This window comes from Musca vetustissima, unplaced genomic scaffold (assembly GCF_032173495.1).
Source record: "Musca vetustissima isolate MV318-11 ecotype Yass unplaced genomic scaffold, APGP_CSIRO_Mvet_v1 utg3853, whole genome shotgun sequence".
NCBI lineage: Eukaryota > Metazoa > Arthropoda > Insecta > Diptera > Muscidae > Musca > Musca vetustissima.
The window spans coordinates 42,555-114,643 of record NW_026872664.1 but is presented as its reverse complement, the minus strand read 5'-3'; the positions used below and the strand labels follow the sequence as shown (position 1 = coordinate 114,643).

General features: G+C 34.0%; 5 protein-coding genes across 5 annotated transcripts; 2 read left to right on the top strand and 3 right to left on the bottom strand.

The window, feature by feature from the left end:
* Positions 1 to 3,325: 3,325 nt before the first annotated feature.
* Positions 3,326 to 4,115, bottom strand: LOC133337533 (uncharacterized). The gene is made up of 4 exons (XM_061545755.1): positions 4,081 to 4,115; positions 3,962 to 4,023; positions 3,779 to 3,893; positions 3,326 to 3,389 (listed from the first exon to the last, which is right to left on the bottom strand). The coding sequence occupies exons 1-4, from the start codon at positions 4,113 to 4,115 to the stop codon at positions 3,326 to 3,328; spliced, it is 276 nt and encodes a 91-aa protein (XP_061401739.1).
* Positions 4,116 to 6,419: 2,304 nt separating this feature from the next.
* Positions 6,420 to 8,811, bottom strand: LOC133337511 (coatomer subunit delta; the record flags this gene model as incomplete). The annotated part of the gene is made up of 6 exons (XM_061545734.1): positions 6,420 to 6,548; positions 6,618 to 6,783; positions 6,876 to 6,987; positions 7,491 to 7,984; positions 8,047 to 8,689; positions 8,757 to 8,811. Coding segments are annotated over 6 exons (1,599 nt in total), but the record flags the coding sequence as incomplete, so codon positions are not given.
* Positions 8,812 to 10,745: 1,934 nt separating this feature from the next.
* LOC133337489 (DNA topoisomerase 2-binding protein 1) lies at positions 10,746 to 16,511 on the top strand. Its single transcript, XM_061545713.1, has 5 exons — positions 10,746 to 11,426; positions 11,498 to 12,188; positions 12,325 to 13,064; positions 13,139 to 14,947; positions 15,929 to 16,511. Exons 1-5 carry the CDS (start codon positions 10,746 to 10,748, stop codon positions 16,508 to 16,510), a joined length of 4,503 nt encoding a protein of 1,500 aa, XP_061401697.1. The 3' UTR covers position 16,511.
* A 13,990-nt stretch (positions 16,512 to 30,501) lies between these two features.
* LOC133337499 (sialin) lies at positions 30,502 to 32,313 on the top strand. The gene has a single exon (XM_061545723.1). It carries the CDS (start codon positions 30,502 to 30,504, stop codon positions 32,311 to 32,313), a length of 1,812 nt encoding a protein of 603 aa, XP_061401707.1.
* A 21,300-nt stretch (positions 32,314 to 53,613) lies between these two features.
* LOC133337479 (receptor-mediated endocytosis protein 6 homolog) lies at positions 53,614 to 63,196 on the bottom strand. Its single transcript, XM_061545702.1, has 9 exons — positions 63,035 to 63,196; positions 62,801 to 62,947; positions 62,295 to 62,731; positions 57,414 to 61,016; positions 57,065 to 57,182; positions 56,424 to 56,998; positions 56,179 to 56,349; positions 53,830 to 53,926; positions 53,614 to 53,765 (listed from the first exon to the last, which is right to left on the bottom strand). The coding sequence occupies exons 1-9, from the start codon at positions 63,179 to 63,181 to the stop codon at positions 53,622 to 53,624; spliced, it is 5,439 nt and encodes a 1,812-aa protein (XP_061401686.1). The 5' UTR covers positions 63,182 to 63,196; the 3' UTR covers positions 53,614 to 53,621.
* Between the last annotated feature and the right edge of the window lie 8,893 nt (positions 63,197 to 72,089).

Here is a 72,089-nt window from a genome sequence, read left to right as displayed (position 1 = left end):
TGGATTTTATAAAAAATATTTTTTGAGGACCTTTCCAAGGCGTAGATTGTTAAAGAATATTTTTGAGGACCTTTACAAGGCGTAGATTGTTAAAGAATATTTTTGAGGACCTTTACAAGGCGTAGATTGTTAAAGAATATTTTTCTTAGGACCTTTACAAGGCGTAGATTGTTAAAGAACATTTTTTTGAGGACCTTTACAAGGCGTAGATTGTTAAAGAACATTTTTTTGAGGACCTTTACAAGGCGTAGATTGTTAAAGAACATTTTTTTGAGGACCTTTACAAGGCGTAGATTGTAAAAGAATATTTTTTTTAGGACCTACGCCTTTTGTGAATGCTTGAAAATATTATTTATAAACTTTAAAAAAATCAATTATCCTCTTTTGCATTTTATAACACTGGCTTATATTTAAGACATCTTGCTTCTCCCCTCTTACGACCGAAAAAAAGTTTTAAAAATCAAACTTTTTTTTGCATGGTGGTATTTTACGCATCTGAAGTGATGTTGACTTTTTGTTTCACTCGAATATAAATGTGTTAAACTGCAAACTTTCTAATGAATAAATGAATATTTTTTTCGAGTTCTAGAATTTATTTTTGTTAACAATTCCGGAATTTGTTTGGTATTTTTTTTATGCCATCTGACCAAGTAAACAAAAATATATTTAAAATTTTGTTCTCATGCATGGTCGAATGCATACACATCCGTCTGTCATATATCAATTGTTGGGGAGAGGATTATATCCTTACAAGGATATATATGTAAATGTTTATTTAAATAAACAAATTTAAAAAAATATTTTTTTCGTTATGATTTTGAATTGTATGCAAGAGGATTATAAGAAGAATACAAAATAGAATTGAATGTGTATGGTACACAATTTTCAAAATTGTAATTTTACAATTATTGGTGAGAATTGGTTCTAGGCGCAGCGGATAAAACTTTTTGTCTATAAAACTATTTGTTGATTATAGAAGAACATCGAATTTTCTATTTACAAACTCTGTATTTTTCCAATTTTTTAAGACATAATTCCCTTATGCCAACACACACCTATAACCCATTTCAAAAACAATAGCCTAAAACTATTTTCAGCATTCAGTTTCAATTCATTTCAGCATGAAATACGAATGTGTGTAAAGGATCAACAGGATACACACTTAAACTTTCACACACATAACTTCTTTACATTGCAGCTACTCCTTTTACTCTTAGAGTAAATCTTCCTATCATCCTCTCTCTAGAAATATTTTCTTCTTAGAATTTCCTAAACGATTTGATATCATAGACAAGGATTTATTTTGTGTGGTAACCCAGATGACTGACTGGCAGACAGACAAACTGGAAGATTGGATTGTAACAGAGCATTGTTTGCTCAGCCAAGAGATAAAGGAAATACAAAAACAAACAAAAAATTGGTTCACCTCAATTCCTTAAAATCTTATTTGTTTTTTCTTCTTTTATGTCTGGACATTTAGTTGTGGCTATGGACCAATGTGACTTAGAGTTTGGAACATAATTGAATTTATTACAACACAAAAGAAAAAGTGCACGTAACACGCATCACGAAGTGGGTATGATAATTTGATTGTTGGTGGTTAAAAAAGTCTTTAAACAATGCACGCCTCCAAAAATATTCTTTAAAACATCCACGCCTTGTATAGGTCCTCCAAAAATATTCTTTAAAACATCCACGCCTTGTATAGGTCCTCCAAAAATATTCTTTAAAACATCCACGCCTTGTATAGGTCCTCCAAAAATATTCTTTAAAACATCCACGCCTTGTATAGGTCCTCCAAAAATATTCTTTAAAATATCCACACCTTTTATAGGTCCTCCAAAAATATTCTTTAAAATATCCACGCCTTGTATAGGTCCTCCAAAAATATTCTTTAAAACATCCACGCCTTGTATAGGTCCTCCAAAAATATTCTTTAAAAAATAAAATCCACGCCTTGTATAGGTCCTCCAAAATATTTTTTAAAACATCCACGCCTTGTATAGGTCCTCCAAAAATATTCTTTAAAACATCCACGCCTTGTATAGGTCCTCCAAACATATTCTTTAAAACATCCACGCCTTGTATAGGTCCTACAAAAATATTCTTTAAAACACCTAGGCATTGTATAGGCCCTCCAAAAATATTCTTTAAAACACCTAGGCATTGTATAGGCCCTCCAAAAATATTCTTTAAAACATCCACGCCTTGTATAGGTCCTCCAGAAATATTCTTTAAAACATCCACGCATTGTACAGGTCCTCCAAAAATATTCTTTAAAACATCCACGTCTTGTATAGGTCCTCCAAAAATATTCTTTAAAACATCCACGCCTTGTATAGGTCCTCCAAACATATTCTTTAAAACATCCACGCCTTGTAAAGGTCTTCCAAAAATATTCTTTATAAAATCCACTCCTTGTATAGGTCCTCCAAAAATATTCTTTATAAAATCCACGCCTTGTATAGGTCCTCCAAAAATATTCTTTAAAACATCTACGCCTTGTATAGGTCCTCCAAAAATATTCTTTAAAACATCCACGCCTTGTATAGGTCCTCCAAAAATATTCTTTAAAACATCCACGCCTTGTATAGGTCCTCCAGAAATATTCTTTAAAACATCCACGCCTTGTATAGGTCCTCAAAAAAATATTCTTTATAAAATCCACGCCTTGTATAGGTCCTCAAAAAAATACTATTTATAAAATCCACGCCTTGTATAGGTCCTCAAATAATATTCTTTATAAAATCCACGCCTTGTAATGAAGCTTAAAAAATATTTTTGAAAAAAAAACACCTCATCATTTGGTCCTTGAAAAAATAATTATTTAATATGTTGTATTGGTCTATCAAATCACTTCATACACATTTCTATTCAATAAAGCTCTTGTGGTATTTAAATTTAATTTTATTTGATTTATTTCACTCTACAAAGTATCGAAAAAATATACATTTTTTCAGAAATATTTTTTGTTGTTTATACAATGGTTTTTGTTGTTCTTGTATAGAGAGATATAGAGATGCAAAATATGATATTGTTAAAGCTTAAAACTACATATTTATATATAGAAATAGAATTATTACAAGTAAATTAAATATTATTAATATTAATTAACATTTAATCACAAATGGAAGCATTGAACGATTGAGTGAGTCATACCGAGAAGCCAATTGGCAACAAATATCATAATTAACTCGCAAGAATGGAAATTACTTTTCAAATCTCGTTGGATTTTTTCCATGAGAGTTATGAAATATTTTTCATTCTGAAATGAGTTAAATGGGATATTGTGCCCTCACAACATTGCCATTGTCCATAAAAGGAACTAGTTCGTGCTTTCCTTATAAATAACCCCGGTTATTTCGCCATCCTTTTGGATTATGCAGCGTCTGGAAAGGAGGTAAATAAATTAAAGGAAATGAATTAAAAAGCTAAATTAATATTCCTGTACATATCAGGGGCCTTTCCACTTTATAATTGGTAGTCTTAGTGTACTAAAAACTTATGGGCATTATTTAATGTTTTTGGCATTGGAAGTTCCTAAATTGTGTAACTTTTATCATAGTATATTATTACTATGGAATCAAGGAAACTATATAGATTTAAAGATTATTGGCTAATGGCTAATGTTACAGATAAACAAATTATTTTTGGAATTTCCAAAGCCCTTGTCCCAAAGAACTTTTTGTCGTTGTGGTAGATACAACAAGGACTACCTATTGTGAAAAGCAATCCAAGTGGAAACTCCTGTTTTGTACATGCATGAACCTTTACTTACTTATTCCCACTGTATAAGACAATAGTGGGTGGATTTAGATTTGGTTCCAATTTACATGCCTGCTCCGACAGGGCCATACCAATGCCCGACATTTTGGGATTTATTTTACCGGCGGCTATGTGATAAATATTAAAAAATATGTTAAGTAAACATGGAAATGGAACTTTTTGTATAATAACCTACCTCCCAGACAAAGACCCTGACGATTTGTTATCAGACATCCCACAGTATCAGGTTGCGAATTGCTATGGAAGTAAATCCATTAAAATTTAATTGATACATGATGATTTTCATTAACTTACATTTCTTTTAAAGCTTTTTCTAATTGTTGTTCCATTGCAATGTTTCTAAAGTTTGTTAATGTATTTTATATAAAAAGAATTTATTAAATCCGTATTAACTTTATGACAAAATTGTCTTTTTTGTTTATTAATCGACTATTCTCTCCCAAGTTTCTCTCTCTCACATTGCCCATCTGCTGTAGGGATACCTAAGTCGATTATTAACTAATCAATTTATCGAATTGTGCAAATTGGGCTAATGGAAATGGAATAATCTGATTTTAGAACTATTTTTAATTTTATTAAAATAGTATTTAAAAAACAAAGGATTCCAAAATTTTCAGCAATATATAGACTACTAAATAAGGGATATTTTTGATATTGAAAAGCCTACTGCTATAAAATATCCAAAATCATTGGTTAAAATGCCGCATTTCAAACACATGCATTGTTCCAGAACCAGCAAGGATCTTCTATTTGACATGAAATCACTGGAACATGTTCAGCGGTGGTGAGCATTTCAGTTATGTAAAACTTTTTTTGAAATGGTATTCCATGTTGCTTGTAGTTTGAATAAATTATCGAGGGCCTAATAGTACGTTTACATTTAACCGGATTTCGTTGACCCAGTGGGTTTCAATTGTCAATTCCTTTGCATATATGTCAAATAAATCCTCATAAAGTAGTTTAACCCGGAAAAAAGTTGTATTGTATATGCCGTTTAAGACCTTCAGACCGACGATGTAAAACTTGATGAGACAGCCTAATATCTCGGCTTAAGTGTAGATTAAGGCCCTTTCGGGGAATGTTTCCACCATAAGTATTTTAATTTTGATACCTTAAATTTCCGGAAGTTGAAGTTCACGTGATCAACAATAAAATTATTATCTGCAGTAAAATTTTCAAACGTTTCGGAATGGTATTCATAATGATATTTAATAAAATGAGGGAGGGGGTAATTTTGGAAGCCCCATATCTCGGGATGTACTGATTTCCCTCCGAACAAATTTGTGTTGTTGTAATCAGCATCAGAAGGACTACCTATCAAAATGATCTGAGAGGTGAATTTGTTCCCTTTTTATTGCGGAATCTAGATTTCCGGAGATATGGGTCTCCAAAGTTGCACTGCGACCCATGTTTTTTTTAATGTCTATTGGTGTCAATTAAAAAAAAACGACGAAGTAATAATTACCTACATTTGATTACCAAAATTCGAACTTAACCTACAGAGAAAACTTTTCTACTGGTTAAGGAGGTGATATTAAATAAATATTTTAGGTTAGGTTACCTAACCTACCAAAGTAGCAGGTAAAATATGGGGTTTGGTAAGTAACAACAATTGCTGCATTGATTAACTGCGATACAACAACAAAGTCTAAAAACTAACGTATATTCCAGCTGTTAAGTCTGTCATGAACAACTCCAACATTTTTAGGCCCGCTTGAGTATCGACATTTATTGTCACCGGTCCGGAATCAATAATACATATCCCCTTGATTATTTCTGATGTATTCTTGATTGCAAGAATCTCTCTGAAGACCAGCAGGTTATTTATATTGGAATACTAAGGTCTACTCCTCTGTTGCTTAGGAGGCAAAATATGTGCGGTGTCAAAGCGGAAGTACAAATCAAAACTGTTGGGAACTGTGATACGAACATTTCGTACGTCATTACCACCACCCACAACATACAAACCCTTTTTATCTATCCTTATCAACTTTCAAAAAAGAAAACATATTTTCGTTGTTGTTGTTTTTTTTTCTTATCATTTATTTATGATTTTTGTGTGTAATTTAATAGCTACAATGTTTTTAATTTTTATAAAATTATTTCATTTTGTGGAATATTGTTTTTTTTTTTATTATTATTATTTGTATATATAGTTGTATAATAATATAAATGATAATAAACGCGTTTATGTAAAAATCGAATATTCTTAATTTCATATAGATATATAGTGTATAGAGCAGAGAGGAATAATACGCGATCTTTTGCAAACAATAGCTCTCTCTGTGGTTTTGGAATACAAGAGAAACTTAAAATTCTATGTTTTTAACATACAAAAAAAAAGAAGACAAAAAAAGACTACAAAGACAAATGATGATTTCAAAGCATTTTTTGGAATTATGTATATATGTGTTAAAACAAAACATTACCAAGGATTTTTGTTTCCAAAATCAACATAATTATGATTGGTAAGGAATTAGTAGAATAATATATAAATCAATTATTCTATTATTATTAATCTATCCTCTTTTCAATTTTGGTAGGACAAAATCCTAGGTGTAGAGACATTGCATTATTTTTTGTTATTGATATTCCTATAAAAAAATCGTATGGTGTAATTTTCAACCATGACCTTAAACAACTTCATATTTATCTGCATAGAGAATATTTTCTGTTGAGAATTTCACAGGCTCATCATTATCGACCAAGACAACATCTTTAGCTTTCAGAGCAGCATATGGCGTTTTCGATACAAATGAAACCTAAAATATTAATAATAATTATTTAATTCATGATATGTTCATGATTAATGTGATGTAATTTTGTCTCACCTGTACTGGGAAGAAATCACCAGGTATAGATGAATTACAACTGAATTCCATAGCTCCCGATTTGTTTGAAGCATCAATAACAGGAATATTCCATTGTAAAATATGTTTACGGGCATCGTAATTGTATGTGCCATCATATTCGGCTACTTGGGGTTGAACATTCATGCTGAAATAAAATAGAAGGGGAAATTATTTCGGTTGTTCGGAATCGAGGACGCTAGTATTATTAGTTGTAGGTCTTTGGGGTTTTTTACTTACGGCAATGGTATAACAATAGAAACATCTTGCAATTCCAAATGTTGAGCTTCCAATTCATATTCAATGTTGACATCACACCCACCCTCACCATTTTCCGAAGGCCAGCAGTTAACTGTGGGATAAAATAAAAAAAAATTGATTGATTAATAAAATTCTAAGGCGTGGATTTTTTAAAGATTTTTTCAAGGTTTGGATTTTTTTAAAGAATATTTTTTCAAGGCCCATAGAAGGGTGGATTTTTTACAGAATATTTTTTCAAGGCCCATAGAAGGGGTGGATTTTAAAAGAATATTTTTCAAGGACCATAGACCAGCAGGTCGTATTATGGAAGACAAGAAGGTGTTATTATGGATGTCCAAAAGGTCGTCTTAGGGAAAAAGGTAATTTAAAAGAGGTCAAGGGGTACTTCTTTGGTCTTCTTTAAGAAGACTATCTGAAAGACCACAATATATGATTAATTAGGTCCTCATATGAAAGGTCAAAGTCTTCATATAGAAGATTAAATGAAACTTTTGGTGTTGAGCCAAGGTAGTTAAATTAGAATTTCCCCTTCTCTTCCTGCCCCTAGTTAGGCCCCTTATAAATTCTTATTTAACAAAAATTTTCCAAACTCACTTGTCAATGGTATAGCTGAATCATCTTGTGTTACAAAGCGCCACTTCAATACACCAACATCTGTATTCAATGGGAATGGTTTGGCGGGATTTTTCAAACCAATAATCGAACGTGTCTTAAACAGCTCCTTATCGACATTAGGATGTGTTTGCAATTGTATACCATGGGCATCATTATTTTCCAAGGCTACCTTAATACGGCCCATATTTTCATCCGAAATACGTAATGTCAATAGACCCGATAATTCAAATTGCTGGAGACCACCATCACGACCAATGCGTACCACCAATTTATCTTCCATTTTCAAATGTATACTTTCCATGTGAACATCAGAGATGATTTTGGCTTTAACGGCGGCAACAGCAGAACTTGCCGCACTGACGGCCGGTGTAAGTTTGGCAATTTTTTCACCCTCACTATTCAACTGTTCCACAAAGCTGTCGACATCCTTAGTTTTACCACCCAATTTCAAGGCATTGCGAGAAACGGGTTTCCTAGAAGCGAAGATTTTTTTTTAATTTATTTCTATTTAAAAAAAATGTTGCATTTAACTTACTGTGGTTTAGGAGCAATTGGTTTATCCATTTCAATGGATGGTCCCACACCACTGCCCATACCACCTCCCATACCCATACTGGTGGTATTGGCCCCAAAACCATCAGCACTGAAACCACCACTGGAGCGTCCACCCATACCACCGCCCATGGGCCCACCGCGTTTAGCTGTCTCCATACGTTGTCTCTGCAACTCCTTAGCCTTTTCCCGCATTTTCTGTCTAGCCTCACGTTCCTGGGTTTGTCTAACGGCTTGATACAATTTCTCTTCGTGGGAATCCATTTCGACATAGGTCTTAATTTGTCCGAGATTAACACTTTCTCTATAGCCCAATGCAACAATTTCATCAAAGGCAAAAATCAAATTGAAGGCATTGTCCAGAATTTCCTTTTCCTCCAATGTGTGACAGTATTCCGGTATGACCTTGGAGAACAGACGCAATGTCTCCAAATCTTCCAAAATATTACTTGCCTTGGTGGTAATCAAAAGCATATACAACTTTTCCATGGGTTGGTAGACATAACGCACCGAGTCGGTTTCCACGTATGTATGCTGTTTGCCTGCTGTCATCAGCTTGGGGAATGCTGCCAACAGACCCTCAATGCGGGCCTTTGTCATCTCCACAAATTGACGTGAAATGATAACTAAAATAAAAAAGACAAATAATTAAATACCACTTGAAATTTAAAGGAAGCACCTTTCACAACAAACCTTTTCCATTTTTGGTACACACCGCTGCCGCAATAAGAACCTGTAACCAATCAAAATTTATTAACCAACCACACAGTCACAAGCCATCAGCCTTCCGGAATGTTATTTGTTTTTGTGTCAACTTCACAAAGAGATTTTCAACTTACCATTTTGTTTTTCTTTAATTTTTATCGTTTGTTGTCAATTGTGGTTCCTTTTTGTTAAGGTTTTTCTTATTTTTTCGCTTATAATTTTGTGAAAAATTATTCTTTTGATGACCCTAGCTGACGTGTTCGATTAATTTTTCCCAATGCAACACAAATGTCAAAATATAGTGTAGTTTTGCCTCCGGGAGAGAGAGGGAGAGCATGGTAACCCTGTTCAGCTGTTAAGTCATTGTTGTCAAATTGTTAATGACGTTGCCATATGGGAAACAATTCCAATTGGAAAATGTCAAGAGATAGTATTTGTGTTGTTTATGGCAACTCATGATGGCTTTATTCGTTGAAGGAACTTTTAAAGGGACTTCATTAGACATAGGGCCGGGCATGGTAAAATAATACAAGGTAGGACAGCTTGAGGTGAGTAACAAAAAACTATTTAGGTAGTGGCTTCTTCTGCCAAATAGGTTGTTTTTATTTGATATTTAAAAACGCGAAAAGTGCATGAAAGGTTACGATTTCTTCCCAAAATCCATTAAGGATTAACATTAAAACATTTTAAAATATTCTTCAGATATAGGCGTGAATTTTTAAGAATATTTTTATTACAAATTATTCAGATAAAGGCGTGGATTTTTTAAGAAAATTTTTATTAACATCTTCTTCAGATAAACGAGTGGATTTTTTAAGAATATTTTTATTAACAACTTTCATCATACATAGGCGTGGATTTTTTAAAAGATTTTTACACCAAATCTCCGAGAGACATAGGCGCGGATTTTTTAAAAGATTTCTACACCAAATCTCCGAGAGACATAGGCGCGGATTTTTTAAAAGATTTGTACACAAAATCTCCGAGAGACATAGGCGTAGATTTTTCAAAATATTTATACACCAGATCTCCGAGAGACATAGGCGAGTATTTTTTTAAATATTTGTACACCAGATCTCCGAGGGACATAGGAGTGCATTTTTTAAAAGATTTGTACGTCAACACAGCGTATAAGGCAACCTGATGGTATAGAGTGTATACCACCTAGCCAAGATGAGCATGCACCAGCTGATTAGTACAATTTGGCTAGAGGAATGCATGTCCAATGATTGGAACTTTAGCATCCTGTTTCCCGTGCACAAAAAGGAGACAAGATGATATGTGTTAACTATAGAGGAATTAGCCTTCTTCCCATCCCATGCGGCTTCAGACCTGGAAAATCCCTCATTGACCAGATTTTCACTCTGCGCCAAATCCTCGAAAAGACCCACGAAAAAAACATCGACACATACAGCCTATTCGTATTGTTTAAAGCCATGTCTACGTTCGGCATTCCTGCAAAATTAATGCAGCTATGCAGGATTACTTTAAGTGGTACAAGGTCATCATTTAAAATCGGAAAGGACCAAGCTGATGGTATCAACACGCAAGGCGTCCAGTATACTCGGACCAACTGTGGAACTTGAGAACTACAGCTTCGAAGTAGTTAAAGGTTTTATATACCTTGGTACCGCCATGACAATATTCTGGAACAAACATAGCATTTATTTCCGTTTTTTATGTAAATTATTCAAATTAATTATTTACAACCTGCAACACAAAATGGTTGTGTCACAGTGTCACAAAAAATCAAGATATGGCAACATTTTCTGCTATACACAAATACAACCCTGTGTTGTTTGCAATTACTGACAGTTGGTGAATTCAATTTGGCGCAACCAAACTGCTGTCAGTAGAAAACGAGGAGAGACACAACTTCAGAAAAGCGAAAACGAAAATTGTGCAAAAATTCATTAAAATTTTAAATATTCCAGAAAAGAAATTGTGCTAAATTTGATTTGCCTCGTCTTGTTCTAAATGAGTTTAGACGATTCCATTAATGCCTATTTCGTTACAACCATCAATGCTCCGGCCAATGACAGCGATGAGAAGGCCATCAAAGACTTCAAGAAGTCATTGACTTATTTACAAAATCACATTCCAGAGGAGAATATACGACAAATCAAGGCCAGTGAAGGTTTCCCTCTGATAGCCTCTGGGAGGCTAACCAAGAAAGATGTATTTATATTCGATCGTTTCGAGGGTGATTTCTTTCAACAGCTTCAGCTGACCAAGTCGTTGATTATTGGACCACCATGCCTTACACAATGTCTGTTGAACGATCAACAAATACCACTGGGTACCAGTCCAGTGTTTACATGTGCCATGCGAGATTTGCAGATATCGGCAACTGGTATTACGGCCCAGGAAAAGGATAAACTAAAGAATTTAATCCAATGGATGGGTGGGCATTTTTTTCAAAACTTCGGTAGATCTGTAACGCATTTAATATCGAATACCATAAAATCAACAAAATATGAACATGCAACCTTAAATGGCATCCCGGTGATGCATGTCGATTGGGTTCAACGGGTGTGGGAACGTAGCTGTGCTGCCCAGGTCTCTGCCACCGATGAAGAATTCGATAAATATAAATTGCCCATATTTTTTGAAACAAATATAACGTGTACCGGATTGGATAGTGAGAAGAAAGAAAAGGTATAACTAGAACTAATGGAGACATAGCATTTATATAAATTATTGAAATGTTTTTCTGGGTTTACTTTTAGGTAATGCGTTTGGTCAATGAAAATGGCGGCACCTATCACCGTGCCTTTAGATCCCAATTAGTGGACATTGTCATTACCGAAAAGAATAAAACAAATTCCGATAAATATGCAGCTGCCGTTCGTTACAAAAAAGACATTCTCTGCCCCGAATGGATATTTGATAGCGTGCAAAAAGGTTTCGCCTTACCAACTAAACCATATCAAGTCAAATCGTTGAAAGTGTCGACACCAACAAAAACCGATCAAAGTTTGGCAGATTTTACTGTGTCGGATAATAGCGATATATCACGTATAAGTACCGCAGGTTCTGGTAGAAACGCAGTAAATGATACCATATGTTCCACTCTCAATGAAACAGTAAATAGTGCACCAACATTTGTGGCACCCGTTAATCCAGTCTCCAAAGACTTGAAAAAAGATCTCTTGAAGAAGGCAGGTTCGAGTGCCCATTATCGTATGGTCTATGAAGAGATTTGTCCCAAACAAGCGAAGAAAGCTGGAAACTTTTTAGATGGCTGTTGTATTTATTTGAGCGGTTTTCGTGCGGAGGAGCGCGAAAAGTTAAATCGTATTTTAAATGCTGGCGGTGCAACACGTTATGATGTTGTCAATGAGAAAATAACACACATTATTGTTGGACAATTGGATGATAATGAATTTAAAGCTTGGAAAAAGGATAATCTATTGACGGGTAAGAGATTTTGTTGTTAATTTATATGAATAGTTTTGTGGTTTTTATAAATATTAAAAGGACTTCACTCTCCGGAAAATATACGACATTTTAAATTTTAAAATTTGTAATCGGTTTTCTTTTCACTTCATTTCAGGCATTCACATTGTCCGCTTGGATTGGCTATTGGAAAGTATAAAGATTAAACAAACTGCATCCGAGGCAGTATATCGTGTATCCCTACCCACATCACGAGAGCCCGACGCCCCTTCACCCTCATCAAAGAAAACATTGCGATCAATGAATCATAGTTTCAAACAACCCGATAAACCAATTAAAAAGAAACTATTTTCAAAAGATTCCGAAAATGATATGGACAGCGAAAGTGATGCAGCGAAAACCCCTAAAACTGATTTGCCATCAGAGGCTGAAGAACATGATTTGATTTCGCAGTATTCTCAGGAAAATGTTGCCCAGGCACCCGTCCCCTTACCACAAAATGTAACCATATTACCGGATGAGACAATGTCACATCCTATGGCTTCATCGACACAATGTGCACCAGCTGAACCGGCGCCCAAAGCAAAAGCACCAGCTCCCACTCCAGCCACAGCAGCACCACAAGCTCAGAACTCGAATCTAACAGATGCATCGGGTTTTACCATTGATTATGAAAATTTAGATTTCTTCCAAGGCATGTCTTTGTACATAGACAAGGAACATTTCCCCGAAGAATTCTACACTCAGATGATTAGTGAATGTGAGGCGGCGCAGGGCAATATTGTTCCAGCCACATTTCGTGATCCCGTGGACTATGCCATTGTGTCTTTTGAAAGTACTTTGGATGCAGCGAAATTGCCTGTAAAAGCAAGGAATATTGTAACCGAATTATATGTTGTAAGTATCACCTTGTAATCCCTACCCTCAATTGAATCCCTGGAAATCTAAAGTTCTCCCTTTCTTTATTCCAGGAAAGTTGTATGAAAGTCAACAAATTAATACCCATTGAATATTATCACAAACATATACCCCACACTGCAGACCAACAACCTCTACAAGGCATGACAATTGTCATTTCCATTTATTCCCTATTGGAAAGAGATTTCATTGATTCGATTGCCCAATTGTTGGGTGCCAATGTCAATAAGACATTTGTAAAGAAAGAACGGCCGCTGCTCATATGTCCCTCACCCGAAGGATCAAAATATGAAGGAGCTCTTAAATGGCGTTATCCCGTTGTAACATCCGAATGGTTAATAAAATGTGCCGAAGAGGGTAAAAAGGTAGCATATGGCCCTTTCCTCGTGGGAGAAAGTCCAGAAGATTTCCCTCTATCACCTACGCTACGTGAACGTAATACAACACAAAATTCAACAAGAAAAACGGTTGAGAAAAATGCACCTAAAACACCAATAAATCATGCACCACCACCTCCACCTCAGACGCCACAATCGATGGACGTGGATGGTGTTGAAAATAATCAAGGTAGTGTCACACTAACCGATGTGGATAATAATCCCCCAGCTGCCGATACATTTACCCCATTGCGTAATAAACGAGTTTCTGAATTGGCTGGTCCGGGTCGAGTAACACGACAATCGTTAGGTGCCAACACAAGTCTCTCCGCTCCCGATTCGCCTCACACTCCCACAAATAATTATGCAAAGGCTTCGTATAATTTTGATTTTATGGAAAACATTTTGGCAGAAATTGAAAATGAAGAGGAGCGAGAATGTCTACGCGAGGTCATAAATGAAATGAAAAATAATCAAACTCCTGAATTGGAGAGGATACGCCGACAGGCTTGTACACCCATAAATCGTAAAATACCTACACCCAAAGGTATACCGGATTTTTGTACAACACCAGAATTTGAAAAACGTATGGCTGATGAATTCGAAAGACGTTGGCGTCTGCCAACCAAAAAGTTGAAACCCGATACACCCATCGATGAAATACGTAAACGTGTGCTAAGAGCTACATGTAAAGCCATGGGTATTCCTTATAGTGATGATGAAGAGGAGAAGGCATCAAGTAGTCGAAAATCTATTTCATCAAAATCGAATCTAGATACGACTCCGCTGAATAACAAAAGTTTGCGAAGTGCCTCCTCCATTGCACCAAGATCGATTTTTGCACAAAACAATACCCCCGATCACCAGAAGACTGTCTCCACTTTTAATATACCTTCAAATGAAACTAGAAAATCGGATACATTCATACCCGGTACACAAAGTCCAAATACATCGGCGACTAGGCGAAGTATGTCGCAAGCATCACCAAGTGGATTAGGTCAAAGGGCATCTTTAGGTGGTGTGGGCAAGTCCACCATCAATTTTGATAAAATCAGTTTTGAGGAAACAAATTTAGAAGAAAATCCTGCAGCTACCACTACAACGAATGCCACAAGCAGTGTCACAGCTAGACCTTCATTGCCAATGGGTACATCACCGGAACTTAAACAAATTACCGAATATTTACGTAATTGTGATTCGCGGCGTCAAAGTTTAAAACGCACACGTCTCAGCAGTGATCATCAACAGTCTACCGTACAGTCGATGGAAACGGAGGCACATTATGTCCAACCCTTCGAATCGGAACAATTACAAACGGAAGATATGGTCGGGTGGCGTGATCCCACTGAATTTCATGCCCAACGTAAGGCACGTCAGGTGGCACCATCTATGCAATATCAAGGTACACCACGTTTCAGTATTTCATGTTCCGATGAGGAGACACGGGATGATATAATTTCAAAAATATTACAATTGGGTGGTGAGGTAAGTTGAAGAAAAAAAACTGTATTAAAAGTCATTCAAGGCAGCTATAAATTAGTCAGCTATAAAGTAGATTTTTTATATTTTTTGCAAGGTCTATAATATTAAAGGTCTATAATAGGGCGTGGATTTATTTAAGATTATTTTTTCAAGGTCTATAATTGGCGTGGATTTGTTAAGATTTTTTTTTCAAGGACTATAATAAGCGTGGATTTTTTTAAAATTATTTTTTCAAGGTCTATAATAGGCGTGGATTTATTTACCAATATTTTTTAAGGTCTATTATAAGCGTGGATTTATTTAAGAGTAATTTTTCAAGGTCTATAATAGGCGTGGATTTATTTAAGAGTAATTTTTCAAGGTCTATAATAGGCGTGGATTTATTTAAGATTATTTTTTCAAGGCCTATGATAGGGCGTGGATTTATTAAACCCCTATCAAACAGTTTTTCCGATAAGTCTTTTTGGGCTCCTATAAATAAATCCTTATATGCTTTTATAAAGTGCCCTTTGTAGGCTCATAAAAGGAGTGCAGATAGACTCCAGATAAGTTATTATTTAGGAGTCTTTATGGGCTCCTATAAAGGAGACACTATAGGCTCATATAAATGAATATTTATAGACTCCTATAATGGAGTATTTATAGGATCCTGTAAAGGGTTTATAAGCTCCCATAAAGGATTATTGATAAACTCCCTATGAAGTAGACAATAGGAACCTATTTGGTCTTTTAGGCTTCTATGAAGGAGTCTTTTGAGATTTCTTAAGATTATTTTTTATAGGTTCCTATAGGAAAGGGTTTACATACTCCTATTAAGCAGTATTTTGTATGCTCCTATGAGGAAGTCTTTATAGGCCTCTACGAAGGAATCTTTTAGGCTCCTATAATGGAATATTTTTAGGATTCTATAGAAGTCTTTATTGGCTTTTTTAAAGGTGTTTATAGTGTAACATACTTATTAATTAAATGTCTTCCTTTTTTCAGGTCTGTGAAAATTTGGTCAACTTCGATCCCGACTGTACACATTTCGTATGCGAAAAACCCAATCGTGGTGAAAAAATGCTTGGCTGCATATCATCGGGAAAATGGGTTCTCAGTTTGAAGTACATCGAAGAATGCTTTGCCAAGGATGTATTCATTGATGAAGAACTTTATGAATGGGGTAATTGTAAAGCTCTCAATTTGCCACAGCTAACACCTGACGAACAGGTTATTGCCACGGCGGCACATCGTTGGCGTAAAGATTTGTCTGGTACCATATTGGGAGCATTCACCGGTATTCGGGCTATACTACGTATTAGTAATCGTAATGTTGATGCTCTGAAAAATGTTATTAAAGCTGGAAAGGGTGAAATTGTTGAGGCCACAACGCCATACAGTTCGTGTCCGAATATCGCCTCCACAGCCACTCATTGTTTTGTCGATGTCAAAAAATGTCCCTTGGATGCAGATGATTATGAATTTCTTAAAAATCATGATGTCTTTGTGCTAACACAAATGTACATAAATGCATTTTTGATGAATGGGCCCGATGTTGACAGGGCCAAATATGAAATTCATATGTAAGGCAAAGGCTGAGAGTGGGAGAGAGAGACAGTAACCAACATCGATCACGGTTAGTTGAGATATGTTGACATTCTATTTTACTGGTAGAATAAAAAAATGGAAAGCAGCATAATAATAATGAACTGATATTCTATACACAATACTATTAATTTATTTTCTTTTTTCATTGTTTCATTTGGTACATTTAATATTAAACAAACTATATATTTTTGTAATAAGTTGTGTTTCACATACTATGTTTATAATAATAATACAAATTTTCTTTAGTTATAAAAAAAATTCCAAATAATAATATTTATTTTCTTTTTCTTTGTTTTTTTAAGAGTTTACGCAAGTGTTGGGGTTTCCGTAGTAATAAGCAAGATACGCAAATGAAATGAAATAAAAATTCAAGAACAAATCCTATTAAATCAATATCCAGTTTACACCATCCATCATTAATACCACATAAAAATTCATATGCAAATTTTCCAAACAAGGTTAATAGAATACATTTCGTTCGTTTCGCAAAATATTCAAGCGTAAATTCAAATTATTCGGAAGTCTGTGAGTACACTTTGTTGATTTGTTTCTTGTTAAATATATATATGTAGATTTGTAGTTCTGGTTGTCAATTCATTTTACAACCATAAATTCACACTTGAAATGCATTAGTTTATGACTCTATTTGCAAAGCTAATTAACTTCCGATCCGATGTATTTGATAGATCGTTGTTGTGTTAAAAATAACAAACATTACTATTATGAATTGGTTTTGGATGCGGAAAAATATGCAAATATATTTCAGTAGTTTCTGGAGTAGCACTATGAAGATAGGTCTTAAATATTTATAACAATGTGATATAAACTTTGGAGAAAATTCTAGACTACACGAATACATTAACTAGAGGCTACTATAAGAAGCCCCTATAGACTCCAATAAAGGAGTTTGTATAGATTCCTATAAAGCAGTCATTATAGACTCCTATAAGGGAGTCTTTATAGACTCCTATAAGGGAGTCTTTATAGACTCCTATAAAGGAGTCTTTATAGACTCCTATAAAGGAGTCTTTATAGACTCCTAAAAAGGAGTCTTTATAGACTCCTATAAAGGAGTCTTTATAGACTCCTATAAAGGAGTCTTTATAGACTCCTATAAAGGAGTCTTTATAGACTCCTCTAAAGGAGTCTTTATAGACTCCTATAAAGGAGTCTTTATAGATTCCTATAAAGGAGTCTTTATAGACTTCTATAAAGGAGTCTTTATAGATTCCTATAAAGGAGTCATTATAGATTCCTATAAAGGAGTCTTTATAGACTCCTATAAAGGAGTCTTTATAGATTCCTATTAAGGAGTCTTTATAGACTCCTATAAAGGAGTCTTTATAGACTCCTATAAAGGAGTATTTATAGACTCCCATAAAGGAGTCTTTATAGACTCCCATAAAGGAGTCTTTATAGACTCCCATAAAGGAGTCTTTACAGACTCCCATAAAGGAGTCTTTATAGACTCCCATAAAGGAGTCTTTATAGACTCCCATAAAGGAGTCTTTATAGACTCCCATAAAGGAGTCTTTATAGACTCCCATAAAGGAGTCTTTATAGACTCCCATGAAGGAGATAGACTCCTATAAAGGAATAGACTCCTATAAAGGAGTCTTTATAGACTCCTATAAAGGAATCTTTATAGACTCCTTTAAAGGAGACACCTATAAAGGAGTCTTTATAGACTCTCTATAAAGGAGTCTTTATACTCCTATAAAGACTTATAAAGGAGTCTTTATAGACTCCTACAAAGGAGTCTTTATAGACTCCTATAAAGGAGTCCTTTATAGACTCCTATAAAGGAGTCCTTTAAAGACTCCTATAAAGGAGTCCTTTATAGACTCCTATAAATGAGTCTTTATAGACTCCGATAAAGGAGTCTTTATAGACTCCTATAAAGGATTCTTTATAGACTCCTATGAAGTAGTCTTTATAGACTCATATGAAGTAGTCTTTATAGACTCCTATAAAGGAGGCTTTATCGACTCCCATAAATGAGTCTTTATTATTTATTGAATCGGAAATATATGAAAAAACATTACTTTCAATATTCGTTCATACCCAAAACAATCAAGCTTATACGAAATTATTCTCATATCTCTTCAAATTTCGACACGATTTTTTTAACATCGTTGAAACCATTTCGCATGTTCACCTTTGTTATCCCTTGATAATGCTAATGTCAATGTAATATTCAGTTAAGACCTGTTCGGAACTATTCTATCATAAAATCTTTCCATATATACAGCTGATAACAATAATACTCTGAAACAATGACAGACGTCTGGCGGACAGTGCAAAAATGTATTTGAAATTATCTTTTCGTAGGGTTTTCTATTTTTATTTGTGTTATCAATGAATGGATTTGTTTCAATGCACAAAGAAAGCAGATTCATTCATGTGTCAGAGATTAGAAAAGAACATCGTATTTTAGGAGGCCGGTTTAGCCGGGCAGACCAATTGGAGATTTTGTTATAGAAATTTTAATGATAAGAGGAGGAGGAAAAGGAAATTTACCAAAAATGTTTGTTTTTATGCACATGACTAAGTAGTTTTTTTATAGAGTAAACAAAAAGAACGGGGATTGTTTTTTTCAGAACGCAAATTGTCGAATTAGGTTAAAGATTTGGAGAATTGAAAAAATAAATCAGAAACAAATAGCATTTATCAAAAATTTTTTATTAAAGCCCCTGAATTTATCAAGTGACCAGATCGAAGGACGAGTAAGGCGTATAAGGCCGTACATTTTTTAAACAATATTTTTTGAGAACCATTACCAGGCGTGGATTTTTTAAATAATTTTTTTACCAGGCGTGGATTTTTTAAAGAATATTTTTTACCAGGCGTGGATTTTTTAAAGAACATTTTTTACCAGGCGAGGATTTTTTAAAGAATATTTTTTACCAGGCGTGGATTTTTTAAAGAATATTTTTTACCAGGCGAGGATTTTTTAAAGAATATATTTTACCAGGCGTGGATTTTTTAAAGAATATTTTTTACCAGGCGTGGATTTTTTAAAGAATATTTTTTACCAGGCGTGGATTTTTTAAAGAATATTTTTTACCAGGCGTGGATTTTTTAAAGAATATATTTTACCAGGCGTGGATTTTTTAAAGAATATGTATTTTTTAAAGAATTTTTTTTTTGAGGATTTATACAAGGAATGTATTTTTTAAAGAATATTTTATTGAGGACAGACCTTGATAATATTTCTTCTATCAGAATTAATATATTCGAAACAAAAAATACAAACTGATTTATATTCATATATACAACCTCCTCCAGACAATGTTTGCGGAAAGTATGCCCTGTTGCTGTCAACAACGATTATTAATAGAGTCGAACACTAAGTCTACGTCAATACTTCTTATTTAAACTCGATATTCAATTATAAAACTATTTGCAAAACACAACAACTGTCGCAGAACATGCAAAACATTTTTTTGTTCGCCAGCAGTTAAGCTGTATTCAAACATGCTAACATATACAGTTAGTGCCAAAATAGAGTACACACAATATAAGGTGAAGCGATTTAAAAGATGCTGAATATCGTAATGCAATGTAAATTGAACAAACACAGGGGGGAGTTTAATATTTTTAACAAGTAAAAGGTGTGGATTTAAGACACCTATAATCTGTCCATCCATATGACCATTTTTCGCTACACACTGTATATTTATAATTGATTTTTAATATAAAATATGGACATGAAAATACAAACTAACACACATATCTACATATCTCTACATTGTACATGTTATGTATGTCCGATTTAATCAATAAATAAATTGATTACGGAATTTATTCCGATTTCTCAAATGATTTGTGTTACAAAACGAAAAAAAAATATTGTGAATAAATCGAATCGAAATAGCAAAAAATAAAAAACAAAATATCATTATTTCAAACATTATTGTCAAGGTCAAGTTGAATGAATAACAGAGCAACAACAAGTTAACCAAGTTTAGAAAAAAATATTCGCACACTTGTGCGAATATGAAGGTTTGAGTTGCCGTGAAATCTTACCGTTTGGTTATCAGCACTTACAAAGAACTAGTTATTTGAAAAAGGGACATTACAAAAGGGACATTGAACTTGAAAAAAGCGTGGTACAAGGCGTGGATTTTATAAACAATATTTTTAAGGACCTTTACAAGGCGTGGATTATATAAAGAATATTTTACCAAGGACCTTTACAAGGCGTGGATTTTATAAAGAATATTTTACCAAGGACCTTTACAAGGCGTGGATTATATAAAGAATATTTTACCAAGGACCTTTACAAGGCGTGGATTATATAAAGAATATTTTACCAAGGACCTTTACAAGGCGTGGATTATATAAAGAATATTTTACCAAGGACCTTTACAAGGCGTGGATTATATAAAGAATATTTTACCAAGGACCTTTACAAGGCGTGGATTATATAAAGAATATTTTACCAAGGACCTTTACAAGGCGTGGATTATATAAAGAATATTTTACCAAGGACCTTTACAAGGCGTGGATTATATAAAGAATATTTTCCAAGGACCTTTACAAGGCGTGGATTATAAAAAGAATATTTTACCAAGGACCTTTTCAAGGCGTGGATTATATAAAGAATATTTTACCAAGGACCTTTACAAAGGCGTGGATTATATAAAGAATATTTTACCAAGGACCTTTACAAGGCGTGGATTATATAAAGAATATTTTACCAAGGACCTTTACAAGGCGTGGATTATATAAAGAATATTTTACCAAGGACCTTTACAAGGCGTGGATTATATGTGTGTGTGTGTGTGTGTGTGTGTGTGTGTGTGTGTGTGTGTGTGTGTGTGTGTGTGTGTGTGTGTGTGTGTGTGTGTGTGTGTGTGTGTGTGTGGTGTGTGTGTGTGTGTGTGTGTGTGTGTGTGTGTGTGTGTGTGTGTGTGTGTGTGTGTGTGTGTGTGTGTGTGTGTGTGTGTGTGTGTGTGTGTGTGTGTGTGTGTGTGTGTGTGTGTGTGTGTGTGTGTGTGTGTGTGTGTGTGTGTGTGTGTGTGTGTGTGTGTGTGTGTGTGTGTGTGTGTGTGTGTGTGTGTGTGTGTGTGTGTGTGTGTGTGTGTGTGTGTGTGTGTGTGTGTGTGTGTGAAAGAATATTTTACCAAGGACCTTTACAAGGCGTGGATTATAAAAAGAATATTTTACCAAGGACCTTTACAAGGCGTGGATTATAAAAAGAATATTTTACCAAGGACCTTTACAAGGCGTGGATTATATAAAGAATATTTTACCAAGGACCTTTACAAGGCGTGGATTATATAAAGAATATTTTACCAAGAACCTTTACAATATTTTTAGGAGGACCTTTACAATATTTTTAGGAGGACCTTTAGAATATTTCACCAAGGACCTTTACAAGGCGTGGATTATATAAAGAATATTTCACCAAGGACCTTTACAAGGCGTGGATTGTATAAATAATATTTTACCAAGGACCTTTACAAGGCGTAGATTTTTTAAAGAATATTTTACCAAAGACCTTTACAAGGCGTAAATTTTTTAAAGAATATTTTACCAAGGACCTTTACAAGGCGTAGATTTTTTAAAGAATATTTTACAAGGACCTTTACAAGGCGTGGATTTTTTAAAGAATATTTTACAGGGTCCAACATTAGGCGTGGATTTTTTAAAGAATATTTTACCAAGGACCTTTACAAGGCGTAGATTTTTTAAAGAATATTTTACCAAGGACCTTTACAAGGCGTGGATTTTTTAAAGAATATTTTTTCGAGGACCACCGGAGACACAATGCGTAGATTTTTTAAAGAATATTTTTTCAATGACCATCGGAGACACAATGCGTAGATTTTTTAAAGAATATTTTACCAAGGACCTTTACAAGGCGTAGATTTTTTAAAGAATATTTTACCAAGGACCTTCACAAGGCGTAGATTTTTTAAAGAATATTTTACCAAGGACCTTCACAAGGCGTAGATTTTTTAAAGAATATTTTACCAAGGACCTTTACAAGGCGTAGATTTTTTAAAGAATATTTTACCAAGGACCTTTACAAGGCGTAGATTTTTTAAAGAATATTTTACCAAGGACCTTTACAAGGCGTAGATTTTTTAAAGAATATTTTACCAAGGACCTTTACAAGGCGTAGATTTTTTAAAGAATATTTTACCAAGGACCTTTACAAGGCGTAGATTTTTTAAAGAATATTTTACCAAGGACCTTTACAAGGCGTAGATTTTTTAAAGAATATTTTACCAAGGACCTTTACAAGGCGTAGATTTTTTAAAGAATATTTTACCAAGGACCTTTACAAGGCGTAGATTTTTTAAAGAATATTTTACCAAGGACCTTTACAAGGCGTAGATTTTTTAAAGAATATTTTACCAAGGACCTTTACAAGGCGTAGATTTTTTAAAGAATATTTTACCAAGGACCTTTACAAGGCGTTGATTTTTTAAAGAATATTTTACCAAGGACCTTTACAAGGCGTTGATTTTTTAAAGAATATTTTACCAATGACCTTTACAAGGCGTAGATTTTTTAAAGAATATTTTACCAATGACCTTTACAAGGCGTGGATTTTTTAAAGAATATTTTACAGGGTCCAACATTAGGTGTGGATTTTTTAAAGAATATTTTACAGGGTCCAACATTAGGCGTGGATTTTTTAAAGAATATTTTACCAAGGACCTTTAAGACGTAGATTTTTTAAAGAATATTTTACCAAGTACCTTTAAGACGTAGATTTTTTAAAGAATATTTTACCAAGGACCTTTAAGACGTAGATTTTTTAAAGAATATTTTACCAAGTACCTTTAAGACGTAGATTTTTTAAAGAATATTTTACCAAGGACCTTTAAGACGTAGATTTTTTAAAGAATATTTTACCAAGGACCTTTAAGACGTAGATTTTTTAAAGAATATTTTACCAAGGACCTTTAAGACGTAGATTTTTTAAAGAATATTTTACCAAGGACCTTTACAAGGCGTTGATTTTTTAAAGAATATTTTACCAAGGACCTTTACAAGGCGTTGATTTTTTAAAGAATATTTTACCAATGACCTTTACAAGGCGTAGATTTTTTAAAGAATATTTTACCAAGGACCTTTGCAAGGCGTTGATTTTTTAAAGAATATTTTACCAAGGACCTTTACAAGGTGTAGATTTTTTAAAGAATATTTTACCAAGGACCTTTACAAGGTGTAGATTTTTTAAAGAATATTTTACCAAGGACCTTTAAGACGTAGATTTTTTAAAGAATATTTTACCAAGTACCTTTAAGACGTAGATTTTTTAAAGAATATTTTACCAAGGACCTTTAAGACGTAGATTTTTTAAAGAATATTTTACCAAGGACCTTTAAGACGTAGATTTTTTAAAGAATATTTTACCAAGGACCTTTAAGACGTAGATTTTTTAAAGAATATTTTACCAAGGACCTTTAAGACGTAGATTTTTTAAAGAATATTTTACCAAGGACCTTTAAGACGTAGATTTTTTAAAGAATATTTTACCAAGGACCTTTAAGACGTAGATTTTTTAAAGAATATTTTACCAAGGACCTTTAAGACGTAGATTTTTTAAAGAATATTTTACCAAGGACCTTTTATTTAAAAAATGGCAAAGGATCCATTTTTTCTATAGAAAAATTGGCACAGCACCATTGGGTCAATTTTTTCAATAGAAAAATATTGGCACAGGACCCTTGGGTCCATTTTTTTCTATAGAAAAAAATTCGCACAGGACAAGGGCCCATTTTCTTCTATAGAAAAAAAAAATCGCCTAAGACCCTTGGGTCCATTTTTTCTATAGAAAAAATCGACACAGGAACCTTGGGTCCATTTTTTCTATAGAAAAAATTAACATGACCCTTGGGTCCATTTTTTATATAGAAAAAAATCTAAGGACGCTTAGGTACATATTTGTTTATAGAAATAACTCTAAGGACGCTTAGGTACATATTTTTTTATATAATCTAGTTTATAACATTTTTTTTATAATTTAACTATTCATAGAATTTATTATAAGAAAGTGACTTTCTTCTATTCTACTTCACACTGTTTTTCTCAGACCAATGTGCGTATTATTGTTGTCGTCACTTATACGCCATGTGGGTAAATATTTTGCAGTTTTACTATGACAAACAAGAAATTCCATGAAGTTGCAAAAAATAATCCATTCATATCTAATGTTTATATTCTTGCTGGTATTCAGCTAAAACTTTTTAAGTATCACTAACTAAAATGTCAAATGACGTACAGGACATTACTACGAATTTCCACAATAAAATGCAAAAATTCAAGGTCAACTGGATTTCCCCTCCCCAACTCATAAGCTTTAATGGGACTTTATCTTTGCGGGTTGCAAATGAGCTCAAATTTAAGTTCGCCGCATGGTAATTGTCCACAAGCTTATTTATAAAAGTCTTCATAATTTTGTTATTTTAAATTCTATTCGAAAATGTTAATTTTTTCGTATGACGTTTATTTGTTTTAGCTACAGATGTATGCACATACAAACGTCATTGACACACATATACTTGCACTTTTTTCCAATTTCATCAAGTGTTGAAATTGTGTTAGGGTTTTTTTTTTCTGTATTACTGTATTATTGTTAAATACATAAACATTTGGATAGTTTATTTGATGTCGGTCGGATGGGGAGAAACACACTCAGAGAAAATAGTTCTTCAAGGAAATGTGGAGTAATATTAGAATAAGTGAAACGGCTGAAAGATTCTCTAAATAATATCGAATTCTTAGAAGTATAGGGGAGTCCAATCTCATATTGCGTAGCGAACTGGAAAACATCGAACCGCTTCAGGAACGAGATTTTCAAACAAGCTCCTTTTAATAGCGCACAACAGGTCTTGACTGGCTTAAGTGCATATCCAAACTGATGGAAATGGTTGGATATGCACTTCTCCTCTCTTATACCTTGCCTATTTGGGTTTCCATATTCCCACATACTTGTAATTTCTTCGATAACTCTCATTTTTCTTTGAGTGTCCATCGAATAAATAGTTGGGGTCATAATTGCAATAGTAATAATATTTGAACAACGACAAAAAACTCGACCTAAACGATGTCCTTTTTTATTATTAGTACTCACATTTAAAAAAGAAAAAAAAAACGAACAATTATATCGTGGAATTTTATTGCATGTTGGGTTGTTTCAATTGCATTTATTTTTAAGGAAAAACAACTTCGCCATTGCATGATGGCTAACAATCATATCATATTGTGGCATGTACACGAACACACAAACATACAATGCAATGGCCCCACTACAGTGGACAAATGCTTTGTTTAAAGAACACGTGTCGGCTATTAATTAATAACTGTTATTTTATTTCGAAATCATTTAGTTCAATGTCTGTCTCATCCTGATTCCTTACAATCGTAGAGGTTAGATGAGGTTAAAAGTCTCTTCGGAATTGAGAATGTTTTTTTTTCACGAAAGGATGATGTTTTTTCAGAAGTGAACACAATATTTTAACTTGGCGAACCTGGAACCTTGGTTAATTTTTTCTATAGAAAAAAATTCACAAGACCCTTGGGTCCATTTTTTTCTATAGAAAAAAATTCGCACAGAACCCTTGGGTCCATTTTTTTCTATAGAAAAAAATTCGCACAGAACCCTTGGGTCCATTTTTTTTTTATAGAAAAAAATTCGCACAGGACCCTTGGGTCCATTTTATTTCTATAGAAAACAATTCGCACAGGGCCCTTGGGTCCATTTTTTGTTATAAAAAAATTGGCACAGGACCCTTGGGTCCATTTTTTTCTAAAAAAAAATTCGCACAGGACCTTTGGGTCCATTTTTTTCTATAAAAAAAAATCGCACAGGACCTTTGGGTCCATTTTTTTCTATAAAAAAATTCGCACAGGACCCTTGGGTCCATTAGAAAAAAAATTCATAGGGCCCTTGGGGTACATTTTTTCTATAGAAAAAAATTCATATAACCCTCAGTTCTTTTTTTTTCTATAGACAAATTTCACAGAATCATTTTTCAAACCTTGCCTTGTCATGACGTTATGATTATCTGAACAAGGTTTTACTGTATTTAATTGTTTGTCCAATGGATAACTATGTATGAATAATACTTAATAGCGATGTCAAGCAAGTCATGTATTTTTTTTACAATTTCAGATATGAATGGACGTGATATTTGTTGCATGCTATGTTTTTTGTTTTTTTGTTTTCCACAATCTTGCTAAGAAGTCATAAAACGATACATTCATGGACATGCCAAGAACAATAACCTCTCCTATCGCTCTAAAAAAAGATTCCCTTTGGAGAATTGAAAACAATTAACATTTAACGGAAATCTTTTATAAAAAAGGAAATTAAAAACAAAGTATATTAAAAAAATTGTGAGAACTTTGAAAATTCCAATATTATCAGAGTTTGTAACAGATGTTCACTAAAAGAAAATTAATTATTATTTATTGTATGACTAAGGTTTTTTGTTGTTTGATTTTTTACTTGACCTACGTATCTCCGCTTTTTAGGAATGCGCTCCATAAATAAACTAATTTTTAACTCATGACATGTGTACATACATATCAACAATTATCGAAAGATAAACATAGTAAATTATATAAATGTTCAGACGTTATTAAAATACAATCATGAGACATTAACCATTTTTAATTGTTGGCGCCCTACGCCCTACATCGATAATATTAAATTTTTAATTCGAAAATTGCAATATTTGGCCTGTTCCCGTACTGTAATAATCTACTACTTTTTACTACGATAAAAATTTTTCTTTATGATATCGAAGAAAATAGTAAAATCTAGTAGATTCTTGCAGTACGGGAACAGACCAATTAATAATAATTTATTTTTTTTAATCGAATATGTAATTTTAAACTTTAATATATTTTTCTATAGTCGTCAATGCTGTCAAGAATCTAATTTCCAATACAAGTCAATGTTTTTACAGAGGCCTGTTACAATGTCGGCATCATGAGGACCCTAATTTTCTAAATCTGTAATTGGTATTACTTTGGCTCAGAAGATTTAAAACCTATTTCCCGTCCGTAAATAAGTTCTGCTATAATATTCCTATGTATATCATCATCTTAAAAATGTTGCCATTGTATCTGCAGAATAGTATTTCCTTGGGTGTTATCGGTGAAATAATTCCATAGTCTATCTGGCACCTCAGGAGCGATCTTTATTATCTGGAGTGAGAGGTCCAATTAAAACACTATAAATCAATTAAGGTAGGGATATCATTAATGTGCCGACTACTGGTGCATTTAGTCACATGCTTCCTTAAAATATATGTTAATTTTTGTTAGATTTGTTTGTCCTTAAATTATTAATACAGCCCTAAGTTTTCTATAATAGTTTTGTTATTTTTATCACAAATATCGAAAATACTCTTTTGCATTATTCAAAAAAAAAAAAAATAATAAAATAATATTTTTTGCTTCTAATTATCATTTCAAATTTAACGGCTTCGCGTATTTTTTGTCCATTTCCCTCCACAAATTAGGGTATTTGCAATTTGTCATATTCCAATTAGATTTTTTTATTTTGCTATTGTTTGTTATTTTTTTATTGCCTATTCATTGCGATCGTTTTCAATTTCATTATTGACTCTCCATTTGAGAGTGTCATATTTTAGAGTTGTCGTCAACACGCAATCGTTAAAAGTGCCATTGTATTGAATTGATTGGTGTGTGATTGGCATCCCATACCCCTCCCCCTCTTCTCTCACGTATGTGTGATTATTTGTTATCGATTTATTATTATTATTTAACAAATGCCGAATTTCCCACATATTTATGTACATATGCATTTATTTAATATATGAGTAGGGGAGAGGGGGGCACCTTTGAACACTTTTTGCTTTCAAGCCTTATAATTTTTTTTATTTTATAATTTTTGGTTTCTTATAAATTTTAACTAATAGGTACATATGTAACCTTTAAAATGAATATACATATGACATACTATAAGCTTTATAAATATATTTTATTACTGTTTTAATGGACGAACTCAATGTGTTCAAAACTGCCGCCCCAGGGGGGCAGCTTTGAACAGGGGTTGGCATTTTTGAACGACATGGTTTTTTACAGTGCTTATGTTCATGTATTTTATTCATACATATCAGAAATGCATGAATTCATTAAAAAATATATAAAAATGTTCAAAATTTAAAAAATTTAGATAAAAAGTTATTAAAACATAAAATGACTTAAAAACAAAAATTAATATGGTGAAAAATACAGTTCATTTCGTAATCTTATTAGCCCATTTGAAATTTTGAGAAATCGAAGCCAAAAGTTAAAAACTCTTTTTTTTACTCGAGTTTAATGGACATGTTCAAAGGTGCCCCACCCATGGCATTTTACGGAAATTTAAAATAACTTTTTTTGTAATAAATATATATGAAAAAAATTACATTAGTTATGTTTGAAATGATTGTTGGAATGCAAAAAATTTGTTTGACGAAAGAAAACTATCACAGAATTCTTCCTGCGTCCTTAGAACCAAATGAATAAAAGTTTACAATGACACTGAGAAAACATGGTCACCCATGCACAATTTTTCGACAACTAAAAAAGCAAGCCAAAGTGGTTTACGTATAGAGAACAAGATTGCCATATACAAAAATGTGGTTGCGGGTCGGAAAAATATTAAACCAAGATTTTATGGGCGCTGTTCAAAGGTGCCCCACGTTCAAAGGTGCCCCCCTCTCCCCTATATAAAAGTGCATGTGTCATTCAAAAAAAATTCAAGTTTATATTAAAATACTCCCCCGCTCTTTCTCTGTCTTTCACTGAGAAGAGATATGTTTGTGAGTTTTTTTATCAAGTCCAATGTTCATTTTGTTTGTGGTATTATCTCTAGTTAATTGTTGCTCTCTCTCTGCCCTGTGGTGTGTGAGTGTCTCCCCATTGTGTGTGGGGTAGATAACGGCAAATGCCATGCATGCATGCTAACGACGCCGGCGTCGTCGCCAACGTCATCATCGCCAATGACACTCATCATTCATTAATAGTTGTGACGTCGACGTCAACAACATCGTCTTCGTTGTTCTTTTGTTTTGGCAACGTATGTTTTTTGTTTTGTTTTTCTTCTTTCTGTTTTCTGTATACAGCTGGCAACCCCTTAACATGTGTTCATGCAGTTTAGCCAGAGTTTCGTCGTGTATAACAACATACAACGAACCAATCGACCAACCAACCAGCCGTGTATAGATTCCGTCAACAATCAGCCAAAAGAAAAATTCAAATAAAAAACACTATCGAAATGGAATGAATGAATGAATTAATAATAGAGAGAAAAAAACAAATTAGAAAAAAGTCATTGTTGTGTGGTGTTCGTCGGTAGTGTGAACTTGAGCTTAGCACAGCTGGCTTCATGTGGTGTGCGGTGTGGAGTAGAAGAGAATTTGTGTTGTGAAATCATTTTAGTTTAGCTGCACAGACCACTGCCTCAGCCAGCCAGGCAGGCTATCTGTTTGTTGATTTTGCCCTCAAGTGCCAGTGTCCGCGCTGCCGTTCGTCGGTCAAGTTTATTGTATTGCTATTGATGTTATTAAAAGAAAGTGTGTGGCCGCCCGTTTGTAATATCTGAACCGTGGATTGAGTGTTGAGTTCTTAGTAGATAGTTAGTTGGTGTTTTTGTTAAAACAACAAAAACAAGTTCTCCTTTTTTGCAAATCCAACCCCTGTTGCTGCTGCCACTACACTACGACTACTGTTCGTTGATTCGTTTGGATTGTTATTGCTGGTTAGTTGGTGGTTGTGCTATCTATCGTTGTTGCTGGTGCTGCTACCTCATGGAAAGAAAGAAAAATATAAACAATTTTTGTTTTGTTCAATTTGTTAAACGTGCCAGTGAGTTTGTTATAAACAAGAAAAGGAGACACAACAACGACAACATATCGTAGTCCCCCCGACAATAACCACAACAACAACAACACCGTTAGAAAAAAATACATCCCACAACAAACCTAAAAATGTACAATTCATCATATAATTCCCTAAAACAAGTGCCATCCGATGTGGTGAACGGCAAACAGAATGCGACGACATCCAAATCACCCCCAACAACAAATCCCACAACACCGCCGAATCCTTTTTGTTTCAATACGATTCTACACAAGTTAAATGCCAAAGTACCTGCTCGCCTTGTCCTCTATATGCTATCATGGTCGGGATTCCTGGTCTCATTTATGATGCGGAATGATATGCATTTGGCCATTGTGGCAATGACACCGCCAGCCAATAATTCAGTGTCTAATGGTGGTCGGTGTGCTGATATATTACCTAATAATAATGCCGCAGTTACTTCCGTAAACACAACGTTAGCAGCAGCGGTGACAACAACGGCACACAATATAAGTGTTATACCAGCCGCAGCCGCATTCATAGCGTCAACAGCAGCAGCGGAACAAGGACATACACCGCAACACTATGACTGGTCATCATCGATACAATCGGTCATAAACAGCTCCTTCTTTTGGTGTTATGTTCTGTCACAAGTATTCGGTGGCATTGCCACACAATATTTTGGCACAAAGAAGGTGTTCGGCTGGTCGCAATTTGCCACGGCCCTTTGCAGTCTACTTATGCCCGCCTGTGCCGACATTCACTATGGCCTACTTATTGCCTTACGTTCCATACAGGGTTGTGCCTCGGGCCTAACCTGGCCTGCCATGTATGCCGTTGTCGGCTATTGGATCCCGCTGATAGAACGTTCGCGTTTCATGTCCAGTTTCCAGGGATTTAGCATTGGCACTGGTCTGACCTTTGTTTTGGGTGGTTTCATCACCAAACGTTTTGGCTGGCAGTATGTATTCTATACCACCGGCTCGCTGGGCATGTTATGGTGCCTTTTCTGGTATCTGCTGGCCTATAACACACCCCAGGAACATCCTCGCATTACCAAAGATGAATTGGAATATATTGAAATCAATATTAGCAGTGAAATGAAAAAATCGATCGGAAAGAAAGTGCCTTGGAAAGATATAATTACCTCGAAGCCCGCCTTGGCAATTGCCATAACGACATTTGGCCGCATCTGGATACACTATGTGTTCATTATAAATGGACCGAATTTTATGAAAAATATCCTCTGTTTTGATTACGAGGCCAATGGTGTATTATCGGGTATGCCTCACATTTGTTCCTACATCTCGTCGGTGATCTTCTGCTATATTGCGGATAAATTGTTGCATCGTCACTGCATGACCCTAACGAATATACGTAAACTATTTACGGCTCTGTCACAAGTTGTACCTGGTGTTTTGATTTTATTTATTGGTTACATCGATAATATTGTCTTGCTTCTGGTTATTTGGTTTATAACGGTGTCATTTATAACGGCTTCCTACGCTGGTGCCATGGCCAATATTGTGGATATTGCACCGAATTTTGCGGGGCCCGTTTTGGCCTTTTGTCAAACCATACATATGTCGGCATCATTCCTATCGCCCCTGATTTCGGGTCTTATCCTACAAACGGATACATCAATTGATGAATGGCGTACAGTATTTATTGTGGCAGCCATAGTTACCAATGGCACCTATATTTCGTATCAAATTTATGGTACAGCTGAAATTCAAAAATGGGATAGTATACATAGTGATGGTGATGGTGCTGGAGGTGTTGTTACTCCTTCATCAAATGGTGATTTGGTGGCATGTGAAGCTGGCAAAAACCTCACAAATGGTGAAGATGTTGACGACAATGATGATGATGCTACGGAGGACAATCAAATGTTGAAAAAGACAACAAACGGTAAATCAAAGGATAACATTAGCCAATAATTAGTATTTACTTCAAATCTTAACACAAATTTACTTAATTTTTATTATTATTATTATTTTAATTTTTTTGATTTATATATAATGTTATAAATATACTACTTGCTGTTATTCTCAAGAGACAAACATACAACAAATGCAATATGCTATATGAGTAGTAGTTGTAATAATAATAATAATAATCCTCTAGTAGTTAGAAGTTGTTCTAATGAAGAAAAAAGAAAGAAAAACAAAATTTTCAATATTTATATATACGTTAAAGAGGAGTGGGAGGGGAGGTCATTGTTTAGCAATATTGCATAGAATGCAATTAGTTTACAAGTTTTTTTTGTTTGAAAAGAGATAATTTTTTTGAAACAATTTTATTTGAAATTCAATTAAAAACAAATTCATTATTGAAACCATTTTATTTATGAAATTAAATTAAAAAAAATATTCACAAGAAGAACATTTTTTATTAAAATCTAGTACATTAACAATTTAAAAAAATATTAAAATTCGAAAAGTAAAAAAAAATCATCTAAAACAGATCATAATATTTCATGGATAGTTCGATTTTTAACGACTTATAGTCCTTTGAAGAATCATATGAATGCAAGTTCTGAGCTATTAGTAAGAATATTTCGCTGTGGACATTCCAAGGTAGAGTTGGTTTTGTAGGTAAATTTTGTACCAAAACGTGGACTTATGTCGAACATAATAAAGGCTTTTTGGCCATAAAATTATTGACCATATGTGTCAACATATGGGTCAAATGTAAATGTACTTCTTCTTAGAATAGTAAAGGGTACCAATGGCAACCAAAATACAGGCATATGTTGAGGAGTCTTTCGACCATTGGGAATCCACAATGTCAAATTATAATTATTTCGTTTCCGTTTAAAAAACAAATCTATGCCTGATAGATTACCAATTTGGTTTTCTGACCTCCACAAACTGCCATCCTAAGACCGGAACCCAGGGTGAGAGTGGTATCCAGGTATGACCCCTAAATAGAAACAAGTTGGTCTCCAAAAGTGTGCCGGGACTAATGATACCGTACTTAGGTACAATAAGAATTGAGTAGATCATCCTGATCGGACCGAAATAAATTTACTCGCACTTTTATACCCTCCACCATAAGGGATGGGTATATTAAATTTGTCATTCCCTTTGCAACGCCTTGAAATATTCTCCGCAGATCCCATTAAGTCGATATATCGATTCATGTGTTGAAATCCCGATATTGCTAGTACTCGTACTTTCATTGCAAATGGAATATATCGGTCAACGGTATCGATATAACAGTACCCTCCAATATTTGATATTTTGGGGATTTTTCAGGGTATCCCCCGTATAACGGTACCCCCAACATTGGGGATTTTGGACACGTTTTCAACCGAAATGTCTGTAAATTTGTATTTTGTATTCTCATTGGGTGTCAAATCTCACTATCAAAAATTATTAATGTTGACCCATGTTTCAGGGTAGACCCATATAACGGTACTCCCCAATATTCGGTATTTTGGAGATTTTGGGCACGTTTCTCAACCGAATTGGCTGTAATTTGGTATTTTGGGTCTTCATTGCATTATACACCACTGTACCTGAAATTATCATTATTGGCCCAACATTTGGTATTTTAAGAATTTTGGATACGTTTTCATCCGAATTGACTGTATTTTGGTACTTTGTATTCTCATCTTCTTACTTCTTTCCAACTTCTCAATTTTGGCTATAGTCTTTGATAGGTATTTATTTTGATATTCCTAACCTTATTATTTCAGCCTTACGAAGTGGCTGTAAATTGGCATATGGGAACAATACTGGCTAAACAACTTAAAAGAAGATTTTTAATATAATACCCTGTTTCAACATAGACCCCCAATCGCGTCATTTTCGGTATACTCAAATTTCACTAACAAAAATGATCGATGTCGATCCCCGTTGTAGTATAATCCTATATAAGGGTAGCCCCATTGTTCGATATGTTTCTCTTGTCATTTTCGGTATATTCACATTCAAAATTATTACGATTTTAAACGATTTGATTACTACACAGCCGACTTAAAAAACCTAAATTTTGAGTTTTGCCATATTTTAACATAAAAAATTGGTAATTTATTTTTATTAAACCCTATTTGGGGAATTAAGGGTTACAAAGTAATATTTAATTACATTAATTGTTCAAGTTCTTTTTTAAACTACATGTTTTTTTTTAATTTCAAATAAAATTCATTTCAAAATTACCTCCAAACAACAAATACCCTGTAGATATAAAAATTAAAAAACAAAAACCACTACTTGTTGTGTCTAAATCCCTTTGGATATATAATTATTTAGTTTTTATAGTCCTTGTGTTATGAAATACTACCAATATTCCAGAGAACAGAAAAAAAGAACCATGCACACAAACTTAAGTTTAAATAAATGAAATACTTAATTAAAAAAAATAGAAAATACTTTTTGCACAATATGTTGCGCGCTAGAATGAACTTTAAACACAGAACACGCATTTTTGCGTTGTCATTATTTTTTGTGTGTCTGTGTTTAAATAGATATATAATAGATTGGAAATAGTACTTACTGCCTCTATTTCAAATACAATGATAATAACATATATCATTTAATTCTATTCTTTTTTGTATACAAATAGTTTTTATTGATACTTTTTTTTTATAAAAAACAAATGGCGGTTACTTTTATTATATAGTTTTTTTATATGGATTTATATTGTGAAAGCCTAAAGAAATTCATTTTGAAATTTCTTATTAAATTAAATTTTTTTGGTTTATTATTTTTTAAGAAAAAAAAGAATATTTCTTGCCCTTATCTCTGCAAAATGAGGTGTTTTTATTTTAATAATGTTATTATGTTTATTTGTTTTTATTATTAAGAAAAAATGAATATTTTTATGAAAGCATATTTTAAGTCACATACTCTAATGAAGTGTAGAGTAAATATTGTACAAATTAATATATTTATTATACTGGTTTCTTTAATTATCAATTTATTTATAATAGAAAAAAATACTGCAATTTTTTTCAAAAGATGGATTTTCTTTTACCACTTCAAAAAAATAGTTAAGAAAATGAAAGTTGAAAACGAAGTAGTTGCAATTGCCGTCTCTATGCCAGAATGCTAAGAAAAGCGGTGTTATATATATTTTATATTCTAAAGAAATTCAAAACCATAATTTAATTACGGGCGTGAGAAATGCGCAGCTATTACCATCTTTGTTGTTGATGCAACGATTGAATTACAAATTCAATATTTATTGTTCAGTTTAGATCCTCCTTCTTCAAATTGTGATGCGTCCAGAACGAATTGCCTCGGAATTCTGATGCTATCCGACATTTTTAGGATGTTGGGTAAATCAATATATCTCTCCCATTACATTTTCCCATGAAAAGTTTCTGCATTTTTTTGAATTTTATTTATTACACCAGAGGGTCAAAAATATATTTGTTATCTCTGATAACAAATATATATATATATATCATAAATGCTACAAACCTTTGTTTGTACATTTTGAAATATGCCTCATCCGAATGATATTAGTTTTCGACCCCATGTTCCATTGAACAAAATCAATTTCAGACAATTTGGTAGTAGATTTGGAAATGTTCGCCAGTCCGTCAGTTGTGTACCATATCTCACAGAAGAAGTAACTAAATTGAACCAAATACACGGCTCATTCAATTCAAACTTCAAGTCAAGATCGAAAATGAAGACTATCGGTTCCAAACTGAATTGGTTCATTTTGCATGTTTCGAGGACAGAGAATATCCCTTCTTAAATAGTGAGTATTTTGAGAACACATTTCGAAGTATCCGATTGAATTCAATCTTCACATGTATTTTTTACCAAACCATGATTGATTTTATTTCAAATATAAACACTATTGGTCCACTCATTTGGAATATCTCCTCATAAGAAAAACATTTCGATCGAAATTTTGTACATCGTTATATTTGGGCCAAATCTAGATGAAGTTCTACCCAAAGGTTAACATTTTGGGAATCTATAAATCTGTTATGAATCGAAGGAAGTACCCGATTTGACTCAAACTACGTAAATCCTGTTCATGTCTGAAAATTGAGCCTATAAGTCCACACATCTAATGCGTCTTCCTCAATGTTAAACTTGATTCAAATTCCAATCTTCCAGCTTTTTAGGGTAGACACCCCTTTGGCACAGTTAATCTATTTGTCCCAAGGACGAATCCATATATATTTCGACCGATTTAATGTAAATGGTGCGCCAAAGTACCTATATATATTTCGATTTGCGCGAAATTTGGCATAACGTACTATATTATATCTAGAATGATGTGTACAAAGTTTCGTGAAAATCGGTTCAGATTTAGATGAAATTTTACATAACGTACTGTATTAAGAATAGAGTGATGTGTGCTAAGTTTCGTGAAAATCGGTTCAGATTTAGATAGATATATGGTCAAAATTGTGCTAAAAACTAATTAGTCCGTTTGCATGTTATTAACATGCAAACGATCCGATTTGAACCAAACTTTGCACAAACTATTATCTTTACCAAGCCAACATCAAGCCCGAAAATGGTCCACTCCTTCTGGTATCTCCCAAATGGCCAACATTTTCAATATTTATGAATCCCATATCAGGCGAATGGAATGTCCGATTTTTCTACTTGTTTATATATACAAGGAATCTCGACATTTTGAATTATATACCAATGACATTTATTTTTTATTAAAATATATACCAGACATATATTAAAATATAATATTTGGTTTTTATTTTTTTTTTTATTAGATTATATACTAAGTGCTCATATATTTCAAATAAATAAATAAAAACCGTTACATATTGACATCAAAATAAGCTCACTTAAATATAGGCGCTATATATATAAAAAATAAGTCATAATATTTCCAACGAACAAATATTGAATTTCTTTGGGCTTTTTCAATTAATTAACCTTAAAATCATTTAATTTTAATTTTCTAAAATCTACATCTAAATACTTAATTAAAAAAATACCATTATAATTTTAATTTTCTATTATTAATAATAATAATGATATAATATTGCTTTGTTATATTGGATAATGTGATCGAAAACATTCAATACTTTTGTGTATAGTTGTAAACAATCACTATGTTAGTGACTTTGAAAAGTAGACAAGTTTCTAAATATGTCTAACTATTTTTTTGTTTGTTTGTTAATATTTGCCATTTTTGAGTTTTCTTTTTTTATTATTTTGTTCAAAATTACTTTTTTTTCTAAACTTAAATTTAAAATAATAAAAAAAACGTAAATAAATATGTGCTGTGTGATAAGAATAATTATAAAAAAAAACTATGTACTGTAATTATTAATTCTAAACAGTATTTGTAATTTTCTCTTTTTCTCTGCTGGAAAATTACAAACTTAAAACAAAAGAAAAAAATCACAAACTTAAACAAAAGAAACTTTTATAAAAACAAATATCAATTTTTTTATTCTTATTATAGGGCTGGTCTTTTAATTTTCTTTTTTGTTACAACTTTTTTTATATTTAATTGGTATCTATTTTACAATTCAAAGACATTCGTTTAATCCGTTTTTTAATGTATAAATAATAATAGTATAAACATATATAAAAATAGCAAATTTACATTGCATATAAAATAATATAAAGTTCAAATGTGTAAATATAAAAAGAATTATATATTTCTAAAACTAAAAAGAAAAACTAAATTCAATCGAAAAAAAATATTAAAACAAATGCTATAAAAAATGAAAATAAAAATCGAAATTATCTATATATATGAAAAGAATATATTCAATCCTAAAAGTTTATAATTGAAATTTATTTGTAAATTGTTTTGTGGGTAAGTAGTTAGTTAAAAATTGATCATCAGATTAAAATACACAATTTTTAAGGCATCTATAGGTTATGGGAATCTCATATGCAGGGAATACCTTATAATTATATATCATTCCATTATTACTGGTACCTTCACACATCGTTGTACTCTACATCATGTTTTTATAAATCACAGGTCCTTATAAAGACCAATTGGTCTGTATAGACACAACAGGTCATTATAAAGACCACTTGATCTGTATAAGCATCACAGTTCTTTATAAACCCCAATTGATATATACTAGTTTTTATACCTTTCACCACACTGTGGTACAGGGCATTATGTATTTGTGCATATGTTTGTAACAGGGAAAAGGAAACGAGATAGACACATGGTTCCTTTTCAGAATAATCATAGAATCACTTTTTAAGACGATTTATGTATGTCCGTCCGTCTGCCAATGTTAAATTGTAAACAAAGTACAGGTCGCATTTTTGATTCGAATTGGATGAAATTTAACTCAGCTCATTTATTTGGCCCAAGGACGAACCCTATTGAAATTGGGAAAAATTGTTCAGATTTAAATATAGCTCCCATATATTTTTTTCGTCCGATTTAATGTAAATGGTGCACTAAAGTCCCTAAATATCTTTCGATTTGCACGAAATTTGGCTCAGCGTACTGAATTGAGACTAGAGTGATGTGTGTTAAGATACGTGGAAATCGGTTCAGATTTAGATATTGCTCCCATATATTTTTCCGTCCGATTTTATGTAAATAGTGCACCAGAGTATCTATATATCCTTCGAATTGCACGAAAATTTGGCAAATTCGTGTAAATCGGTTTAGATTTAGATATAGCACCCCTATATATTTTTGTTCGATTTTACATAAATGATGCACCAAACTCCTAATGTTTGTCCGATTAACTCGAAATTTGGCACAACTATCAAATTGAGACTTGAATGACGTTATTGCGTTCTGTTGAAATTGGTGCAGATGTAGCCATAGCTTCCATATGTATTTCGAAAGGGTATTTGATTGAGATTAAAAGTTTAACAGTGCGACGTACCGAATAGCGTGTATCAATTTTGCTATAATTCGTTTTCCATAAATTTGTCCCATGGTACGCAGACGACTCTAAATCTGCCCGAATGAAATTAAATTTAGCATAGGTTGCAGAAAGGCTTGAGTATGTTCCTTCTAGGGAACATTGGCAGGCAATTGTAAGAATACATATGTATAATATACCCGAAGTGGTGAAGGGTATAATATAGTCGGCGCAGTCCGACTTTACTACTTTCCTTACTAGTTTTTAATACGGATGATGTTGGATTTCCGTGCCGGGACAATGACTTTTCAAAAATGTTTTTGTCGGTGCTTTATGGATATATAGGATAATCTATAGCTCAGCAAGCTTATCAGGCGATTCTAAATAGCATTCATAGGCAGTAGAACAATTCCATATGAATGCTATGTACAGCTTCTAACCTTCATGAATTTGGATACAGAGCAGTCAGATCCAGACAATGGATAATGGTTCCTATGTTTATACTCTCAGCCTTATGAACCAATGAGGGTATATAAAATGTGTCTCATCTAAATATTGGTTTTAGGCCCCCATGTTTCATTCGATCTAATCAGTTTCAGAAAATTTGGAATCGATTCACAAAAGTCCGTCCGTCTGTTTGAGTGGCCGTTCTTATCCAAACTAAAATCTAGTTCGAAGATGGTGAATATCGTGCGTCTCCTCCCTCACAAAATGGTCAAAATTTTGCTGAAAATGACAGATGACGGTATAGAGTGTATAACTAGCCAAGACCAGGCCAGAATAGCAATTAATCGGCTGAAGAATAATACAGCAGCTGGTACCGACGGGCTACCAGCCGAATTATTCATGACTCGTGGTCAGATGCTGGTCAGGAGCATGCACCATCTGATTTGTACAATTTTGCTAGATGAATGCATGCCCAATGATTGCAACCTCAGCATCCTGTATTTCCGTGCATAAAAAATGAGTCAAGACTATATGTGTCAACTATAGAGGAATAATTCTCCTTCCCATCGCATATACGAGGGCAGTTCGTACAGTTCTTAGCCTAGCACAAAAAGCGCGGTATAAACAGAAAAAGGTAAGTGTATTGGAAACTTCCCTCTCTGTTATGAACACATGTTAAAAACACAGAAAGGGAAGATCACGAATTAGATGGAAGTATGAAGTGAAAGAGAACATTTCGAAATATAATTGTAACTCTCCAAATGTTCTCTCAATACAACCAACCGCCTCGTGTAAGCCTTATGGTCTAATGAATATCTTATCTCAAGGTTCAGTCAAGACCTTAACGTCTGGTTCAGGTAATTTGAATGAATGAAACGTATCGGGATACGTATAACAAAAAGTATAACAATTATTCCGGGACACCCCTTGCAAAATATATTGGCATACACCTGCTGCCAACAAAACATGTGCTTTCTTTCACTTCACCTAACCAGAAAAAAATTTCGAATTTTGCGCGCAAAAAAAAAATATTATATAAATCGATGTGTGTTAATAATAATAATAATATTACATTATTATCGCTTCTGTGTGTGTGTTTGTTTATGTTCGTTTGTCACTGAGTCATTCGGACAGTTATAATTACCGTGATAATTTTAACGATAAAAAAACTGCTGAACAATATTATAGCCTGTGTGTCGAGTTTTGTTGGCTGGCCGGCTGGATGGCGGGTTACTTATCTGTAGAGGAATTCCCTTGGTGTCTGAATGTACCCAATCATTAATGTCGCAAAAAAATATGCGATAAATAAATATCAACAACACTTCTATTTTTCAACAAATATTCTATTGCCCATATTTTGTCGGAGAATAGTAGACCTTCTATGCATTCCACTTCCATTTCCGTCATCACACAATTTGCCTGCCGGATTGCCACAACTGAACAATCAAATTAACATTAACGTGTAAAATATTTATTTTTATGGATGAAAAGCGTCCATTCATCCAACCAACCATTGAATCATGACGCCAGATTAGGCTATTGTTGTCGTTGTTGTACTTAAGTAAATAATCAGCAGGGAATATCTCTTAGTTTGCTACTTGAGTAGTTAGACGTGCGACAATGGCCATTATTTTGAAGATAACAAATGGAGATGACTATGTTGATGGAAGAGAAGATTATGATGGTGCGATAATGTGGTGATACCCTTTCATATGTGTTGTAGTCTAATGAAAGGTTATAACATAACAAATTTCTTTGAGTGGAAAGTTTTTTCTTTCTAACTTGAAGCGGGAGGGAGAAGTAGTGAATTTTGATTACAAATTTAATTTGCAGGTTAAATAATTTTTTATTGTCAAGCTGTTTTTATAGAGACCAGAGGTCTTAATAAGGACCAATTGGTTTGTATAAAGACCAATTGTTACAGAACTTTCGTTCCATAAGCCGAGCTTGAAAAAGATTTCCAGGTGCGTCGGTATTTTGAGCAGTTTTTCCAATTTGAAAGACCATTTTCGGATATTTTGTATTCCACTTGATCTGTCCATCTTGTCCGTTTTGTGGAGTGTGAGATTGGTCTGGCTCTTAAGATGCTTGCTCAGACCGAATTTCAAAACTGATGTCATTAGTTTTATTTATGGCGGTACCAAGGTATATAAAATCTTTAACTACCTCGAAGCTGTAGTTCTCAAGTTCCACAGTTGGTCCGAGTCGACTGGACGTCTTGCGCGTTGATACCATCAGTTTGGTCTCATGGTTCATTCGACGGCGATATTCACCGCCAACACAGATCGGCCCATAGATCGTTCAGAGAAAATTTCTCTCAAACACTCCTAGAGCTGTCACATCTGCTTGCGCCAGTACCCATGCTTCAGATCCATATAACAGCACGGGTGGTATCAGCGTCTTGTAGAGTGTGAGTTTAGTCTGGCTTTTGAGTTGCTTGCTCAGCCATAGTAGCATCTGTTGACCAACACTATCCTACTACGAATTTCAAAACTGATGTCATTAGTTTTATTTATGGCGGTACCAAAATCTCTGACTACCTCGAAGCTGTAGTTCACAAGTTCCACAGTTGGTTCGAGTCTACTGTCGAATGCGGCTTTATAGTCGTTGAATAGGTGGAATGTTGGTTCTGGGGTATCCTCTTCACCGTTACTATTTGATACCAGATGTTTTTCAAAATTATCCTTCCAGATCTTCAGCACGCTGTCTGTAACTGTCACCAGGTTTCCTTCTTCATCTCTAAATGAGGATGTGCCTGCACCAAAGCCTTCGATTTGGTGTTTTACTCTTTGGTAAAATTTCCGGACTTCATTCTGACTCCTGTACATCTCGATTTGCTCACGCTCATGGTTTTCTGGTTCTTTCTTCTTTTTTCTGAATATACGTTTTCCTCTATAGAGAGACCAAAGGTCTTCATAAAGACCAATTGGTCTGTATAGAGTCCAAAGGTCTTTATAAAGACCAATTGGTCTGTATAGAGACCAATTGGTCTGTATAGAGACCAATTGGTCTGTATAGAGACCAATTGGTCTGTATAGAGACCAATTGGTCTGTATAAAGACCAAAGGTCTTTATAAAGATCAATTGGTCTGTATAGAGACCAAAAGACTTTATAAAGACCAATTGGTCTGTATAGAGACCAAAGGTCTTTATATATAGAGACCAATTGATCTGCATAAAGACCAATTGGTCCGTATAAAGACCAATTGGTCTGTATAGAGACCAAAGGTCTTTATAAAGACCAATTGGTCTGGATAGAGACCAAAGTTCTTTATAAAGACCAATTGGTCTGTATAGAGACCATACCAGTTGGTCTGTATAATAGGTTAATTTTAAGAATGTGTAACCTATAATTTTAAGCATTTCAAATATAACCCATTTTTATTATCTTATTAACTCGTGATTTACATTAAGGCACATTTTATTTGCCATTCCCTTCATCACACTCAATAATTAACTACTGAATTACGGCAATTGAAAAAATTACCTACTGTAAATCATGACTACTTGGCTATCTCGAAATTGATTAGCAAATTATGAACAAGACAAATATTTACTATCCCATTTATATATATTTTAATTTGAACAATTTATAATCATTTAATTGGTTAATTATCTTCGAATAGTTAATTTCGAATAACTTTCCGCCGCGTGCGAAATGTGAATAACATCAACGAGAGGTAATTACTTTAATCGATTCGGTTTGGATGCATGATGCAAGTTGATGTCACATTGACTTTCTTCTAAGCTACGACTCGATATGAAAGCGAAATTAAAATTTTATTCTCTCTGATGGATTGCAATTATTTAGTTTTTCAATTGTTTGCGATTCGTCAAAACTAATTAAAATTGAATTCATTTGCAATATGTTTTCATAACAACACAATGTGGAACCCAATCAACCAATTAATTAATTGATAGATTTACGAACTGTACGTCCAAGTGATTTAGATAAGAAATATAAAGTGGATAACATATTCAGCCAGTGCAGCACGTTGACAGACAACATCGTTAAATTAAAGTTTTTTTATTTTGTAACCATAATTTACAATTATTCAATGTTATAGGGAATTTTTTTTTATTGTAAAAATATTTGAAATACAATAATTTTTTTTCTTTCTTTAAATGGCGTTGTAGAAAATATGTCATGTATAATTTTAGATAACGCCTCAATGGAGTCATATTCTTTGATATTCCGATTGACTATTGTTATGACATAGTTTAATCAAGCTGCAGCTGCGAGTTTAAATAATTGGTTAATGTTCAAAATGAAAAATTTACTGAATATTTTATAATTTTTTTTGCCACTGGGAAATTGAAATGCCAAAGAAACATAAAATGATATTTTTGTGGTGACTATCACCATAAATTGCCTGTTAGTATTTTGGAAAATGAAACCCCAAATTATAGATACTCAGATTGGAAAACTTTGCTATGACCATGGAGCTATATTCAGCCCAATCACCAAAATGTGGGAGAAATACTATTCCTACGGAAAGCATTGCTCTCGAGAGAAAAATTCTTCAATCGTAGAAAATATATGAGTAAAATTTTTGTAATATGGCATCTCTTAAATCACCTGTGAATCTTTGCTACTTCCAGAGAGCAACAAAGAACTTCTACAAAATTGTCAAGAAGGCAATTGCGAAATAGTTTCAATCCTCTTGAATTGCAAAAATCATTGTAAGTGCATAAATGTTATAAATAATTGAAACATCTCATATGTATTTCCCAACAGATTCAAAAAAAATACTACCGGGTAAGCAAACCAGCATTCCAATACTTGTCGGAAATTTTGGCGCAACATACTCCTACAAGGAAAAACAAGTCTGGAATTCAAACCATTACCATATTGAGTGCCGCGTTACGTTTTTTTTTGCTGAAGATGGATATAAAGTGGCGTTGGAAAGGATTCTGATGTTTGTATGGCACAATCAACATTTAGTTCGGTGGTGACTGTTTTCAAAGCTCACCTTTGTCCTAAGTGGATAAAAGTGCCAAAAAGTTCCTGTTTTGTATTTTAAATTCTGTGCAGCTTTTTGCTTTACATATTTTTTTTTTGTCAGCCCAAAACTATTTTAAGTAATTTTGAAGAGTGAATGGATTATTTTACTTAAATGTATGTGATAAATTTAGTACTAAACGTTTTTCCATTCGGCGATGCCCTTATTTGGTGGTCCCATCGAAAATTTTCCGTTTTTTTTTTCCAAAGCCGATTATGAGACTCTTTGCTCCCTTTATAGATTTATATTAGAAAAACCATACTTACATTTGTATCTCCCTTCGATTTTGTTTGTGAGATGTTTTGAGAGGAAAAACACAAATCGAACTTTCATATGATGCCTATTTTTTCTACTTTCTCCTTTTAATTCCGCGCGGGAAAATAAAGAAATTCCGCACTGAATTATTTTGATTGGGCTTATTGAGATATTGCAATTTTTTAATTAACCCCTTGTGGCACAATGTTGCCTGTGTGTATATTTATTCAGATTAAGTGTAGGTTAATGGGTTAATGTTTTAAGAATAAGTGACAAAAGAAAGCATTGAGAAATAACGGGAACTTTTGAAGAAATGTTAATTCACGTGCTCTGAAAATATTAGTGGTGTAATAAAATTAATTATAAAATTAAACAAAATAAGTAAATCAACTTAGTGTTTGTTTAGAAAACATCTTTACCCATTAAAAATATACCACAGAAAATAATTTTGGAAAAAACAAGTTTAAGTAAAGTTGTGTTACTTTTAAAATTAAATGTTGCTTGAGAGCTGAGAACTTCGGGCCATTGTGGGAATACAATTTTTTGCTAGTGATGAAGGCGCAATGAAAAGGACTATCGGCTGCTGATATACAGCAGGTAATGCAGTTTCATTGGGATGATTCAACGGATGATGAAAGTGGTAAAGAGGAGGATAAAGCCCTGGAAGATAATTTTCTGGCTGAAGAAGAAAACCCAGAGTTAAATGTACAACGAAATATTGATGTTGACACGGATGAAACACGAAATGACATAAACTACGTGAAGTCAAAAATAAGTACCATATCGGAAGCCAGACTCCACCTGGAAATCTGTGGAAGAAATGTCGGTGGAATTAATAAAAAGTCCTTATGAATACTTCACATACTTTTTTAATAGAGATATCTTATCCCATATTACACATCAAAACTAATTTATTCGACCTTCAAAAACACGGAGTTGTTAAACACCGGGAAATTAAATGTGTTGACCATAAAATCAATTCTGCTATTTTTAGGCATTTTAAAATTATCACAAGTAAAAATGGCGTGGTCTTAGTCCATTAGTCCACGCCACTAATATAAGAGAATCTTTACCACGTAGCCGATTTGAGCGAATCAAAGAGTGTTTGCATTTCAATGACAACAGCAAACAACTTAACAAAAATGATGCAAAATATGATAAATTTTATAAATGTCGCCCTCTCTTTGACTGTCTTAAAACTGAATTTAATAATTAACGTCAAGAAGAACATCAATGTATAGACGAACAATCGTTGCATATAAACGTGATAATAGGATTTTATACTATATAAACACATAGATTAATTCTATTATATTTACAGGTCGTTCAGTATATAAACACTACAATCTGGCTAAACCTCATAAATGGAGCATAAAATGTTTACACGAGCAGAATCTTCAGGGATAATATATGTTTTTGCCATGTATGTAGGTGATTGAACTTGTCCGTAGAAGTTCAGAAGTTTAGTTGGCATCTTCATATATTGGGGCAGAACCTCTTGGATTATGCAAACGCTGGAGTGGAAAAAATATATTGACCTGAAATAAAACATCATATTTTAAAGTTAAGAAAAATGTTTTTATATAAATATATTAATAAAAAAGTAATGTGATTGACTGAGTTAACTACTCATCAACCCCCCGGCAGAACGGCTGAAGCTAGGGTCACTAGGATTAGTGTCACTCTTTATGCCGAAGGTGTCACATAAGACTGGGTATTTTTGGTATTTGAACGGCACAAAATGTGCCAAACTAAATATGGTAGCATTTTACTATGGCAAGAATAAATGATGTATGCAACTTTTAAGAACGCGTCGTCAGCGCCATCTATTGAGGGGCATGATTCAAATCAGGCACATCAGTATTTCAAGTCCCACTTTCGAAGCGTATAACTTTTAAGCAGATGATGGTATCTCTACAAATGTAGTGTCACATGAAAGCGTAGTCCAATTTCCTATAACCAGCAAATAAGTTTTATACCCGAAAATATTACCGAAGGAAATTTAAGAAGGCAATTAAATAAAATGTCTATACTACATTTTATATAAAACCAGTAAGGAAAGTTCAAAAGTCGGACGGTATATTATACCCTTCACCACTTTGGATACATACAAAAGATGGTCATATGTACAATATCCTTTATATATAATAGACATAGCATCTTAGGAGCATTATTAAAATAGGATCGGGCGAAATTAATTGCGTATACAGATATTTGAACTAAATTAAAACCACCCATACACATACCAATCTGAAATATATGAAAACATTAATATCAATCATCGAACAAAATATGTATAACATCTTTACATAAAATCGGACGAAACTATATATGGGAGATATATCTAAATATGAAGTGATTCCAAAAAAACTTCACGGATGTCAACCTGTATTAACTCTAATACGGTATGCAAAATTTTGTCTCAATCGGACTGTATGGTGCTCCATTAACATAAAATCGGCCGGAACTATATATGGGAGCTATATCTAAATTTGAACCGATTTAAAGAAAACTTGGAATATATCAATCTAGACCTAATTCAATACTCTGTGCAAAATTTTGTCTCAATCGGACCAATGTTGGGAGTTTGGTGCACCATTTACATAAAATTGGACGAAACTATATATGGGAGCTATATCTAAATCTGAACCGATTTCTGTACAAAATTTTGTCCCAATCGGACCAATATTGGGAGTTTGGTGCGCCATTTACATAAAATCGAACGAAACTATATATATCTAAATCTGGACCGGTTTCAACAAATCTTCACAGACATCAAACCGGACGTAATTCAGTACGCTGTGCAAAATGTTATCTCAATCGGACAAATATTGGGAGTTTGGTGCATCATTTACCTAAAATCGGCCGAACATATATATGGGAGCTATATCTAAATCTGAACCGATTTTCTGTTGAATAAATGTACCAAAGGTGTTTTTTGGAAATTTGAACTATAATTTACATAGCTGGCTTCTGATTGTCCATAATCCGCCGCGTCGGTCTTGTGCGCATCTCATCCAATTTGAAAGACCATTTTCCGAGATATCTTCACTTCATCTTTCCATGGCTTGCTTTTATATGCTTTTATATGCTGGGGCATCTTCATCCATTCTCACAAGATGGCCAGGCCAACGTAGTCACTGCAGCTCGCTTCGTGTAACTATGTCGATGTCCGAGTATAAATGGTATAGCTCATGGTTCATTCGACGACGATATTCACTATCGACCCTGATCGGTCCATAGGTCTTCCGGAGAAATTTTCTCTGATCCAATATCTGCCTCGTCTGCTTCCGTAAGTACCCTTGGTTAAGATCCATATTCCAATTTCAATAGGGTTCGTCCTTAGCTGTCCAAATCGGATTATAAATGCGACATGTACTTTGTTTACAATTTAACATCAACAGTCGGACGGACATGCATAAATCGACACAGAAAGTGATACTATTTATATTCCCAAAAGGAATCATTCGTCGACCTCGTTTCAGGATTGCAGCTCCATCCGTTATTCCAAATTAAAATTTGTACCAAGTACTGTATAGTACATTCTGTATATATGACTACGCACATCCAGAACCATCTACTTAAGTCTTCCAATCTTGATTCGCAATCAAAATTTCAAGTTTTTAGCTCTATTCGCTCACCTGCGAAATTGTATCAAATTTTGTCTATTTTAGTACTTTCTGGGTACTTGTAGTTCGAGTTTCCAAAAAAAACTTTATTACATCTATCCTACACTCCATCAATGACCCTCAATCAAAATTTAAGAGTTATAGCTCTACCGGTTCGCCAAATACAAATTGTAGTATATTTAGTCCATTGTAGTACATTTCGTACCGTTCTAGTATGAATTTACAAAAACCCAGCCATATCTGACATCATCGGAACCCAAATTTCATCATCAAACCCAAATTTCAAGATTCTAGCTTCAACCGTTCGATCTGGGCGTTGATACCCTTCACCACTTTGGATACATACAAAAGATGGTCATATGTACAATATCCTTTATATATAATAGACATAGCATCTTAGGAGCACCATTAAAATAGGATCGGGCGAAATTAACTGCGTATACAGATATTTGAACTAAATTAAAACCACCCATACACATACCAATCTAAAATATATGAAAACATTAATATCAATCATCGAACAAAATATGTATAAGATCTTTACATAAAATCGGACGAAACTATATATGGGAGATATATCTAAATATGAAGCGATTCCAAAAAAACTTCACGGATGTCAACCTGTATTAACTCTAATACGGTATGCAAAATTTTGTTTCAATCGGAAAACATTGACTGTATGGTGCTCCATTTACATAAAATCGGCCGGAACTATATATGGGAGCTATATCTAAATTTGAACCGATTTAAAGAAAACTTGGAATATATCAATTTAGACCTAATTCAATACTCTGTGCAAAATGTTGTCTCAATCGGACCCATATTGGGAGTTTGGTGCACCATTTACATAAAATCGGACGAAACTATATATGGAAGCTATATCTAAATCTGAACCGATTTCTGTGCAAAATTTTGTCCCAATCGGACCAATATTGGGAGTTTGGTGCGCCATTTACATAAAATCGAACGAAACTATATATATCTAAATCTGGACCGGTTTCAACAAATCTTCACAGACATCAAACCGGACGTAATTCAGTACGCTGTGCAAAATGTTATCTCAATCGGACAAATATTGGGAGTTTGGTGCATCATTTACCTAAAATCGGACGAACATATATATGGGGGCTATATCTAAATCTGAACCGATTTTTTGTGGGATAAATGTACCAAAGGTGTTTTGGAAATTCGAACTATAAGATTTCCAGCCGCGTCGGTCTTGTGCGCATCTCATCCAATTTGAAAGACCATTTTCCGAGATATCTTCACTTCATCTTTCCATGGCTTGCTTTTATATGCTTTTATATGCTGGGGCATCTTCATCCATTCTCACAAGATGGCCAGGCCAACGTAGTCACTGCAGCTCGCTTCGTGTAACTATGTCGATGTCCGAGTATAAATGGTATAGCTCATGGTTCATTCGACGACGATATTCACTATCGACCCTGATCGGTCCATAGGTCTTCCGGAGAAATTTTCTCTGATCCAATATCTGCCTCGTCTGCTTCCGTAAGTACCCTTGGTTAAGATCCATATTCCAATTTCAATAGGGTTCGTCCTTAGCTGTCCAAATCGGATTATAAATGCGACATGTACTTTGTTTACAATTTAACATTAACAGTCGGACGGACATGCATAAATCGACACAGAAAGTGATACTATTTATATTCCCAAAAGGAATCATTCGTCGACCTCGTTTCAGGATTGCAGCTCCATCCGTTATTCCAAATTAAAATTTGTACCAAGTACTGTATAGTACATTCTGTATATATGACTACGCACATCCAGAACCATCTACTTAAGTCTTCCAATCTTGATTCGCAATCAAAATTTCAAGTTTTTAGCTTTATCCGCTCACCTACGAAATTGTATCAAATTTTGTCTATTTTGGTACTTTCTGTGTACTTATAGTTCGAGTTTCCTAAAAAAAACCTTCATTACATCTATCCTAAACTCCATCAATGACCCTCAATCTAAATTTAAGAGTTATAGCTCTACCGGTCCGCCAAATACAAATTGTAGCATATTTAGTCCATTGTAGTACATTTCGTACCGTTCTAGTATGAATTTACAAAAACCCAGCCATATCTGACATCATCGGAACCCAAATTTCATCATCAAACCCAAATTTCAAGATTCTAGCTTCAACCGTTCGATCTGGGCGTTGATGAATCGTTAAGTGACTCACTGACTACTTTACTCTTTTAATATCATAAGATTTTAGTTATTTGAGAAAACTTCGGAATTCCCTCTAACCATTGCTGCAAAATTTATAAAAATCGGTTAAGTATTTCCTGAATTATTAGCATTTGAATACATCCATGCTCCGAAATCTACTACCTCTTCGGTGCTGGGCGCCTATTACCTAAAAATGAAAAACCCCACAAAAATCGATCTTTTAAAAAAGCCATTTTTGCTTCCCATGCATACGCAGCTGATGTGTATGTATGTGTTAGTAAATATGTTTTACAATACGTATGTGCATAAATCAGAAACAATTCCACCTACCAAATTTAAATTGTACTACATTTATTTTATTTATTTATTTTAGACTTCTCTGGACAGTTATTGTTCGAATTCCCAAAAACCCTTTGGTACATATATCTTGCACTCCATTACTGACCCTCATTCCAAATTTCTGAGTTGTAGCTCTACCGGTTCGCCAAATATAAATGGTAGCATATTTAGTACTTTTTTGTACTTTTCGTGCCGTTCTAACTTAGATTTTAAATATGTGTGAAAACTTCAGAATTCCCTCTAACCATTGCTGCAAATTTTATAAAAATCGGTTAAGTATTTCCTGAGTTATTCGCATTTGAATTCTACCATACTTCGAAATATACTTTCTGTTCGGTGCTGGGCGCCTATTACCTAAAAATGAAAACCCCCACAAAAATCGATCTTTTAAAAAAGCGATTTTTGCTTCACATGCATACGCAGCTGATGTGTATGTATGTGTCAGTAAATATGTTGTACAATACATATGTGCATAAATCACAAACAACAATTCCACCTACATACATACAAAAAGCAACGAGAAATTGTATGTATGTATACCACAAGTATGTATGTATACATTTACAGACATTATGACAAAAAAAAAACATTTTGCCGTTTTTAAAAGACTGATTTTTAGAGAGATTTTCATTTTCAGGTAATAGGCGCCCAGCACCAAAAAGAAAGTACATTTCGAAGCATTGTTAAATTGAAATACAGATAACTCAGCAACTACCGAACCGATTTTTATAAAATTTGCAAAAATGGTTAGAGGAAATTCTGAAGTTTTATTACACAATGGCAATTCATATTTTTAGTCTCATATAGGGTGATTTTTTAGCTATTATCGTTTTGGCAACGTCATTTTGAAAAGCTTACACACATTTCGTGTTTTGTTCCACTTTCAAAAACGGTTTCAGTTTGGTCAGTGTATGACTTACCAATTGTTGTGTGGTTTTACATTTTTAGGTAATAGGAGCCCAGCACCGAATAGATGAGGTATATTTCGAAGTATGGTCGAATTTAAATTCTAATAACTCAGGAAATACTTAACCAATTTTAATGAAATTTGCATAAATGTTTAGAGGGAATTCTCAAGTTATTCTGGCATATTTGACAATACATATATAGCTGGTATTTAAATACTCCCTAAAAACTCTCTTCTGCTCGTCCATAAATACTGCCTTCAACTAGTCGATAGATACAAATTAAATTCGTCTATAAACACTCCCTTCTTCAGCTCGTCTATAAAGACTCCCTTTTTCAGCTCCTCTATAAAGACTCCCTTCTTCAGCTCGTCTATAAAGACTCCCTTCTTCAGCTCGTCTATAAAGACTCCCTTCTTCAGCTCGTCTATAAAGACTCCCTTCTTCAGCTCGTCTATAAAGACTCCCTTCTTCAGCTCGTCTATAAATACTCCCTTCAGCTCGTCTGTAAAGGCTCCTTCTTCAGCACTTTTATAAAGTTTCCCTTCGTCAGCTCGTCTATGAAGACTCCCTTCTTCAGCTCTTTTATAAAGTTTCCCTTCGTCAGCTCGTCGATAAAGACTACCTTCAGTTCTGCAAAATCACATTTTTTTATTCATGTCGATCTTGCAGCAAATGAACGATATGAGAATAAAAAAATCATAAATGTTTTTTTTTAATACTTCATGTATCATAAACATTGTTTATTGTTGTTTTTGGGGTTTTTTTATGTTATATTGTTATATTATAATGTATATATATATATTTTATTCATGTCATGTCTTGCATCAAATAAGCGATATGAGAATAAAAAATTCATAAATGGGGTTTTTTAATACTTCATGTATCATAAACATTGTTTATTGTTGTTTTTGGGGTTTTTTTATGTTATATTGTTATATTATAATGTATATATATGTCTAGTATTCGTAATTACGACTTGTTCGTATTAATAAATATCGAAAAATATTTAAATTTTATTCAATAAACTGGGATATATATAATGTTTGGGTAGGGGGAGGAGAGGAGGTGGAGAATTAATGTAGTTTAGTTATACATATATAGAAACTGTTTGAATATAATAATATCATTATTTAAAGAATTAAAGTGATCGTCATTATACAGTATTATTATTATAGAATGAAAAACAAAGTAGAGGTGTGCTAACATTTAGACATGCAAAAAGTATTTTTTTAAAATAATGAAAAACACATTGGGCGGGGGGTTTGAGAGGTCATAAAGGGAACAACATTCATTCATTCATTGCATAGCTATTGCTTCCGTATATATTGGTTGGTTGTTTGATTGATTTTGGCTGGATACTAAATTTGTTTTTTATAATTACAGTTATAATAAATAATTACTTAAAAGTATATATAATATATAGCTTAAAAATTATGATATAATTTTTAATAACAAAAATATAATAATAAAGATAATAATATATGTTCTTTTTTTTTAAATATCATACAAACATCATAACAATTTTTTTCTATATATTATAAACTAATAGAAAAATATAAATGTCTATGTAAATATATTTTTTTTTAGATTTACACCATCCATGAAGAAAAAAATATTGGGGAAAATATATATAAAACAATAATAAATAGGTAAAGAAAAAAATAATTCACAACTCTTATTTTCTGTTCGGATTTATTGTTCCAAATAATCCATGGTCTTTATAAATTTCACCACCGAACCAAACAAGGTCCAATGAAATAGTTCTTCACCATTCAATTTTTCACCAATAAAACAAGTGATATATTCGACCGTTGATAATAGATAAGGTGGATTGGCCTAGGGGTTGGAGAGAGAAGAGAAAAAATTAAATAGAATGGTAAACGGTATGAAAGAAACTCACCATAATAACAACATAAATGAGTACGGGTAAAATATCATCGGCAGCTGGTACTCGACCACTGGACATGTGCAGTAAGCTCATTATACTCGATATACATCTGTTGAAAATAATAATAAAAACACGTTTATCTTACGACTGACGAAAAAATAAATCGTAATGACAACAAAGACCACTCGTCTGTAAAAACACACTTCATCTGGTCTAGAAATACTCTCTTCCACTAGTCTATAAAGACTTCTTTCGTCTCGCCTATAAATACTCTCCCTACAGCTCGTCTATAAAGACCCGCTTCAACTCGTGTATAAAGATTCCCTCCACCTCCTCTATAAAGAATTCTATCAGTTTTTTTTATAAAGACTACCTTTCACTGGTCTCTAAACACTTTCAATCGTTTATAAAGACACCCCCACTCGTCTATATAGTATCGCCTCTTTAGTCCATTTTAAAACATTTCCTACAGTTCGTCTATGGAATATAATTTTAACTCGTCAAAAAGTCTCACTTCTTCAGCCCATATAAACGACTCCCTTCGTATATTAACCTCCATTCTTCATCTAGCTACAAAGACTGAAAAATACTACCTTTCACTCGTCTATAAAGGATCACTCCCATTCATCAATAAAGTCTCACTATCACTCGTCTATAAAGACTCACTCCCACTTGTCTATAAAGACACACTCCCACTCGTCTATAAAGACTCACTCTCACTAGTCTATAGAGACTCACTCACACTAATCAACAAAGACTCACTGCCACTCGTCTATAAACACTCATTGCCGCTCGTCTATAATGATCCCTTCTTCTTTAAAGACTCACTCCCACTCGTCTATAAACACTCTCCCCACTCATCAAAAAAGACTCACTACCACTCGTCTATAAAGACACACTCCCACAAGTCTTTAATGACTCCCTTCTTCAGCTCATCTATAAGGACTCCCTTTCACTCATATATAAAGACTCACTCCCATTCGTCTATGAATACTTCCTTCCGCACTCCACCAGCTAGTCCCTTTATAAAGACTCATAAATACTACCTTTCACTCGTCTATAAAGACTCACTCCTACTCGTCTATAAAGACTCACTCCCACTCATCCATAAAGACTCACTACCACTCGTCTATAAAGGCTCACTCTCACTTGTCTATAAAGACTTACTGCCACTCGTCTATAATGAGCATTTCTTCAGCTTCGTCTATAAAGACTCACTTCCACTCATCAATAAAGACTCACTCCCACTCGTCTATAAAGACTCACTCCCACTAGTCTATAAAGACTCAATTCCGCTCGTCCATAAATACTGCCTTCACCGTACGGATAAATACCAATTAAGCTCTTCTATAAATACTCCCTGCAGCTCGTCTATAAATACTCCCTTTAGCTTGTCCATAAAGACTCCTTTCTTCACCTCGTCTATGATGACGCCTTTCCGCTCACTTTTAAGACTCCCTTCACGTCTATAAAAACTCTCTTCCGCTCGTCCATAAAGACTTTCTTCAGCTCGCCGATAAATACCAATTAAGTTCCTCTATAAATAATCCCTTCAGCTCGTCTATAAATATTCCCTGCAGCTAGTTCATAAAATCTCCCTTGGTCAGCTCGTCTATAAAGACAACCTGACTCCCTTCAGCTCGTCTTCAAATACCCCATTCACGTCGTCTAAAAGTCTTCATTCAGTTCGTCTAAAAATCTCCTTACATCTCCTTCCACTCTTCTATAAAGACTCCCTCCAGCTCGTCCATAAAGACTCCCCTCTTCAGCTCGTCTATGATGACGCCTTTCAGCTCGTTGTCCATAAATAATGCCTTCAGTTCGTCGATAAATACCAATTAAGCTCCTCTATAAACACTCCCTACAGCTCGCCTATAAATACTCTCTGCAGCCCGTCCATAGACTTCCTTCTTCTGTTCGTCTATATCTCCTTTGGTCAGCTCGTCTATGAAAACACTCTTCTTTAGTTCTTCTATGACACCCTTCAGCTCGTCTTTCAACACTCCATTCACGTCGTCTATAAGTCTCCCATAAGGTCATCTAAAAATATACCTTAAGGTGTATAAAAGACACTTATAAAGACTATCTTAAGGCCGTGTTTAAAAGCTCCATGCTACACTCATATAAAGAATGCCTCGTCTATACAGACTCCCTTTAGCTCGTATATAAAATTTCCCTGCAGCCTGTTTATAACGACTACATTCCACACTCATATAAAGACTACCTCCAGCCCGCCTACAAATACTGTCTACCACATCGACTTTAAAAATTCCATTATTCCATAAAGTCTCAATTAATAGTTTCCTTTCCTCTCGCCTATATATATGCTTTCTATGTACTAAAATAATTCAAAATACATACCTTACAACACATTGTAGCTTTTCGCGAGGTGTTTTATAGGCCGATATAAATGACAATTGTTGCTGGGCAAAACTCCATGGGGCTTCGGATAAATAAATTTGGGGTATACACAAAGCTGGATGGGATGGTGTTATAATATTTTGTAATTTGCGTATATGCTCCGATAAAACACTGAAAAATATTAAAAATTAAAAAAAAAAAATAACATCAACGAAATCCGAAGAAATACAATTTTCTCTACTTACGTATCTCTTGACAAATCAGCATCCTCATTGGGAAACATAACCTGTTGATAGATACTCTGCAATAGAATACGCTCCAATGCCAGACGTGCCTCAATCGCTTGCCATTCAGGCATACCATTCAAAATGCCACCCGGTGCCAATAATTCTTCTACGAGGCCATCAAGATATTCTTCAATTAATTCGATTTTATCATCTGAAACCGTTAGACGGGCAAATTCTTCTTGGAATGTTACAAAACTATCTTGTTTCTTTTCAAAGAATAAACGCATACACAATGCCATTAGATAACGATTACATGTGGTACTTTCACTTCTTAATCTAGATTCGAATTGATCGATATTTTCCATAATCATGAGGAGATTTTGTCGATAACGCATTAAATATTGTAAATAACTTTGACGCTTTTGTATATCATTTTGTAGTTCTTGCATTAGTTGGGTATGCTGGGCAACATCCAGCGTGGATATACAACGTATCGCTTCCGATACATAGGAAATTTGTTGGAAATTTTGTAAATTTATAGCTTGGGCTAGCTGTATTTGAAGATATGTTAACAGGGGTGAAATGTTGGCATGCTAAAAAGGGAAAAAATGAATTAATTTATTAATTAATAAAAAAATATTAAGTGTTGTTGTGCTTACCGTTGTATGTCGGAAATCTCCAGAATGTAAATCAGTCTTAGACAATACAGTTCGTATCTTCTTCTTGATAATATTGAATGTTAGGGTCTTATCATGCATGGATGGATGTTGATTATTGCTGTAAATAAAAACAAAATGAAATTAAACACGAAACAAAAATTGCAAATATTTGGATTGAGTCATCATTTTTATAAAAATCGATTAGCAAATTTTTTTCCATAAAATTTTCGGAAAAATCGAATGAGAAATCGTACAATCAAATGGACTTAAGTGGTTTAGGTCTCTTATGGAAATTATATAATTTGTTCTTTCGTTTTTGGTGTATCTACTTCATACACCCTTTACATACCTTAAAATTTCTTTACTCGACTCCTCAATGGTCGAACCGCCAACTGCACCCGCTGCACTGGCACCATTACCAATCGATGAATTTGTGGCCTCGCTTGATGTACTAACTTTACGACGATATTTTGCTAAAATATCTTCACTCATATCATAATAACCTCCATTACGATCCTGCGTAGATCCTGCAGCAACGGCGGCTGCTGCTGCTGCAGCGGCACTTGTACTGGGTAAATTGGCACCTAAGAGATCCAACGAAACCTCTGCTGCACTATTCGAAAATGAAACACTACGCGGACATTGTGTAATTTCATCAACATTTCCGCTCGCTGTGTGGCGGGACTTGTGGCCACGACGATGTTTGAAAATGCCCTGTTTTAATTTATTGAAAATACCCGCTGAATTGGATGACGATGCTGCCAAATTTAAGCCATTGGTACGCAACAAAGACGAATCGGGTAAACGTGTTGATGCTGATCTATGATGTCTAGAGGCCATGCCATTTGTGCCTGGCACCCCTCCTCCTCCTGCTGCAGCAGATGATGATGTTGATGCCTTATCCGCCGATGCATCAAAACTTATACTTTTCGGTATGGCTCCAGTTGATTTTGTGGGTTTACTGGTGGCAGATTGTGTCATTATTCCCCCGGGTGCCATATTATTTGTTGGTGTGTTGCGTGCAGCCTCCAGAGAATTATCCATTGTTGAATCGTTGTCATTATTATTGTCCTGGATTTGTAAATCTGAAGTCTTATTGCACAATAGTAATAATTCGTCGGACTGAGACTGCTGCTGCTGGGTTTGTGGTTTATCACTTTGCGGTGATAAATTTGGCATTGCTGATACTCGAGAGGGCACTGTGCTGAGTACAATTTCATGATTTTCATAATTCAGAGACTGATGACGCCGTAAATGTGTCGAAGAATTGGAACCCCGTTCGGTGGATTCACGACCACCTTTCAAGGCCATTATGCCATTACGTCGCCCATCATCTCCTGCCGTTCGTTGCAGCGTATTACTTTGACGTCGTTCTACAAGATCATCGGAAAGATCTTGTAAAGTTGGTGGTTCTGGCGGAGCTATCGAAGGTGGTGTTAGATCTTTATCATCACAAAAATCTGAAAAATCTATTAGATCCTTCGATTCATTACTTGTATTACGTTTTTTCCTCGACGACGTTGATGCAAATGGCGATGGTAATTTGGCTGTCGCTGCCGCTCCTTGTTCCTCCAAACTCAAGCTTTGATTTGAAATACTACTCTCTGCCGAGGTTTGCCGACGCATACGATTTCGATGAGCATTTGCAGCAGCTGTCGATGTACTGGGTGTTAGAAAAGAATCCTTGTCACCACCATCATTGGCAATACTTTTATAGTTTTGTTGGAAACTATCTTCCGCCGCGCCATGTTGATTTGTGGTTCTCACCGAACTGCGGGCCAACGATGAACCATCCCGATAATGATGTTGCGAGGCATTATTCGTTATGGGATTTGAATTGTCGTCATACGAATTGATGGCATCGTAAAATGCTGAATCTTCTTGGGAACGATCGCTGGCATTGCCACCACTGCTGCCGCCGCTCAAGTTCACATCATCAACACTTCCGGTGGAGGGTGGTTTGGCAGCTGCAACATTTTGTGCAGCTATTGAGGGTCTCGACGAATTCCGATTACCCCGATTGCCGCCACCCATGCCGGAGAAGAATTGTTCCGACAGCGATGGACGTCCATGATGGCGATTGGAGGGGGCCGATGATATGGCCGCAGCCAGCTGATTTCTTTCCCTCTCCGAACGCATACTAATCAATGAGGTGTCCGACCTGGCCGTTATGCTGGCATTATCATCTGTATCCACCTCATTTAATTTCTCCGAATCTGAAGCGAGCACATCAGTACTCCAATTAGACTCCGACCTCTGATCGGAAGCATCTAAATATCCTGCACGAACATCAAAATTATTATCGCCTGGCAAAATGACTGCTGCTGGTATCAGCGGTGTAGAGAAATTCCTCTCTCTTTCCCGTTCACTGGCATCTACGGCCTCCGAATCACTGGCCAATACATCTGTGGACCAGGTGTCTGATATAATCGACACTGTTTCATCTCCTTCAAATTTCTTAATTTCAAATTTACAAAATTTATCTTCAATATCCGAACGAGCTTTTGATATCAGTTTTTGCATTTGTGGGGTGGGTAAGGCATTGTTAAGTGATTCGCCATCGATTACCATTGAAGAGGGTGTATCACGGCCACTGATGTTTGGTGTACCCCGACCCGACACATTGGCCGATACCATATCTGAGAGATTATCATTTTCTGCATTCTCTTCCAGCTCCAAGGAACTAGTCACAGAATGATTGGAGGGTACCTCACTAACAGCCTCCAGGTTATCTGAATTACCAATGGAGGCATCATCATGTGATAATGAAAATCTGGGTGTTTTATTATGCAAAGGCCTTAGGACATCCGACATGCCATCAATACCATCGAAACCATTTACCACCGATGATTTATCGACAGTGGATTCTTGTTGATAGTTTTCCGTATCTACCAAATCGCTATTATCCTGACCAATGCTATTCATCTTCAACACTTCCTCTTCCGACAACGGCTGTAGTTTTTGCTCACCACTACAATTATAGAGATTGAATATCAATATTGGTTCATTATCCACCTCTGGTGCTATAGATCTTGTTGGCGATGAATGATTAGAGTTGTGATTAGATGAGGGATTATCTCCCACACCATTGCCATTAATGTGATGACCATTTACCATCAAGGCATTCCCCGACGACGAAGATAAATTAGCTTCGCTATTGCCATTATGACTAAAACTCATAGTCTTAGCCAATTTACTTTTGGTTGCCTTGCTAATCAACGACTGTTTTGATTTCTCCTTGGCTGGTGAAGAATCATTGCCTGCCGCCGGTTGTTGTAATGCCTCTGAACTACCATTTTGATGGACACTACTTTCCGGTAATTGTTTTAAGATTTTCTTCAACTTGTCCTTATCCTCATCTGGTATATCATACTCATCCGATGCGGTTAGTATTCGAAAGAAATCGATGAAATAATTTAAATCCCTCTGGGTGGCCATTAGCTGGGTACGGTCGAAATCACTTTGTTGTGCCAATATGGCGACAACATCCTCCCCCGTTTGAGTGACCAAAAGTAAATCAATCAATCGTGTCACTTGATTCGATTCAAATTGTCCATATACTTCGGCATAACGGGCATCGATGTCATCATGTTTGGTCAACGCCAACATTTGTACAATTTGACCAATTTGCATAAGATTAAAACGAACTTGCTCGGATATCGGTGCATCGATAATACCCATTACATCGGGACTAACTATTGCCGGACATATGAAATGTGTAAAAACCATATCGGTGATAATTTCATTCATTATCTTTTCGGAAAAATGGTGAGATTGTTTCAGCTGATGACACATTGTTTGTACTAGCCATCGCAGGGTGGAGGGGAACAGTGACCAATTATATAGTAAACTATCAATAAAGGTCTTCGCTAAGTTGTGTAATTTTTGTATTGTCTCTGTATGAAATTTATCGATGTTTTCGGCATATGCGGCAGAATCTTCGGGACCAAATCTGAAAGAAGAAAAAATAGATTATCTTCATGTACCACAGGGAGATATTTTTTCTGTAGAAAGAAGTAATACTCAGTCATTAAGGACTTTTTAGGAAAAAAAAGAACTGGAAAAAATTGTCCTGTAATTTTTAAGAAAAAAGAAATCCTCAGAAACTGAAAATATGACAGAACCTGAGAATCTTTTCTATAGAAAACATATTAGTTCTGGTGACCTGAGAATTTTTCCTATAGAAAAAAATGTCAGTTCAGGTGGCCAGAGAATTTTTTTTTCTGTAGGAAAAATATAAGCCCTGGTCTTCTGAGAATTTATTATATATCATTCCTGATGTCAACGTGGTCTGTGATTTTTTTCTATGGCCTGATAATTTTTTCTATATAGAAGAAATAAGTCCTGGTGGCCTAGAAAAAATATCAGTCCAGGTGGCCAGAGCATTTTTTTCTGTAGGAAAAAATATAAGTCCTGGTCTTCTGAGAAATTGTTCTATATAAGTCTTGATGTCATGGTGGTCTGAGATTTTTTTCTATGGCCTGATAATTTTTATATATAGAAGAAATATGTCCGGTGGCCTTGATTTTTTTTCCATATAGAAAATATCTGTCCTGGTTGTGAGAGAATTTTTTTTATATAGAAAATACCAGACCAGTATCACATAATATTTTTTCTAAATAGAAAATATCAGTCCTGATTGCCTGAAAACTTTTTCTAAAAAAAAAATATTAGTCCAGGGGGCCTGAGAATTTTTTAAATATGAGTTAAATATGACTCTATAGGAAAAAATATCAGTCCTGGTGGCCTAAGAATTTCTTCTATATTAAAAAAAAATAAGTCCTGTTTCTATATCTAAAAATAAGTGCAGGGGATTTTTTTCTAATAAAGTCCTAGTGGCCTGAGAATTTTTTTTATTTAGAAAAAATTAGGTCCTGTTGTTATGTGTCCTGCTGGCCTGAGAGTTTTTTTTTGTATATCAAAAAATATGAGTTCTGGTGGCCTGAGAATTTTTTCTATAGAAAAAATCTTAATCCTGTGATTTTTTTTCTGTAGAAAAAATAACAGTCCTGGTCTATAGAAAAAATATCAGTCCTGGTGGGCTGTGAATTTTTTCTATTGAACAAATATCTGGCCTGAGAATTTTTTCTATAGAAAATATATATTTTTATATAGAAAAATATCAGTCATATCAGCTTCAAAAAGTTGTATAAATAAAATATAACAGTTATGGTGGCCTGAGAATAGTAATATAAAATACAAATAAAAATTAAAATATCAAAATACTCACCTCCTTATTCTCTCCTTGCTACTAAAACGCTGTATAACTTTTTGCGGATCAACATCCAAAATGGTATCCGTTTCAGTTAATACACTCATTATGGGCTGAAACAGGGCAGCTGTCAGGAATATTTTCGCTGAAAACATCGATTCATTTAAACGATGATAGAGGCGGGAAAATGATGAAGCATTTGCTCTCAGCAACCGACGTGGATTATCACTGGTTACAATTTGTATTTCAATGAGTTCACGCAATAATTTCAATGTCATTTCGACATCTTTTGTATTGATGGCATTACCAAAAAGTCCTGTACTTATCGTTTGTATTACGGAATTCATGTGATGTGGTGATATTTCACCAATACTATCGCCCGTTGCCAGGGATACAGCCAAAATATATGGCGATTTGTAGAGATAATTAAATAATTCTTCATAGGCAATGGCATGCTGAAAAGAATGTGCAAAAAAATGTAAGTTATGCATCTCAACCAGACAAATATATATGTATGTACTCACTTCATAATTTAAAACTTTCTTGGAATCAACAAAATTGGATTTTTCATAGTTATTGGCACGCCGACAACACAATGATGGTCCCAAGTCTGGACGTGAAACAATTAAATCGTTTAGATTTCGTCTTTGTTGGGCACATATGTAAGCCAACTGTAAATGGTAGAAAAACAACAAAATTAAAAAATATCACAACAATGCAATTATAGAAAAAAATAAAAGACGTGATAGCTCACTCACCTTTGTTATCGATGTTGAATTCTCTGACAATGCCTCTGTCAGCTGGGCAAATGTTGCCTGCTCCTGTTGTATGAATAGCTGTTCTTGTCTCAGTGTACGTGCTAAATCCATTATCTCTAAGAGATTTCCTTCCGTATTCGATTCCATGTTTGCCGCTTCTGTGTTTTATAAATTTTGTATTTTTTCTTTTTCTACTTAACAAAGAGTACTGCTGAATATTACAAAGAACCGTCACCACACAAATCAAATCACTTCTCCGATGATTTTGATTTCTTTTTTCTTCGACCTTTATTAAACCATTAAATATTGCGATACTGAAAAGAAATAAATGAATGAAGGAGAAATAGTATAAGAACTTGTAATTACTGTCCAAATTATAGGAAAAGGAAAAAGCAAATACAAATATATAAATTATATGTGTGCTAAATATAAACTTGAACTTGAAGCGAGGGTGGTTCTCTCGCTCGCCTTTATCAAGGCTTGTCTGGCGTTAGGAATACAACAACAACATCATCAGCAGCAACAACAACGACGACAATACTATTAACAATAAAAGTAATTACACGGACGAAATTATTGTGCAAGGCGCTAACAAGTACTTTTTGATGACGTAGATAAATATATTAATTTTCTATGGGTACGAGGTTGGTATGATAATTCTCAGTGGCCTGAGAAATTTTTTTCTATAGAAAAAGTAATCCGTGGACCTGAGAACATTTGTTATATTGAGAAAAGTAGTCCTCAGGGCATCTGAGGAATTTTTTCTATAAAAAATTTTTCTATAGAAAAAAGTAATCCACAGGGACTTGAGGAATTTTTTTCTATAGAAAAAATTAATCCTCAGGTGACCTGAGGAATTTTGATTCTATAGAAAAAATTAATCCTCAGGGGACCTGAGGAATTATTTTCTATTGAAAAAAAGTAATCCTTAGGGGACCTGAGGAATTTTTTTATAGAAAAAAAGTAATCATCAAGGGTCGTGAGGAATTTTTTTCTATAGAAAAAAGTAATCCTTAGGGGACGAGTGGAATTTTTTTCTATAGAAAAAAGTAATCCTCAGGGGACGAGAGGAATTTTTTTCTATAGAAAAAAGTAATCCACAGGGGTCCTGATGAATTTTTTTCTATAGAAAAAAGTAATCCTCAGGGGACCTGACGAATTTTTTTCTGAGGAATTTTTTTCTATAGAAAAAACGGGTCCTGAGGATTTTTTCTATAGAAAAAAAGTAATCCCCAGGGGTCCTGAGGATTTTTTATAGAAAAAAATAATACTCAGGGGACCTGAGGAATTTTTTTCTATAGAAAATAAGTAGTCCACAGGGGACCTGAGGAATTTTTTTTCTATAGGAAAAAAATAATAAGAATTAATTATCTTCTATCGCAGGAAAGTAGTTCTAGGGAATTTTTTTGCCAAAGCATAGCCTCATATAAAAGCATCCATCGATTTTAGGTATTTGAAATGGTGGAGAATATATAATTTTCGCTATGGTCGAACTTTTTCTTGGTTCTATTGGTTCCGCAGATCTGAGAATTATCCTTAAACGAAAGCACTTGTTTTATAAAAAATTAAGCCAAGGTGCCAAGGTGACTCTCAGGTCGTATTTTCTCTATATAAAAAAATAGTCCTTAGACATTGCGGAGTTTTTTTTCTAAAGAAATTGTACACCACAGGCAATTCGGTGGAACTTAGGAAATAAGAATACTTGTGAAACAATTATTTTTCAGACCCGGAAACATTTCCTATGGTGCTCAGAAGCTGAGGAATATATTAAACAAAATTTCCTTACATCTTTAAGCATTTTTTTATAAAATAAAGAACGTCAATTGTAGTAAACCCCTCGTTTATAAATTCTAATTGAAAGGCGTAAATTCTCAATCACAAAAAATAAATTAAACAAATTGCACGAAAATGGGTTATTACAGAAACGAACAAAAAACTATGCAATGAAAATTGGGTGAAATATTTAAACTATTTATATTTCCAAATAACAGATCGATGAAATCATCCTGAAATTGTCAAATCCTTCAGAAGGCAGTAAAAACCAGTAAGGAAAGTAGTAAAGTCGGACGGGGCCGACTATATGATACCCTTCACCACTATGGATATATTAAACAGGACTATTAACATGAAATTGGATGAAATAAAAAATGTGATATTTATCTAATTGTGAATCTACCTACATATCCATAAGTTATATAAATCGACTTCAATCAAATATAAATAGGTTATCTGTTGGGCTATGTCTTTACTTCTAGAAAACGCAACTACGTAATTCTATGCTCAATTTTGTACGTTGTGCAAAATTTGATGTCAACCTGACTAGCATGAAAGTTTGATGTCCAATTTACTTAAAATCGGGCGAAAATATATATGGAAGCTCTATCCAAATATATCGAAGGATATATAGGGACTTTGGTGCACCATTTACATGAAATCGGACGAAACTATATCTGAATCTGGGCCGATTTTCTCGAAACTTGGCACACATCGTTCGTGGCTCAATTCAGTACGCTATGCCAAATTTCGTGCAAATCGAAAGATTTTCAGGGTCTAAAGTCCGTAAATCGGGCGAAACTATATATGGGAGCTATATCTAAATCTGAACCGATTTTTCCCAATTTCAATAGGGTTCGTCCTTGGGCCAAACAAATGAGCTGTGCCAAATTTCATCCAAATCGGATCATAAATGCGACCTGTACTTTGTTTACAATTTAACATGGACAGACGGACAGACGGACGGACGGACATGCATAAATCGATTCGGAAAGTGATTCTATGCATATTCTCAAAAGGAACCATGGGTCTATCTCGATTATTTTTGCCTGTTACAAACATATGCACAAAGACATAATACCCTGTACCACAGTGTGGTGAACGGTATAAAAATACGTCAAAAAATTTAAATTTTTACGTTAGTCCAACGAAAATATGAAACACACTACTGATTGTCTAAATTACAACCGAACTTGTTATAGAATATATTCGTTACAGAAAAATTATTTCTCTTTAATAGTTTTAGAGAAGTATTGGTGCTAGTCGTCTTATTCCTTATATAAAAAAAGTCCAAATGTATTACGTTTTAATTTAGTCAATGTCAATATCACATGTAATTTTCCAAAAATAAAATAGGAAAATTGTTGTATTGAACATTTCAACCATTGAATATGTTTACATTTCAAATCAAATATTTCCCTCAAACTAGTTTGCACCGCTTTGTTATAGACCCTTACGAGAATTATATTTATTGTAAATGGTGTTAATTATGGCATGTAAACAAAACTACAACTATATACGTTTTATTTTTTTATTGATTTTGATAATTCGTTGTTGGAACAACGAACGAACACGCATACATTTATTTATAATGGTGGAGAGAGAGAAAGAAAAACATTTTCAAAGCTGGAAGTAATTACTTTGGTTCACAAACAAATAATATAGTCTACAAAACTGAAGGCAAACACCCTGAATTTACCCATGTAAATACATTTACAAATATTTAATAAAACATTCCACTAAATGTCAATTTGAATGACATGTATGATGGGTATTAAGGTGTTACGATGTGGAGCACTGTGAGAATTCTTCCTGGGACATAATATCTGGTAGACAGGAAAATTATCAAACTCATAGAGACAATAATAGCCTTTCGAATAAAGTTGTCGTCTTCGACAAAGAAAGTCTACCTTCGAAACATTATGGAGGACAGGGAAGATTTGAATCAAATTGAAAAAGTCCGCAGACAATACAATAGAGCATTAAATGGAAACTGTTCTATAAACAACAGGTCGATAGCGTCAACGATGTTTCAAAAATTAAGAATTTTATACCAACAAATTCCACACCCAAACCGAAATAATGGTGGACAATGAGGGATGCAAATGGATCTTCCTATTAATAATAATAAAACAGTTGATATATATGTATGTATGAAATAAAATAAATTTAAACCCTTATTATGACTTGGCCACTTATAACACACACCGATAATCTACTCTCTTTAGGAGATATAACAAAATATTTTACAACTTAGTGTCAAACTAAAATACGATCCCTCCCTATATACACAAATACAACACATAATCAACACCCAATTACGATTGTTGGCATTAATTTGTTTTATGTACACACCGAAAAGGAAAACAAACACATAATCTGTTATCAAAGTTCAGAAACCTATTGGAGCTACATATTTAAAACAATTTTTATTTTATTTTGTTTTTCGGTTAATGGTTGGCTACTTTAAAAATAAATTATTTGTGAATGGTTGCAAAGTTCATACTAATTGGATATTTTTTTCATAGAATATTTAAATTACTTATAGTTTGGGATATTTCAATATTGGAATTTAAAATGACAATATTGATTTGGTGTTAGTAACAAAATATATATCAATCACGAAATATTTTCGACGATAAAAAGATCACATTTTTTAATGTAAATCACTTTTCCTTTTCATGGGCTACTATCTATGTTGAAGTTAAACATTACTATGATCGGAGTCAACAATCAATGTGTGAACGAATAGAGTTATAATTTTGAAATTTAATATGGAAATTAGAGAATAGGGTTAGACAATTTTATCCATTCTTTTCAGATACTCAGGTCTCCGATTGAATCAACCGACTATTCGAATGGCGATCCTAATCTTATAGAGATACATGGACTAGTTAATTTTTGAAATTTTCAAAATTATTAACTGTTTTAATATGAAATAAACTTCCAATATTTAACATCTAAAATTTTTCTTTGAATATCAAAATATAACCTATTATTATTTTTTTTGTACATCAAAATAACACCTCTTAGAATAAATATGGCGAACTCCAATGAACTCCAATATGTCAGATTTCAATATTAATTTTTAAAATTAAAGATTTTCCATGAGTTAAGTTATATGATCTGTTGCCGTAAAGAAAAATCTACTAATTTGTATTCTTTTTTTCGATATCATAAAGGAACGTTTTTTATCGTAGTTAAAATTAGTAGATTCTAGCAGTACGGGACGAGACCTAAACTATAATAAGTTATAATATTGTATGTTTATTATCAACCAAATCCAAAGTATTCCAAAAAACTCTATTTCATTTTTTTTGTAATATGAGGTCCAAGACATTTTGAATTAATTTTTGTATTGACATCCGAATATATGAAAGTGTATATTTTGAAGAATATGTGCTCTTATTTTCGTAATAGGAAATCGAAGCCGCCCGTTACAAAATAAGACTACAAACCGATTGCTTAAAAATTGCAATATATAAAATTAGCAAATCACGGAGACCAGTGACGTCGATGTACATCGAATAAATTAATAACAACATGACAATGGCATCCTTCCCCGATATAAACCGGCGTTAATAATATAAAATTGGAATTATAATGCATTAACCTAATAATATTCTTCAATTTCGGGCAATAGAAAGTAAGAAAGAAAAAGGTATGGACCGATATTCCCCATTTTCGAACTTGAACTAAGTTCGGAAGAAATATTACTATGTGCAAGGTTTGGATGAAATGAAAACCAAAATTTATCTCGGAGAATCGAAGAACACCAAATGGGTATGGGGGCTACACCAAAACCTAGACTGATAGATCCCATTTGCAATAACTAACATCGTCGGAATACTAGCAATGTGCGTGCAAAAATTTAGAGCTTTATCTTAAGTAATGTGATCGCTATCGTGATTTCAACAGACAGACCGATGAATTTAATATACACTACACCTTATGGTGGAGGGTATACAAATGATCATACACGTTTCTCTGTTAGGCACTAGAATTATCAAATCATCAAGTTCGAGGAGAAGGGACATGTAATCAATCCAGGTCCTATTACAAGAAAATTCATTTTAATCGGTCGTCCACACCTTTGGCACCTTCCCATTAAATAGTCAAAATTTTGCTGAAAATACATTTTATAATATCATGCGAATAGAGCATTCGATTCAAACCATACCTAATATCCTAACCATGCTTGTATAATTTTTGAAGATGGGACTTATCGGTCCACTCCTTTCTAGTACCTCCGCCACAAAGGTTAAAAATTTTGAAAAATTGTAAATCTTATACGAAGTGAACGGAATATTCAAATACCATTAAAACCTTGCACTTCCAATCTGACTCCTACAAAGAGTTGACATTTTAAAAATTGCTTATTAATCCAATATCAGGCGAATTGCCGATTAGATCCAAATTGTGTACATCATTATATTTCTTTCAAACTCAAATCAAGTTCGAAAATGGAACCCATCTCTACATTCAAATACCATCAAAACTTTTCACTTCCAATCTGAAGAGGGAATCCCTTAGAGTCCACTCCTATAATGCGTTTAAAAAAAAAATTTGTTAATCCAATATCAGACGAATTGCCGGCTAGTTTCTAATCGGATTGATGGAGGTTATGAAAAGTTCTTAATCGCCTTTTCTACTTCTATAAATATTTTATATTTATAATCTGTCTATAGTCAGGGGGTTTTCAGTCAGTATATAATGTTTATTAAACACATCTATTAATTCTTTAGTCAGAACGTCAAACCAAAAACACCCCCTATTTATTTTAATAAAAATAGCTGCTCAAAAAATCCGACAAAAATAAATAAACATGTTTCAGCAATAATTGACATCATTTTGATAGTGCAAAAAATAACAAGCACAATCATACTAAATAAACAATTAAATTGACAAAAAAAAAAAATGAAAACAATACATTAACAAAACTAAACAATGCAAATATGTGGTGGTTGTGGTGGGGGCAATGCAAAGCAAACCCATACGAAAGGAATTTTGACAAAAGCAAAAAAAAGCGAAATAAAACAAAAACAAGGCACACTCATAACGTAGCGGTGGGGAAATGTAGTCCGGCGGTCACTGGTACGAAAAATACAAACAAAAACAAAATCTAAAAAAAAGTTTCAAAATCACAGCCACTTTGTAAAAAAATTAATTAACTAAAGTTGATTTGTTGCAGTGGACAGACAGGCAGACCGACTGACGAAAAAGCACGATGTATTGTGTTGATGCATTTCCCGTCATTTGCAAATAGCAAGGCAGTAAGTGCTATATGAACACCAGTGGAGCTCCCCACACAAACAAATACACACACACACACAAATACATATGGTATGCGCCTCCCGTTTGTCCATCATCATCATCGTCAAGCAGACAGACAGACGTAGTTTGTTGGTGACCGACCAGACAAACGGGAAGAAGAAAATCATGAATGATGGAGAATTATCCACAAATTAACTGGCTGTCTGGTATTTGTTATGTGTAGCTGTTATTTCATTGTGTTTCTTTCTGTCATTTTGTTGTTTTTTTTTTTTTTGATGGTTACATTTCACTCTCAGATGTTTTTGCTGTTGTTATTGTCGTCGTTTGACTATGTGTTTATTTAATAAGTCACCAAATAAATGATGATTAAATTGAATGGCCAAATATTGTTGAGGGTAGTCATAACATTTCTTGTTATTTTGTTACCCACTTTCCGTTTGCATTGCTTTTTTTTGTTACATGTTTATGATTGCGGGTGTAAAGTGGATCCTCTTGTTATTGTGCCAAAAGAGGGAGAATATGTCTGCTGGCTAACTACTTTAAAAGGAAATTTGTGCAAATTACTTTAAGTTAGCAAAAAATAAATTATTATTTTTAAGGTTAAAAATATTATTCAATTGATACCCCCAAAAATAGGTGATTAACCAATAGTTTCACAATTTCTGTCGTTTTGTTGCACCTACTGCGGTGATATTTGTGACGACTTTTTTGGGCAGATTTTACTTTTGTATTTGTATCGTTGTTGTTTTTGCTGCAATTGTTGTTGTTCGTTGTATTATATGCGTAACAAAGTAATTTCTATTGTTTTAATTTTAATTATCATTTAAACGATTTCATTTTTCTTTTTATTTAGTTATCACAAACACACACTATTACACACATTTATTTGAATTTATGTTTTTTTCTTATCGCAAACACTAATCTTGTAAGGTTTTTAAGCAAATTATTTACATTTTTATTGGAGAATACAATTTTTTGGCGACTTAAACAAGTTTCTTCAATCTAGGGATAAGCAAATCGACTTTCGACTAGGGATAAGTAAATCGACTTTTGAATAATCGATTAATCGAAGTCGACTTTTGATCTTTGAGGTAATCGCAATGTCGACTTTTCAAGTACTTGGTTTATTATACCAAAGCCAAAATTGTACATTCAAACAACAAAACAACATTTATATAAAAAAGAATCAAATTATATTCTCCAATATCTCCGCACTGAGAATGATACCACAACACTGAGTCGTTGGTGGGAAAGATAACGGCGACAATGAATTGTGAAATGGACGGCGTTGTAAAGCAATGCCGTTATTAGAACAGCTGTTACAAGTGAAACCTAAAATAAATACGTTCTATTAATCTCTGGATTTTGCACTGTTTTTTTAATTATTTGTTTTAGAGCGTATTTTAGTAAAACAAGATTATAAATACATCGAAAAAATATATAATAAAGCATTTTTGATGGATAAAATACTGAAATAAAATAATTAAAAGAGATAAACTATTAAAATCACACTTTTTATATCCTCCATAAAAAAAACACTGATATAAAAAAATAATAAAAAAGTTAAACTATATTCTACAATAAAATGGAGTAGATTTGGCATTCCATTTGCCATACCTCGAAATATTTGTCGGATTTGTCATCGTAGGACGATTACGTAAACTATAAACACCTTTCTGTACGCTTCGCCATAAATCGGTGTATACACAAACATTTTTAATGGCACTCTTGCCAAAATTTTGCTTTTTGAGAGTGTGGCTTCTCATGCTTGTCACATTGTTCAATTCGAATCACTCTGCGAATAACGAAGAAATTGAATGTATTTATCGAAAATAAATTAATTTTGACAGCTTGAAAATATTTATAAAACTTTCAAACTTTTTCAGTAAAATTGAAAATGAGGAATGAAAAGTAAAAAATTGTATATTTTTTATATTATCTACATAATGCAATATGCATTAGAAATTTCCTACCAACCAGCAAGTCTACATTATCGGCATAGGCTACA

What these genes read in the sequence shown, in the direction of transcription:
- LOC133337533 (XM_061545755.1), bottom strand. Translation starts at nt 4,115, where the DNA reads ATGGAACAACAATTAGAAAAAGCTTTAAAAGAAAT. An exon ending in TCAGGGTCTTTGTCTGGGAG is followed by an intron (nt 3,894 to 3,961) that starts GTAGGTTATTAT and finishes TTTATCACATAG; the next exon opens with CCGCCGGTAAAATAAATCCC. An exon ending in GTCTTATACAGTGGGAATAA is followed by an intron (nt 3,390 to 3,778) that starts GTAAGTAAAGGT and finishes CCTCCTTTCCAG; the next exon opens with ACGCTGCATAATCCAAAAGG.
- LOC133337489 (XM_061545713.1), top strand. Translation starts at nt 10,746, where the DNA reads ATGAGTTTAGACGATTCCATTAATGCCTATTTCGTTACAACCATCAAT. An exon ending in ATAGTGAGAAGAAAGAAAAG is followed by an intron (nt 11,427 to 11,497) that starts GTATAACTAGAA and finishes GTTTACTTTTAG; the next exon opens with GTAATGCGTTTGGTCAATGA. An exon ending in TTGTAACCGAATTATATGTT is followed by an intron (nt 13,065 to 13,138) that starts GTAAGTATCACC and finishes TCTTTATTCCAG; the next exon opens with GAAAGTTGTATGAAAGTCAA.
- LOC133337499 (XM_061545723.1), top strand. Translation starts at nt 30,502, where the DNA reads ATGTACAATTCATCATATAATTCCCTAAAACAAGTGCCATCCGATGTG.
- LOC133337479 (XM_061545702.1), bottom strand. Translation starts at nt 63,181, where the DNA reads ATGGAATCGAATACGGAAGGAAATCTCTTAGAGATAATGGATTTAGCA. An exon ending in TCGAGTAAAGAAATTTTAAG is followed by an intron (nt 57,183 to 57,413) that starts GTATGTAAAGGG and finishes TTTTATTTACAG; the next exon opens with CAATAATCAACATCCATCCA. An exon ending in GCTGATTTGTCAAGAGATAC is followed by an intron (nt 56,350 to 56,423) that starts GTAAGTAGAGAA and finishes AATATTTTTCAG; the next exon opens with TGTTTTATCGGAGCATATAC.